This window comes from Gymnoscopelus braueri, assembly GCF_963280865.1.
Source record: "Gymnoscopelus braueri genome assembly, chromosome: 11".
Classification (NCBI taxonomy): domain Eukaryota; kingdom Metazoa; phylum Chordata; class Actinopteri; order Myctophiformes; family Myctophidae; genus Gymnoscopelus; species Gymnoscopelus braueri.
The window spans coordinates 5,054,723-5,123,490 of record NC_137613.1 but is presented as its reverse complement, the minus strand read 5'-3'; the positions used below and the strand labels follow the sequence as shown (position 1 = coordinate 5,123,490).

Here is a 68,768-nt window from a genome sequence, read left to right as displayed (position 1 = left end):
TTCATGAAGGAATGGATTCACACTGATTGATTGATTGATTGATTGAATACTTTATTAACAAGTTGCAAAGATTACAGAAAGTACAGCAAGCAATGGCTATGTATATGCAATAGGCTATGTATGTATGTATGTATGTATGTATGTATGTATGTATGTATGTATGTATGCAGTGGTGGAAAGTAACTAAGTACATTTACTTAAGTACTGTACTTAAGTGCAATTTTGAGGTATTTGTACTTTACTTTACTTTACTATTTCCAATTTCCAATACTTTTACTTCTACTCCACTACATCTCAGAGGCAAATATTGTACTTTTACTCCACTACATTTACTTGAAAACTTTAGTTACTAGTTACTTTTCAGATATAAATGATTCTATAATGAAACATACATTAACCACTTTAAACCTATTTTATACCTAGGCTATTTGAAAATAGCCGATCTACAAGCTCACAACGCATCGCGATGCGACGCGTTGTGAGCTTGTAGATCTGCTATTTTCAAATATTTAGTACTTTTATTTTTGATACTTTAAGTACATTTTGATGCCAATACCTTTGTACTTTTACTCAAGTAAATTTTGAATTCTGGACTTTTACTTGTAACAGAGTATTTTTATATTGCAGTATTGGTACTTTTACTTAAGTAAAGCAATTGAGTACTTTTTCCACCACTGTATGTATGTATGTATGTATGTATGTATGTACACATGTATGTGTTGGAAGAGAAAGTCATCAATCCTACAATTATACTGTTACCATTATAATTGTGTTAAAAAAATAAAAACACATTTTCATCAGTCTAAAACACTGACATAAAAAGTAATAATGGCTTCTATAAACTAAGCGTCTGATTGCTGTTGCTCTCTTAAAAGATTCTCCTGTTGAAACACATTTCACACTGTACTACACTGTGTGTAAATCACAACTGTTGATATTATGTAAATAGTCCCATGAAACAGAAGGGGAAAAAGCTCTCACTGGCTCCCTCCGGTGGAGATGGAGAGACTGCCACATGCGCACAGCTAGTCAGCTACCATAATAGTCAAGTAAAGTTAAAGGTACACTCAGAAGTAGGGATGGGTATTGGCAACAATCTCACGATACGATAAGTATCACGATACTTGGGTCACGATACGATTATATTGCGATACGCATCACGATACTTGGGTCGTATCACGATATTGGGATATATTGCGATATATTGCGATATATTGTGATATATTGCGATATATTGCGATATATACATATATCACAACTACATATTGTTTATATATACACTACATATTGAGTAGCTGCAGATCTGTGATAGGTTCTTTGAATGTTTTTCATAAAGCCTGTATCTGAAAAAGCAAAAAAAAAAAAAAAAAAAAATCTTTTTTTTTATTTAAAAAAAAAAATCGCGATACAGTATACAGTATCGCGAAATAAAATATCGCGATATATCGTGATATCGATAATATTGCCCATCCCTACTCAGAAGTGTACTTAAGTACAATACTTGAATACATCATGTACTTACTTAGTTACTTTCCAGCTCTGCTAAGAAGTAAATACTGTGATCTGATGTTAAGTGTCGGTTTGGGATCCGGAACCGGAGGAACCAACATGATCGAGGAACCAGAATCGGTTCTATCATCACATTTGGAACGTTTTTTTTATCACACTGTCGGAGCTGGTATGTGGACTCAACGTCTGCTGTACAATTAACAATACCAGTGGTTCTCAAGACCTTTTAATTTGAAGGACCATCATAACTCTGAGAGTCTACAAATGTGTACAGGTCCATTTGGCTCCATGTGTACACTCTCTGAGTTACAGACCTGTAAGGGTCCATTTGGCTCCATTTGTACACTCAGAGTTACAGACCTGTAAGGGTCCATTTGGCTCCATTTGTACACTCAGAGTTACAGACCTGTAAGGGTCCATTTGGTTCCATTTGTACACTCTCAGAGTTACAGGCCCATAAGGGTCCATTTGGCTCCATTTGTACACTCAGAGTTACAGACCTGTAAGGGTCCATTTGGTTCCATTTGTACACTCTCAGAGTTACAGACCCATAAGGGTCCATTTGGTTCCATTTGTACACTCAGAGTTACAGACCTGTAAGGGTTCATTTGGTTCAATCGTTAAAATCCTAAAGGATTCCAGGTATGAACCTCAGCAATCCATCTCCCAGGCGGCTCCTTGTAAAGAGGACAGAATGATACTGAAAATAAGACACTCCGACCTACTTCCTTACTTCTCATAATCAGGGTTTCCAGATCTGCTTATTATAATTTCCCAGCAAGATTTTATTTTCAAATAGCCGATCTACAAGCTATAGATCTGCTATTTTCAAATAGCTGATGTATATGTTAAAGGGGTAGTTCACCCCCAAAATAACTTTTTTTCTATTGATTACTCACCCCATGGAGCCTTGAATTCATAGATATTTTTTTGTTTTTGTCACATTCCTAAGCCAATAATTTGATTATAATAAATTTGTCCCCATTGATTCCGGTAGGAGACACAAATGCATTTGTGTCTCCTACCGGAATCAATGGGGCTAAATTTATTATAATCAAATAATAAAGGAAGGAATGCGACAAAAACAAAAAAATATCCATGAATTCAAGGCTCCATGGGGTGAGTAATCAATAGGAAAAAAAAGTCATTTTGGGGGTGAACTACTCCTTTAAAGTGCTCATGTGGCCCATAGTCGCTTATTTTGGGCTGGTTTTCCTAGACCTGGTTGCTTGTTTCTCTCACAGAATCTGGCAACACTGCTCATAATGCGTGCGGTCACTCCGGTCAGTAGACTGACTCTATTGAATGAACTGAACGGTCAGTAGACTCTATTGAATGAACTGAACGGTCAGTAGACTCTATTGAATGCACTGAACGGTCAGTAGACTCTATTGAATGCACTGAACGGTCAGTTGACTCTATTGAATGAACTGAACGGTCAGTTGACTCTATTGAATGAACTGAACGGTCAGACTCTATTGAATGAACTGAACGGTCAGTAGACTCTATTGAATGAACTGAACGGTCAGTTGACTCTATTGAATGAACTGAACGGTCAGTAGACTCTATTGAATGAACTGAACGGTCAGTAGACTCTATTGAATGAACTGAACGGTCAGTAGACTCTATTGAATGCACTGAACGGTCAGACTCTATTGAATGCACTGAACGGTCAGTTGACTCTATTGAATGCACTGAACGGTCAGTTGACTCTATTGAATGCACTGAACGGTCAGACTCTATTGAATGCACTGAACGGTCAGTTGACTCTATTGAATGCACTGAACGGTCAGTAGACTCTATTGAATGAACTGAACGGTCAGTTGACTCTATTGAATGAACTGAACGGTCAGTAGACTCTATTGAATGCACTGAACGGTCAGTAGACTCTATTGAATGAACTGAACGGTCAGTTGACTCTATTGAATGAACTGAACGGTCAGTAGACTCTATTGAATGAACTGAACGGTCAGTAGACTCTATTGAATGCACTGAACGGTCAGTAGACTCTATTGAATGCACTGAACGGTCAGTTGACTCTATTGAATGAACTGAACGGTCAGTTGACTCTATTGAATGAACTGAACGGTCAGACTCTATTGAATGAACTGAACGGTCAGTAGACTCTATTGAATGAACTGAACGGTCAGTTGACTCTATTGAATGAACTGAACGGTCAGTAGACTCTATTGAATGAACTGAACGGTCAGTAGACTCTATTGAATGAACTGAACGGTCAGTAGACTCTATTGAATGCACTGAACGGTCAGACTCTATTGAATGCACTGAACGGTCAGTTGACTCTATTGAATGCACTGAACGGTCAGTTGACTCTATTGAATGCACTGAACGGTCAGACTCTATTGAATGCACTGAACGGTCAGTTGACTCTATTGAATGCACTGAACGGTCAGTAGACTCTATTGAATGAACTGAACGGTCAGTTGACTCTATTGAATGAACTGAACGGTCAGTAGACTCTATTGAATGCACTGAACGGTCAGTAGACTCTATTGAATGAACTGAACGGTCAGTTGACTCTATTGAATGAACTGAACGGTCAGTAGACTCTATTGAATGAACTGAACGGTCAGTAGACTCTATTGAATGAACTGAACGGTCAGTAGACTCTATTGAATGAACTGAACGGTCAGTTGACTCTATTGATTGCACTGAACGGTCAGTTGACTCTATTGAATGAACTGAACGGTCAGTAGACTCTATTGAATGCACTGAACGGTCAGTTGACTCTATTGAATGCACTGAACGGTCAGTTGACTCTATTGAATGAACTGAACGGTCAGTAGACTCTATTGAATGAACTGAACGGTCAGTTGACTCTATTGATTGCACTGAACGGTCAGTTGACTCTATTGAATGCACTGAACGGTCAGTTGACTCTATTGAATGCACTGAACGGTCAGTTGACTCTATTGAATGCACTGAACGGTCAGACTCTATTGAATGCACTGAACGGTCAGTTGACTCTATTGAATGCACTGAACGGTCAGTTGACTCTATTGAATGAACTGAACGGTCAGTTGACTCTATTGAATGCACTGAACGGTCAGACTCTATTGAATGCACTGAACGGTCAGTTGACTCTATTGAATGCACTGAACGGTCAGTTGACTCTATTGAATGCACTGAACGGTCAGACTCTATTGAATGCACTGAACGGTCAGTTGACTCTATTGAATGCACTGAACGGTCAGTAGACTCTATTGAATGAACTGAACGGTCAGTTGACTCTATTGAATGAACTGAACGGTCAGTAGACTCTATTGAATGCACTGAACGGTCAGTAGACTCTATTGAATGAACTGAACGGTCAGTTGACTCTATTGAATGAACTGAACGGTCAGTAGACTCTATTGAATGAACTGAACGGTCAGTAGACTCTATTGAATGAACTGAACGGTCAGTAGACTCTATTGAATGAACTGAACGGTCAGTTGACTCTATTGATTGCACTGAACGGTCAGTTGACTCTATTGAATGAACTGAACGGTCAGTTGACTCTATTGAATGCACTGAACGGTCAGTTGACTCTATTGAATGAACTGAACGGTCAGTTGACTCTATTGAATGCACTGAACGGTCAGTTGACTCTATTGAATGAACTGAACGGTCAGTTGACTCTATTGAATCCACTGAACGGTCAGTAGACTCTATTGAATGCACTGAACGGTCAGTTGACTCTATTGAATGAACTGAACGGTCAGTTGACTCTATTGAATGCACTGAACGGTCAGTAGACTCTATTGAATGAACTGAACGGTCAGTAGACTCTATTGAATGAACTGAACGGTCAGTAGACTCTATTGAATGAACTGAACGGTCAGTAGACTCTATTGAATGAACTGAACGGTCAGTAGACTCTATTGAATGAACTGAACGGTCAGTAGACTCTATTGAATGAACTGAACGGTCAGTAGACTCTATTGAATGAACTGAACGGTCAGTAGACTCTATTGAATGAACTGAACGGTCAGTTGACTCTATTGAATGCACTGAACGGTCAGTTGACTCTATTGAATGAACTGAACGGTCAGTTGACTCTATTGAATGCACTGAACGGTCAGTTGACTCTATTGAATGAACTGAACGGTCAGTTGACTCTATTGAATCCACTGAACGGTCAGTAGACTCTATTGAATGCACTGAACGGTCAGTTGACTCTATTGAATGAACTGAACGGTCAGTTGACTCTATTGAATGCACTGAACGGTCAGTTGACTCTATTGAATGAACTGAACGGTCAGTTGACTCTATTGAATGAACTGAACGGTCAGTTGACTATTGAATGCACTGAACGGTCAGTTGACTCTATTGAATGAACTGAACGGTCAGTTGACTCTATTGAATGCACTGAACGGTCAGTTGACTCTATTGAATGAACTGAACGGTCAGTTGACTCTATTGAATGAACTGAACGGTCAGTTGACTATTGAATGCACTGAACGGTCAGTTGACTCTATTGAATGAACTGAACGGTCAGTTGACTCTATTGAATGAACTGAACGGTCAGTTGACTATTGAATGAACTGAACGGTCAGTTGACTCTATTGAATGAACTGAACGGTCAGTAGACTCTATTGAATGCACTGAACGGTCAGTTGACTCTATTGAATGAACTGAACGGTCAGTTGACTCTATTGAATGAACTGAACGGTCAGTTGACTATTGAATGCACTGAACGGTCAGTTGACTCTATTGAATGAACTGAACGGTCAGTTGACTCTATTGAATGAACTGAACGGTCAGTTGACTCTATTGAATGAACTGAACGGTCAGTTGACTATTGAATGCACTGAACGGTCAGTTGACTCTATTGAATGAACTGAACGGTCAGTTGACTCTATTGAATGAACTGAACGGTCAGTTGACTCTATTGAATGCACTGAATGGTCAGTTGACTATTGAATGCACTGAACGGTCAGTTGACTATTGAATGAACTGAACGGTCAGTTGACTCTATTGAATGAACTGAACGGTCAGTTGACTATTGAATGCACTGAACGGTCAGTAGACTCTATTGAATGCACTGAAAGGTCAGTAGACTCTATTGAATGAACTGAACGGTCAGTTGACTCTATTGAATGCACTGAACGGTCAGTTGACTATTGAATGAACTGAACGGTCAGTTGACTCTATTGAATGAACTGAACGGTCAGTTGACTCTATTGAATGCACTGAACGGTCAGTAGACTCTATTGAATGAACTGAACGGTCAGTTGACTCTATTGAATGAACTGAACGGTCAGTTGACTCGATTGAATGAACTGAACGGTCAGTAGACTCTATTGAATGAACTGAACGGTCAGTAGACTCTATTGAATGCAGGCTCCATTGCAGAGGCAGAGAGATTCATTTGTTACCACGTCATCCAAGAAGTAACACAATCTGCTCCAGATACTGAACCCTCTGTTCAATAGAGTTCAGTCAGTCCATGGACAGATTTGATTACTTTACTACCTACAGTACCTACCCATCCATCCTGCTAACAAATAAGTTGGAAAATAACTCTCTCTCTATCCCCCTCTGTCCCTCTCCCCTCTATTTCTCTATCTCTCTTGCCCCTATCACACAGTCTGTCTGTCTGTCTGTCTGTCTGTCTGTCTGTCTGTCTGTCTGTCTGTCTAGTAAGTGACTATGTAAGTAAGTACATTTTATTTGTAGAGTATTTTTAAGTTACTTCAAAAGTTTAAAAGCAGAAGAACATGCCAATAATAATAAAATCAAAAGACAGAATTATAAAACAGTCGCAGATGAACCAATCATCCACTGAGACAAGACAATCACAGTACAGTACATGTCACAGCACACATAAGTAGGCTATTTTTTATTGCTATTAGTTTTCTTCTTCTCCTTTGTACCTTTTGTACTCTATTTGTGCCTTTTGATGTTGCTTGTTTTTCTGTATGGGGACTACGGATGGAACTGAGCATTCTTGCTGTCCCATCCAAATAAGCAAAAAAAAAAAAAAAAGAACGTATTCTTAAACAGTGGTTCTGAAACCTTTTTGGTTCAGGTCACCCCTGTAAATAACTTTTTCATCCACGGCACCCCTGAATTACATTGTTACTTACTTACTTACAGGACCCTCCATTTATGTCATATTACGTTACTTAAAAATGTACATATTTCCGCCTAAGATACAGTATGTCATGAGGAAAACTTGAGAGAGTATCAATTTCCATTAGGACAGGTTGAAAATAATTCTCTACTTTTACATTTAAAGGGGTAGTTCACCCCCAAAATAACTTTTTTTCTATTGATTACTCACCCCATGGAGCCTTGAATTCATAGATATTTTTTAGTTTTTGTCACATTCCTAAGCCAATAATTTGATTATAAGAAATTTGTCCCCATTGATTCCGGTAGGAGACACAAATGCATTTGTGTCTCCTACCGGAATCAATGGGGACACATTTATTATAATCAAATAATAAAGGAAGGAATGCGACTAAAACAAAAAAATATCCATGAATTCAAGGCTCCATGGGGTGAGTAATCCATAGAAAAAAAGTAATTTTGGGGGTGAACTACTCCTTTAACCACTCTGGGTGGAACAGTCGTCAAAAATAGCAGATCTACAAGCTCACAACGCATCGCAACGCGATGCGTTGTGAGCTTGTAGATCTGCTATTTTTGACAGAGAGATTTGGTGTAGGTCCAAAAGTGATATGGATCAATTCCAAATATTATCAAAACATTCTGAGGCACCCCTGGACTGGTGTCACGGCACCCTAGGGTGCCACGTTACCCACTTTGAGAAACCCTGTTCTAAAGTTCTGTCCGTGTGTCCGTCTCCTCCTCAGAGATGTGTGGAATCTGGGCGTTGTTCGGCAGCGATGAGTGCCTGGCGGCGCAGTGCACCAGCGCCATGAAGATCGCCCACCGCGGCCCGGACGCCTTCCGCTTCGAGAACGTCAACGGCTTCACCAACTGCTGCTTCGGCTTCCACCGGCTGGCCATCGTGGACCAGCTGTACGGCATGCAGCCCATGCGCGTCAAGAAGTTCCCCTACCTCTGGCTGGTCTACAACGGGGAGATCTACAACCACCTGACGGTGAGGCGCTAACCACTTCAACCCATTAAGACGTCTGTGTGTCATTTTTAGATTTCTTTGGGCTATTCAAAAATAGCAGATCTACAAGCTCATAGCGCGTCACCGAGTGCCGAGCTATGAGCTTGTATATCTGCTATTTTTTTATTGATTTATATTTATTTATTTTTAATTGTGAAAATGTTTGCAAATCTTGTTATATATATATATATATATATATATATATATATATATACACATACTATTCAAAAATAGCAGATCTACAAGCTCATAGCGCGCTATGAGCTTGTATATCTGCTATTTTTTTATTGATTTATATTTATTTATTTTTAATTGTGAAAATGTTTGCAAATCTTTCTATATATATATATATATATATATATATATATATATATACACATACTATTCAAAAATAGCAGATCTACAAGCTCATAGCGCGTCACCGAGTGCCGAGCTATGAGCTTGTATATCTGCTATTTTTTTATTGATTTATATTTATTTATTTTTAATTGTAAAAATGTTTGCAAATCTTTCTATATATATATATATATATATATATATATATATATATATACACACATACATTAGTAACTCATATCTTTGCTTCTGGGGGTCCCTGGAACAAAATATTTTGAGATGGGGGGTCCGCGGAAAACTACCTTCAGGTCCTTGACGTGAGAAAGTTTGAGAACCACTGATATTATAGCAACATAAGTTTAAAAAAATAATAATGTTTTTTGCAAAAATAGCAGATCTACAAGCTCGTAGTGCTGCGCTACGAGCTATGCTATACATATCAGTTTGGGGGTCCTTGACATGAAAAAGTTTGAGAACCACTAAACCTAGACTACAGGTAACTTGTAAATCACGGTGACACTATTGTAATTTCTCCAACGTTTTTGCCCTCCCCTCCCTCCTCCTCCTCCAGCTAAAGAAACAGTTTGAGTTTGACCACCAGACCAAGGTGGACGGCGAGGTGCTGCTCCACCTCTACGACCGCTTTGGCGTGCAGAAGATGGCGGCCATGCTGGACGGCGTGTTCGCCTTCGTGCTGCTGGACACGGCCAACAGGAAGGTGTTCCTGGGGCGAGACACGTACGGCGTGCGGCCGCTCTTCAAGCTGCTCACCGACGACGGCTTCCTGGCCGTCTCCTCTGAAGCCAAAGGTACAATAATGGATTATTTTATTACAGTGCCTTCTGTCAGTCCTCTTGTTTCAAATATCTTTATTGTGAAGCACAGGATTTTTTTTTTTTTTGTGATCAAGTTTTTATATAATTTTTTTGTTCACATAGCTGGAGGATTGAACAAGCATGTCCTGCACTGATTCCGATATACATTTGAACTGCCCAACAAGGGGTTCTTATTTGTCCCTCCAGTTAAGAATTTCCCCTAGTCCCCACCCCCACCCTACCTGGCCCACAGGTTGAACAGACATAGACAGGGCAGATGCATTAATATATAAAATAAATACAGCAAAAAAACAAAAAACAAAAAACGAGAAAAAATAACATAAGCAAAGCAAATACAGATGCAAGACTGCATAAAAAGGGAAAAATAAAGGAAAAAGATAATAATCAGTAGTTATGTATGGTGTTAATAACATGATTTAAGTTTCTCCAGTGCTATGGCTAAGGTAACAAGCATGTTTTCTTTTGCCCCATTGGTTCGAGCTATAGAGAGTTCCAGGGAGATCATGTCCATTAGTGCGACGATCCATTGTGAAGCTTCTATTTTATGGGGAGGTTTCCATCTTAGGACCAGCAGCGAGTGTGGCAGTGAAGCACAGGATGAAGACATACAGTTACGATTCAAACACTTATGAAGTGTTTCCCTATTTTTTCCCTATTTTTCACACAAAATAAACAGGTACAATGACATGAATACAAACTGTAAATATGGGGTGAATTCCCGTAACTGTTTCACAAGCAAGGCTGCCTTTACACTTACAAATCAGTCCTCTTTTATGGGTTCTTTTATGACCCCAGTCAAATGACTGGGTCCAATTTCAGTCCCTCTTTTATGTCCTTCACATTCAAGCTTTGGTGGAATAAAGTCATGTTTTTTTTCTTTAAACGTAGGGTAAGTGATATTTTTTTGGTTAAAACAAAGAGTTTTTTGTTAAATGGTTAAAGCTCTATATTCTGACAGTAATCCTTGCTATAGTGTGTTTGTTAAGTAACAGGGGTCTCCCAATATAATACATCTGACCGTCTGACCAAATATTGAACCAAGCAACTTAAAACCTGTCTGGGGTTCACACCAAAGCCAGAGTACACATGAAAATGAAGTGTTTTAAAGTGAAATACATCTTTAATTACATAGTGAGTTTGCTCCACTGACAGTCCAGTATGTTAACGTGGGGTCGTTGTGTTCCCATGATGCAACAGGTCTGACTGAGATCACCCACTCCATGTCCAGCCCCGCCCCCATCCTGCCCTTCATGCCCGGACACGTGGAGACTTTTAATCTGAAATCCACCGGGAAGGTGGAGCCTCTTCAGATGGACGAGTTCCACTGCTGCACCCAGGAGCCCAGCCACGCCCTCTACGACACCGTGGACAACCTGTCCTCAGGTACGCCTTATGCACCTTATGTCCCTTATGTCCCAGCCACGCCCTCTACGACACCGTGGACAACCTGTCCTCAGGTACGCCTTATGCACCTTATGCACCTTATGTCCCAGTCACGCCCTCTACGACACCGTGGACAACCTGTCCTCAGGTACACCTTATGCACCTTATGTCCCAGCCACGCCCTCTACGACACCGTGGACAACCTGTCCTCAGGTACACCTTATGTCCCTTATGTCCCAGCCACGCCCTCTACGACACCGTGGACAACCTGTCCTCAGGTACACCTTATGCAACTTATGTCCCTTATGTCCCAGCCACGCCCTCTACGACACCGTGGACAACCTGTCCTCAGGTACGCCTTATGCACCTTATGTCCCTTATGTCCCAGCCACGCCCTCTACGACACCGTGGACAACCTGTCCTCAGGTACACCTTATGCACCTTATGTCCCTTATGTCCCAGCCACGCCCTCTACGACACCGTGGACAACCTGTCCTCAGGTACGCCTTATGCAACTTATGTCCCTTATGTCCCAGCCACGCCCTCTACGACACCGTGGACAACCTGTCCTCAGGTACGCCTTATGCAACTTATGTCCCTTATGTCCCTGCCACTATGACACCGTGGACAACCTGTGCTCAGGTACACTAAGTAGTCCCTTATGTCAGTGGTTCAGAACCCTGGAGGTTAAAGTAGCCTAACAGCACGTCGCGGGTTCGAGTTCCGATCCCGACGGCCTTTGCTGCATGTCACTCCCCATCTCTCTCCCCATTTCCTGTCAGACTACTATCCTATAAATAAAGGCATAAAAGCCAAAAATTAAATCTTTAATTTCTTCTAGCTGTGAGTCGCCTCACAGCTAGAAGGTCCTGGGTTCGATTCCCGCCGGGGACGCTGTGGGCGCTGGGGGCGTGTCTTCTCCTCCGCGTCATCAGTGCCCATACCCTAGGTGGGGTTGGTGAAAGGGTGTGTGCAGTTTGCATGTTCTCCCTGTGTCTCCTAGGGTAGTTAATACCCTCACAAAAACATGCAGTAATCCTGGTCACTATACTGCCTCCCCCATGACAGCCAGGGCGCCTGATGGAGGGGAAAGGAACTGGTTGGAATAACGTGTTCCTTCCACGTGCTACGTCCTACCGGGGAAACTCCCCCCTGTCAGGTGGCAAGAAGGTCAGTTGGCTCTCGTGCATTGAAGGAGGCATGAGGCTCCCTAGGCTGGTGGGGGGAGTGTAGCGCCCAGGATCACTTAGATAATTGGCACCGGGTGAAAAAGGGTTACAAAATCGTGGGATAGAAAAAAAATAATAACTAGAAAAAGTGCTCCTCGGAGCACAGGTCTCCGCCAGGTCAGGTAGGTTATTGTGGGGCAGCAATGTTCGGAATTAGCCAATCAGGATGGAATATGAAAAATTGGACGGAACCATCTTGATCACTTGACAATATGTGTACCGATTTGCATGATGTTTGAATTTGTAGGAGTAATATAAAAAAGAAAAGTGTTGGAAAATTGGCCTCCTGGTGGCGCTATAATAGGGCAATGTTAAAAGGGTGGCATTTGTTCTTCAATGTAGTGCGAATGTGCGAATGTGCGAAGTGTCACCACAATCGGACGCTGCATTCATGATTTGTGGCATTTTGTTCAAAACGGGCCACTCCTGCAAACTTTAGATGTCAATGTTAGCCAATCAGGATGGAATATGAAATTTTTAAAAGATCCATCGTGATCACATGACTATAGAGATCATGTGTACCGATGTGCGTGAAATTTGGATAAATTCTGAAGGCTTAATATCAAAAAAAATGTTTTACATAAGTCGGCCTCCTGGTGGCGCTATGAAAGGCAAATGTGAAAAATGCAGGGCAGTTGTTTTTCCTTGGCCTCTAGGGAGTGTGTGTGCAAAGTTTCATGCAGATCGGTGCAGTTATAGTTAAAAACACAAATCGTCCATTTATAGCGCCACCATGAGGTTGATTTGAACATTTCTTTGGCATTTCTTCCTCTGCCTAGTGGGAATGTGCGTGTGAAATCTCACGGAAATCGCAAGCTGCGTTCATGATTTGAGGCATTTTGTTGAAAACGGAGCAATCCTGCAAACTTTGGAAGCCAACCTTAGCCAATCAGGATGAAATATGGAAAATTGGACAGATCAGTGTTGATCACATGACTATAGAGATACTGTGTACTGATTTGCGTGATGTTTGGATAAAATCTGTAGGAGTACTGTCAAGAAATGTGTTTTGCAAAAAGCGGCCTCCTGGTGGCGCTATAAAAGGCTAATTTGAAAAATTTGGGGCAGAGGTTCTGCTCTGGCATCCAGGGAGTGTGTGTGCACAGTTTCGCTGCAATCAAGCCAACGGTGCCGGAGATTAGCTGTACACAAAATGACAGAATGACGGACACACGGACGGACGGACACACGGACGGACACACGGACGGACACACGGACGGACGGACAGGGGGCAAAACATACTCTCTCGCCATGCCTTTCGGCCTGGCGGAGACAATAATAATGTAACATTGTGGTAAAGAGAAACAAGCCTCAGTAACAAAAACATGAGAACTAATGAGCAGGGTAAGTCTGCATGGTGGAGGTCATAACTAGGTCAGGTGCTACAGGCTGAGGTGGAGACCGTTTGCTTCAGACAGTCGGAGCACAATAAGTGACATCTGATATCTTATCCCTCCAGGTTTCGATGAAGAAAAGGTGAAAAGGAACATCAGGTTGCTGTTTGAAAACGCCGTACGGAAACGCCTCATGGCCCACAGGAGAATCGGCTGTCTGCTCTCAGGTAACTCTTTCAACCTGGTATCCCTATTTTGAGATGAGATGAGATGAGATGTACTTTATTAATCCCTGAAGTGAAATTGAGGCGTTACAGCAGCATAATGTGACAACATAAATAATCTACAAGACAAACAAAAACACATCAGACACACATGGACATAATCACACAAGAACAGGGCCGACACAGAACCATATGCATTAAGGGAGAGAGTTCTCATGCATTATGCAGTTTGATGGCAGTTGGCATAAAATACATTTTAGTCACGTCATCATAGACATTTAGAAACATTAGATTTTAGAGACATTTACACTTTTTTCAAACATAAAGAAAAAATCACACCCTGTGTGAAGTGGGCGGTGTCTTGCTAGCTAATCACAATACTGAATGGAGTCAACCAATCATGTACAAAAAATAAATACATTTAGTGATCTTTGAGTTCTTCTTTACTGTTCTCACGAAATGGACAGTATCTAAGTAATATACTAGTGTCACATCACAGTGGTTTTAGATTAGTTTCGTCATATGTATCACTAGCCAATCACAGCATGTGTCTTGCTAGCTAATCACAATACTGAATGGAGTCAACCAATCATGTACAAAAGATAAATACATTTATTGAAACACTCTTTATGATGGACGAAACCATAACTTTAAAAAAACAAATTTATGTTTTTTTTTAAGTTATGGTTTCTTATGGGCATGGGCTATGCACATGTGTCATGTGACACTGGCCAATCACAGTCCTGAATAGATTGTGATTGGCCAATCACGGTGCAGGGTTAGGCGGGGTAAATTTTTGGCCAATCACAGCGCAGGATAATTGTACAAATTTCCAAACCTCACTTATAGGGGCGGTTTCACCGCCCAAAAAAGAAAACAAGAAAAATGTAATAGAAACATAATGGTCTCCTCACGCATTAGAAGGACAATATCAGTCACCAGAAGCAGGGACGTGTGTTTTCAATGAGTTTAAACATGGTTAACATTGACGTTGAATAGGCCTATATAGGGGGGGGGGATGTCTGATCAAATGAATACCAAATATCTCAAATCATTGCGATTAGACGGTTATGTAATAATTGTGACAGGCCTACTTCAAAACTGTCTGGGGTGCTCACTGTAGTGGAACAGATATTTTGGTATATAAGATGAATAGATGTTTATTAAAGAAGATCATCAAACAAACAGATGTCTCTTTTCCTAGCAAGACCTCAGCCTTGCTTGTCTCTCCGTCCACCCATACTCTCCATAAAGCCCCTACATGTTACACTTTTATACAGGAAGAAGGGTGCTGCCATAAAGCCAGGAATTCACACAAAAGTGTCCAAATCTTTGATCTCCTTAACAAAAGAACCAACACCTTTGTCCTGACAGAAGGAGTAAATTCCATAGCACAGCCTTGGGCTCAAACACAGAGCATCACATAAAACAAGAAGATATCAGATGGAATGGAATGATGAAATATACAGTAATATCACCCCTACAATCATGGAATGATAAATCAATATTTGACCGTCCAGTATCACCAGCACAATACAAAAGGCTGAGTAGATGTTGAAATGAACACAGAACTGTTTTAAAGTGAAATAACACTTAAACCCATTAAAAACGGGGAAAGCATCTGTGTGTCATTTTAGATTTTCGCGTTGGCTATTCAAAAAATAGCAGATATACAAGCTCACAGCTCGTCACTTTGTGCCGCGCTGGGAGCTTTTAAAAAAATATCTTGAAAGTGTGAGAACTACTGATTTAGAAGGCATTTGTAGAATCGTCCTCAGGTCTTAATGGGTTAAAATGTCCACAGAACAGTTTTAAAGTGAAATACCTCTTTAAGAGGGTAAGAGTTTGTAGTTTGTAGTGTGTATGTGTGATATCTATGTGTGTTGCTAACTGTCCAGGTGGTCTGGACTATGTGATTTATTGGTACAGACATGTGGACTATGTGATTTATTGGTACAGACATGTGGACTATGTGATTTATTGGTACAGACATGTGGAGAGTGAGTTCTGTCACAGAACTCAGTGCAGTTGCTGCTCAGCTCCATGCTTCTATTCTCAACCAATCACATACTCATTTCATGATAATGCACCATATTTAAATGGAGAAGTTGCATTGCCCATTCCTTGCTGTTTACTGCTGCCTACTGTGTCTATGCTGCTGACGCTTGCTGCCTTAACCCATTAACTCATTCTGTGCCACATGACGTCAAAGACGTCACGAGGCCTGACGCCCCATGTGCCACATGACATCAAGGACGTCATGAAAAAAGAAAAAAAAAGAATTGGAAAAAACATGTTCAGAACCCAAGATATGATGATTTGAATATTTGCTGCTCCATTCACTCTTTGTTTAACTACTTACTGAAAAAGGCTGTATCTCGGCTCCTAAGCACTTTTTGGGCGGTGAAACCGCCCCTATAAGTGAGGTTTGGAAATTTGTACAATTATCCTGCGCTGTGATCTATTGATCTATTGTAGTCTATTCAGGACTGTGATTGGCCAGTGTCACATGATACATGTGCATAGCCCTATATAAGAAACCATAACTTTAAAAAAAACCATAAATTTGTTTTTTTTAAGTTATGGTTTCGTCCATCATAAAGAGTGTTTCAATAAATGTATTTATTTTTTGTACATGATTGGTTGACTCCATTCAGTATTGTGATTAGCTAGCAAGACACCGCCCACTTCACACAGGGTGTGATTTTTTTTTTACAATGAATTTTGCTGTGGCACTCAGAACCAAAATTCCATAAATAAGCATGGCACTGGAAGAGTTAAGACCGGGGACGCATCTGTGTCACTTTTTGATTTGAGCTAAAAAGCAATATTTTACACTTTGGCTATTCAAAAATAGCAGATCTACAAAAATAGCAGATATACAAGCTCATAGCGCGGCACCGAGTGCCTCGCTACGAGCTTGTAGATCTGCAATTTTTGAAAAATCTAGAAAATGTGTGCAAATCTTTGAATATATATATTTTTAACTCAAATCTTTGCTTCTTGTGGGTCCTTCGGACGACATATTTTGAGATGGGGGTCGGTGGCCAAACGCATATCGTTTTGGGGGTCTTTGAGATGCAACGGTTTGAGCACCGGTGCCGTGTCATTGTTCTGACGGCTCATTAGTCCGACGGTTACTAACCCTAACCCTAACCCTAACCCTAACCGCACGCGGAAGCCACGTAGTCGGAGTATTGGGATGTCGGACTTCTGGGCAGTCCCCTGAGCACCACTGATATAGAAACATACGTTTTTCAGAAAAGTGTTGGGATTTAGAAGATATTTGTAGAATCGGCTTCAAGTCTTAATGGGTTAAAGGTATCATGACATTCATTTTCACTTTTTTTATTTTCAATGTTTTATTTGGGGTTTTATGACCTCAATTACACCCAAAAAACCTGAACTTAGAACATTCAGTGGATTTTCTGTGGTCTGGGGTTTTCTGAATAATTAGGCTGAAAAGTAATCTGAGATTGGCCCTTCGACAGTGAGGTCACAGTCGATTAATCCCGCCCACTCTCCTCCTCGCCCCTCCCCTCCCCTATCCTTTCCTTTGGGGGGGGCGGAGCAGAGGCGATGATTGACAGGCAAAATCCCTCACCAGCGACACCCGCAGGCAAAGATTTCTTTTTTCATTGCAGTTGAAAAGGCTTTAGAAATGTGAGAGAAAAACACCTGCCATGGATCAATGGAATGGAATTTTCACTTAAAACTTTTTGTACACTATTGAAGGACCAGGACAAAGACTTTGAATGTGGTGTAAAAGTGAATGTCATTAAACCTTTAAAACCTGCTGCTCAGCCTCCACCACCCCAGCTACCACCTTTCATTTTGGATCTTACTTTTATGTACTGGGAGATTTGGAGTCTGTGTGGTTGGGAGATGTGCTTTCTCAGAGTACCTAAAAGCAGATCCAATTCATTACCAAACCGTTATAAATATATTGATCATTTTATATTCAATAAAAACATGTTATCATTCATGAGTTGTCCTGACAGAACTATGTGTGTTGTTAACACATTGATTGCCTAGATCGAGTTAACTCGTTTTTAGAATCCATCGCTCGTTCCAACTCGTTTTTAATTTTTTTTGGGGAAAATTCCACAAGGGGCGACCTAACACAGCTTTGGAATGATCGATCGTCTCTCAGAGAAGAAAAATGTGGATGTGACATCATTCCAAAAAACGTCACTTCCATCCGCCCCAATGATGGGATTTTCAGAAAAACGGCTGTAACTCAGTTTCTTTTTTTTCCATTGAAAACCACCCGTTTTCAGCGGACCAAAGCTCCAAAATGGCGGATTGCGGTTGGAAACTTGTCGTTCCCATGGATACACAGATCCTTCCGTCTACTCACAGGAAACTTTTTCCGTGTGTTTTTTTTACACAATGTCGGTTCCACGGCGTTTCAAATATCATCGGATTGAGGTAATTATACGCCGGCACGGGGATAGAAAACTATGTTTAATATCTTGGCAATCAATGTGTTAACTGTCCTCCAGGTGGTCTGGACTCCAGTCTGGTTGCCGCTACGCTGGTCAAACTGGCCAAGGAGGACAAGCTGCCGTACCCCGTCCAGACCTTCGCCATCGGGTCAGAGGACAGCCCTGACATCCTGGCCGCTCGCAAGGTAAACAAACCCCTGAAGGCCGTGTGTCTGTCCACCAGAGCAGATTTTATTTCCCCCCCAGGCTGAAAACAGCTGTGGGGCTCCTCCAAAACGCTTCATTCAAAATGCCCAGAGTTGAAAATATTTAAACTCTCTGCATGCGACCAGATTAAAAAATGATTGATCATTGACCAATGATTGATCATTGAAATAAACCCACCTGCCGTGTTGACTCATTAACACATTGATTGCCAAGATCGCATTGATGCGTTCTTTCAAATCCATCGCTTGCATGCCAGCAATTCAAAAGAACGCATTGATGCGTTCTTTTGAATTTTCATTGTTTAATCTGTGATCGCACGGCTGTGTTTATTTCTCATCAGCACTTTAGTTTTCCACTTACGTCACACTCACCCGGAGCTGGATGTAAAAAAAAAAAATCGTTTCCGGGTCACATTGTTTTTCTCCGGTCATTTTCGGCCAGAATAGGGAAAAACACGGTTTTTCACACGGTATAAAAAACGAACGGACAGCTCAACTATTTTCTTTGGTCCGGGTGACTAACAGTCATCGTCGTTGTGTATCACATCGTTTTCAGGCCGATCAGAGGATCAGGGATTGTCGAAAACATAACATCCGGTGAATGACAGGATATGACGTGGGCCTGTTTGGGAGGGGGCGAGCGAGGTGATCAATGTGTGGATTTGCTGCTCTCTACTGGTGGAACTGTCGTATGTGCTTAACACCACAATCAGAGAATTTATTTGAATGAAAAATTACAAATTAAAAAAATTAAAAAACACGCAAATTGCTGGCACAGGGGTGAGTACATTATGAATAAACTCTGGCAGTCAATGTGTTAAGACCTGAGGCCGATATCTCAAAATATGTTGTTCCAGGGACCCCCCAAAGCAAAGATTTGAGTTACAAAATGTTCGCTTAAAAATATATATATATTTAAAGATTTGCACAAAGTTTCAAGGATTTTCAAAAATAGCAGATCTACAAGCTTTAAGTGGTCAGATGGGTGGACCGCGAACGCTTTCAATATTTTCAAGTGGGGCCCTGATCCAGAAAAGGTTTGATTACATCAGATCTAGTGCACGTAATTATTTTCATGCCTATAGTGACTTGTCACACGTGTGGCCCAATGCAGCGCTAACTTCTCTTCTGGAAGTGACAATGCTCTGTACTCTTTTAGCTACAAGAGAATGGTTGTCATGTGAGTGTTGTCATCTTGCGTGGATTTGGCTCCTTTTTGTGGCTGTGGTAGCTTGACAAAAATAGAATAGTTGAAACGTCCCGTCTTAATTTTTCATGTTGCAGGAGTGGACCCTGCCCTACGATCCTTTCGTATAGCTGTGTGAAAACAGTCTGCGTTGTGTTACGCTCAGTGGTGGAAAGTAACTAAGTACATTTACTTAAGTACTGTACTTAAGTACAATTTTGAGGTATTTGTACTTGAGTATTTCCAATTTCCAATACTTTTACTTCTACTCCACTACATCTCAGAGGCAAATATTGTACTTTTACTCCACTACAATTACTTGAAAACTTTAGTTACTAGTTACTTTTCAGATATAAATTATGATATTACGAAACATACATTAACCACTTTAACCCTATTTTATGCCTAGGCTATTTGAAAATAGCAGATCTAAAAGCTCACAACGCGTCGCAAAGCGACGCGTTGTGAGCTTGTAGATCGGCTATTTTCAAACATTTTTGTACTTTTACTTTTGGTACTTTAAGTACATTTTGATGCCAATACTGTACTTTTACTCAAGTAAATTTAGAATTCCGGACTTTTACCTGTAACGGAGTACTTCTACAGTGCAGTATTGATACTTTTACTTAAGTAAAACATTTGAGTACTTTTTCCACCACTGGTTACGCTATCCAATAATTCAGCCAAGTCTCCAGTACCATGTCTGGCAGTAGCCGTTTATTCTGAGAGAAAAGAGAGCGCCCGCAACACACTCCAGATGAAATAAAAGTCTCCAGGTGCACGGCCCAACAATATCATGAAAAGAGACCTATTGGGTTGAAACGTGTCCGTTGCTCTGTCTGGGTGACGCAAATAAACATGGGAAAGGACATTTATTGAGTTATGTTCAAGACCGCGTTTATTCACCGTGGCGTTATGGTGATAATGAGAACACAATGAGGACACAATAAGGACCTGGGCAGCTTCACCCTTCGTGATTTGAATGAAGGAAACAGGGTTTCCTCCCCAAGTCCACAGGGGCACAAGGGGCTGAGACTAGAGTACCATAGTACAGGCACTGCATGTGGAATCACATTAGTCCTGGTACACTTTAGTTTTGCACTAGGAGTCTAGGAGAGACATTTTATCACTTTATATCAGTGGTTTTCAACCCTTTTCATATTAAGGTCCATTATTTATTCGGCATTTGAGCCACAGAACCACTGTTTGATGAGATTTAGACTCTCACACACCCAAAACTTTGAATATTTTGTTGTCGTTGGATACAATTTTGTCCACAATTCCATATTGTATTGATGTGGTTCCGTAGGAGAGATATCAGGCAAACGTTGATCAAAATAAAATACAAACTAGAAAATGTGCTCCTCAGAGCACAGGTCTCCGCCAGGCGAGGTGGTAAAAGAAAGTACTGTTCCTGATTAATTTTGTCTTACCTATTTATATTACATATTGTGATGTCACGTGAAGCTTGACCAATGTTAGCTGTGTGCGGACGGACACACGGACGGACACACGGACGGACAGAGGGTAAAACATACTCTCCACCATGCCTTCGGCCTGGCCGGAGACAAAAATTAAGTAATGCAGATGCTTTACAATAATTGTCTCCGCCAGGCTGAAGGCCCCGTAAGGGTCCATTTGGTTTCATTTTACACTCTCAAGAGTTAAAGATCTATAAGGGTCCATTTGGTTACCAACTCTCCATCATTTAGCTGGGGACCACCTGGAACCCCCCTCAAGGACCACTGGTGGTCCCCGGACCGCTGGTTGAGAACCACTGCTTTATATGATCCACCTCTCCAACTCAAAGCTGATACCCCTGCTGTGTGTTCCTCAGGTGGCGGCTCACATCGGCAGTGAACACCACGAGGTCAACTTCACGGCCGAGGAGGGGATCCGCGCCGTCGATGAGGTCATCTTCCACCTGGAGAGCTATGACATCACCACCATACGAGCCTCTGTGGGTGAGTTAGAGCTATGACATCACTATGACATCACTAGTTAGAGCTATGGCATCACCAACATACGAGCCTCTGTGGGTGAGTTAGAGCTATGACATCACTATGACATCACTAGTTAGAGCTATGACATCACCACCATACGAGCCTCTGTGGGTGAGTTAGAGCTATGACATCACTATGACATCACCAGTTAGAGATATGACATCACTAGTTAGAGATATGACATCACTAGTTAGAGCCAACACGTCACTAGTTAGAGCTATGACATCACAACCAGACCCGTAAGGGTCCATTTGGTTCCATTCATACACTCTCAGAGTTACAGACCCGTATAAGGGTCCATATGGACCCCTTGGTGGTCCCCAGACCAGATGTTTGAGACCCAGTGGTGTGGATAAGTGTTTCAGCCAATCGATGGACCCCAGTGACCCGGTGACAGAAATGTGCTTGGACAGGCTGCATTCCTCTTCCACCTGATTGGTCCACTTGAATGATGCTGGAATCCTTCCAGATTAGCTGAATGGTTGAGAGCGTCGGCCTGTATGTTTTACAACAACGTTACCATGGCGACCGTTGACCTTTTGGCCTGTTCAGAAATTGGATTTCAAAGTTTAATTTAAGTTTAAGTTTTTATTTATTTTGTATTATTATTATTATTATTATTATTATTATTATTATTATTATTATTATTATTATTATTATTATTATAGTAATAATAATTCAGTACAAACCCACAAAAGACACTCCCACACACTCTATGTCTATATGTACAAATGAAACATTCTATTAAAGAATCACATCTCAGCGTAGTGGTGGTTCTAAGAACTTCGTCAGGCAGACAAAGATTTCCTGTAACCCTATTGGCTGGTTTTGTAGTTTATTTTTTTTTTCTGGTTCAGGTTACAAAGTGCAGCAGAGGCTAAAAACATGACAGGCTGCATAAAGCTGACCTTATAGGACACAGTGCTGGAAGCTACACAGCAGCAGATCAAATCATCAAATCAAATTAATAACGTGGTGTGTTGACTATTATTTAGGTTGACTACTGTATGCTTGCTCATCGGCGCACCCATGGCACTCTGGTCACACCTAAATCTAACACACCCATTATTAACGTTGTTAGCTGCAGCTGTGTTGCTGTCTAGCCTGCCATGTTCTCACCAGAGAGTGGTGACAATCATGTGGACATGATGAGTCAGGTCCTGGAAGTCCTCTGGAGGCCATATTAATGCGTTAATACAGAGACGCAGAACTTAATATTAAATAATACATGTCTCCTTGGCCGTAGGAATGTACCTGGTGGCTAAATACATCCAGGAGAAGACAGACAGTGTGGTGATCTTCTCTGGAGAGGGCTCAGATGAACTGACCCAGGGATACATCTACTTTCACAAGGTCAGTTCCTCTAGTCTAGTCCAGTGGATGGATGGCAACCATCGTCATGTCAACCATCCCTTACATTTATATGCACTGTGAGCTTGTAGGTTATGCTTAATGTGATGGTGAACCAGGCTTAATCCATCAGGATCGGGAACGCATCTGTGTCATTTTAAGATTTCTTTGGCTATTCAAAAATAGCAGATCTACAAGCTCATAGCGCGGCACCGAGTGCCGCGCTATGAGCTTGTAGATCTGCTATTTATTTTGAAACATCGTGAACATTTGTGCAAATCTTTGAATATATTTATATATAAAAAACATTTAAAAGCGTATTTTTTTACTCAAATCTTTGCTTCTGGGGGATTCTACAAATGTCTTCTAAATCCTAACAGTTTTTTGAAAAAAACGTATGTTGCTATAATATCAGTGGTTCTCAAACTTTTTTTTTTCATGTCAAGGACCCCCAAAATGATGTGTATTTGGTTGCAGACCCCATCTCAAACTATAATGTTCCAAGAACCCCCAGAAGCAAAGATTTGAGTTACAAATGTTCGCTTAAAAAAATACATATTCAAAGATTTGCACAAATCTTCACGATGTTTCTTTAAAAAATAGCAGATCCACAAGCTCATAGCTATGAGCTTGTAGATCTGCTATTTTTGAATAGCCAAAGAAATCTGAAAATGACACAGATGAGTTCCCGGACTGAATGGCTTAATGATGATGTGTTGTGATGGTGAACTAGGCTTAATGATGATGTGTTGTGATGGTGAACTAGGCTCCCAGTCCTAAGACGGCAGCGGAGGACAGCGTTCGTCTCCTGAAGGAACTCTACCTGTTTGACAACCTGCGGGCGGACCGCACCACTGCAGCACACGGGTAAAAGCAACACTCTCATCAGCAGGGACGCATTGGTCTTGGGACGCGGTAACATGCCGTGCAACCCCTTTGCACGCGCACGCACACGCATCGATTTAAAACAACCCTTAATTCACGCCCCAACAAAGTTTACAAAGGCTGCCGACTGCCGGGTGTCACAGTCACACCAGCATGAATTAACATAGGAATGAGCCTAGATGCATATCAATTGTCCATTGTGTGACCTGTAGTGTAGGTGTTAAGCGACATGCGCTTGGCGTCTTTAAAATAGCGTCCCACCACTAACAGAATCACCAATACAACACTGGTCATTAGTCACTCTACACACACACACAAAAAACACTTAGCAACTGTTTATGACTGTTACCATTTCCTTCCACTAGATGTCACTCTAAACCCTTCAGTGACTGAACCTCAAGCAGGTTGTCTATAGACCCCTTAACAGACGATGTCACACTGATAAGAACCAGTATGCGCGCGCAGGCCGGCACCAAATGAACCCCATTCTGTCCTCTGTCAGGTCTGTCTAGGACGCGCCTCACTAGCCAACACACAAGAGGAGGTTGAATGAACTGAAACCAGCGAAACCCCAAAACGATATGTTGGGAATTGATTGCATGAAACAATCACCTGTGTGTCCCAGTCTCAATGTTGTTAAACAAATAATTGGTCTATAGGTGCTACAGTGGATTATGCAAATTTTGTTACATAATCCCTCATGTGCAGGCAGCCATAACCCAGCTCAAATCAAACCAAATGAATCATCTCAGCTTTGTTCCTCACATTTCAGTTTTGTTTTGTTTTCTGTTTTAATTCAATTCCTACTTTTTTACAAGATTGCATAATGCATCTTAAAGGAGGAGTTCACCCAAAAGATTACTTATTTTCTATCAATTACACACCCCATGAAGCCTTGATTTCATGGATTTATTTTAGTTTTTGTGGCATTCCTAAGACAATAATTTGATGACCGTGTGTATTTCCGGTAGGAGACACAAATAATCTACTTTGTGTCTCCTACCGGATACATTAGCCGGTAGGAGACGGGAATTAAATTATTAGCTTAGGAATGCGACAAAAACAAAAAAGAATCCATGGATTCAAGGCTTCATAGGGTGTGCAATTGATATAAAATGAGTCATTTTTTGGGTGAACTCCTCCTTTAACAATACACTGAGCCACAAAATCACTGTGTGTGCGCGCGTGTGCGTGTGTGTGTGGCGTGTGCGCACGTGTGTTGTTTACTGACGCACTGCATCCTGTCACATCATTGTCCTCTCTGTTATCATACAATAAAGTCTTGATCATCAAATCATAGCTTCAGTGGAGAAGTAGATTGGATGAATATATTATCCAGCCCTCAAAATAAATGACTTGACAGAGTATGCTAAATATACTCTTTGTTCAATTACTTCCAGTATTGAGAATCATACTGATGCAGCTCTCTGGGAATTAGTATGGAAATGGAAACCAGCCTGTTTAATCAATACCTTTTTATTTGTCTGGCTCCCTGTGTACAACTTATGAATATAATATGTGTGTGTGTGTGTGTGTTCTGTGTTGTGTGCAATGGTGGAAAAAGTACTCAAATGTAACTAGTAACTAAAGTTTTCAAATAATTGTAGTGGAGTAAAAGTACAATATTTGCCTCTGAGATGTAGTGGCGTAGAAGTAAAAGTATAGACGATTGGAAATAAAGTGAAGTAAAAAATACCTCAAAATTGTACTTAAGTACAGTACTTGAGTAAATGTACTTAGTTACTTTACACCACTGTGTGTATGCTTATGTACAGTATACTATACTTGTGAAGGGCCACAATGTCCCCACAAGTATAGCGATACCATATAGTTTGTTTGTGTGGTTTCAGGTTGGAGTTGAGGGTTCCCTTCCTGGACCACAGGTTCACAGCATACTACCTGTCCCTGCCAGAGGAGATGAGGATACCCAGGGTCAGTACACAGGGACAGTTCATTATGTTTACAGTGTGTGTTTGGTGCTGTTTAGCATGGAGGGGTTTCAACTGTTTGTGTCCGTTCTCAACCCGACTCGACTACTGTAATGCACTATATGTTGGCGAACTTGGCGTTAGCCAAGCCTGCTTGTCACGACTACAGTTAGTCCCAAAACGCGGCCGCTCGCCTCTTAACACATTGACTGCCAATCACGTAGAGCTACGCAAACCTATTTAAAGCCGCCACGTGCCAATCGCCTAGATCTACGCGAAGTGGTGTTTTAAAAAAAAAAAAAAAAAAAAAAAAAAATTGCGAAATTCTGTATCCATTTCCGGTTCCGGTAGCACCACCGGAAACGGAATTATTCGGGATCCGGTTTTGCCGATCGCGTCGGCCTCCATTCTAATGACGAAACTGAAACGCCATTTTCTCTTTGTAGTTTTTCTCCTCGCTGATCACTGTTTAACATAAACCGTTAACTACAACATGGAGGCACCGTTTGACACGTGGTCTTCACTGGTAGAAGCAGGGAGATCTCCGCGATGTTTACAAACAGTGCACAGCTCAATCTTAAGGATTTTAACAAGGTCTATGGCGACGTGAAAAAAACAAAAAAACAACAATAAAACGTTGGCACTGGTGAGTACATTATGAGATTAACCTCTGGCATGGAATGTGTTAACAGGGGCACGGAAATATGATCACATCTCCCCAATTCTTGCCTCCCTACACTGGCTCCCTGTTCGTTACAGGATTCAGTTTAAGACTTAAATGTTTGTCTTTAAGTCTTTAAATGGGCTGGCACCATTATACATATCGGAGGTTTTACCTCCCAATAACGCTACAAGGGTCTTGAGGTCTACTGACCAGTCACTCCCTAAGGTCCCAGCAACAAAGCTGAAAACACAGGGAGATAGATGATTTTCCTCCATAGCGCCCACACTGTGGAACGAGCTTCCACTCCATGTTAGAGCGTCTCAAACCCTGCTTGTGTTTAAATTTGAAAACTCACTTGTTCTCCTTGGAGTTTGAACATTCAGATTGAGAAGCTGCTGTTTCCTCCAGGCATTGTGTCAAATGTTGTCTTGTTTATTGTGTGTGTTCTCTTGTTTATGTTAGTATTTTACTGAGTGTACAGCACTTTGGTTCAACACTGTTGTTTTAAAACAGTAAATCAAAATTTGCTGTCAAAATCAACACTAGTTCTAACTGTAGGTATGTACTTTATTATGGTATGTACTGTACATGATTATTACATATTATGGTCTGTCCTGTTGTCTCCAGCATGGAGTGGAGAAGCACCTCCTGAGGGACTCCTTCAAAGGCCTGAACCTGATCCCTGAGGACATCCTGTGGAGGAGGAAGGAGGCCTTCAGTGACGGCATGATGTCTATCAGGAAGTCCTGGTACACCGTGTTACAGGAGCACCTAGAGTCTGAGGTACTGTCTGTCTGTCTGTCTGTCTGTCTGCCTGCCTGTCTGTCTGTCTGTCTGTCAGGAAGTCTGTCTGTCTGTCTGTCTGTCTGTCTGTCTGTCTGTCTGTCTGGTACACCTTGCTGGAGGAGCACCTAGAGGCTGAGGTACGTGTGTGTTTGGAGCCACTAGAGGTGAAATCGTACACAAATACTACAAATGGTCTCCTAAGTAGGCGTGGTTTGCTTCTCCCCCAACCATCCCACCAGTTGTTAGAACATCTTATGGGGACAGAGAGCATAGAGTTAAAAATCACACCCAGTGTGAAGTGGGCGGTGTGGTCATAACAGTGGTCATCATAGTGATGGAAGCTCACTTAATTTAAAAAAAAAAAAATGTAAGTGCATAATCCTATTTATAGGTTATTAATGTCATCATGTGTCTCGCTAGCCAATCACAGTGCTGAATAGAGTCAGCCAATAGAGTCAGCCAATCACAGTACAGCTAGGGGTGTACTAATGAGCCAATCACAGTACAGCTAATGAGGTGTCCCAACCCCACTTATAGGGGCGGCTACACCGCCCAATAATGGACAGAGCCCTCTATGTCTCGTCAGACAGACAGACAGCAGATGGACTCTTCAGATATCTTCTCAAATCTCGGAAGAGTGTGTTACTGGGATAGAGAAAGGTATCGATAACAAAGTTGATTTTCTCCTGATTTGTGTCTCTCTCTCTCTTAAATTCAAATGGGCTTTATTCGCATGAGAAAAACAGTTTGCATTGTTTACATAGTTTCCAAAGTGGAACAAAACAATCAAAGCAAAACAATGTATGTACAATTAAATGGGAATAAAAATAATGCGTAAACACAGCTGTGTTACATTGCAACTTAGACTCTCTCTCTCTCTCTCTCTTTCTCTCTCTCTCTCTCTCACTCTCTCAAACGGATGAATTTCATTCACACATACGAACGGAAACGATCGCGACGATTAATGCAAAAAATAAATAGCGAGTATCTCAAATAATTGCCATCAGGTCGATTAATGATATAATAACTGTGACAGGCCTATAGTCACACCTGGACCTGTTCTCACAGCATACCAGGGTCCCTGGGCGTGTGCTTTCCAATCACACCGCACTCTACACCATTCTGTTTGCTGCTGTTATTATTTCCCCCCTTTCTGATCGCCTTTTAAAACACCTATATCTAATAATATTAGTTAGTTATTTTAGATGGCGTTTTAAAACACCAATCTGTTTGCTGCTGCTTTTACCAGTTATTATTTCCCCCCTTTCTGATCGCCTTTTAAAACACCTATATTTAATAATATTAGATATATTTTTTATTCTACTTGTTTATTTAAAGGACCCCAATGGAAACGAGCCATGGTGCTATATACAATACTATGCAAATAAACGAGTAGAAATCAATAATACAAATATGTACAGTTAATTAAACTTCCATTCATAGGAAAATCATCCAGAAGAGAGAGGGGGGAAATAACAAACTGTTAAAAGTAGCAGCAAACAGAATGGTGTTTTAAAAGGCCATCTAAAATAACTAACTAATATTATGAAATATAATAATTGCGTTGTAATCGCTATAGATAGATAGCCTGCGGCAAACAGAATGGTGTTTTAGAAGGCGATCTAAAAGGCACTGCGGATAGAGTGCGGTGTGATCGGAAAGCACACGTCCCTGGGCACACCGTTTAGGAAGAGAGGAAGGAGGATGGGAGAGACTCATCTGTGTGCAATTAACAACCTCCCCCCCTCCCTCTACTGTATTTATAAGTCTTTTGTTTGTCCAGGATCTTTGATCAGCAGAGCTGCCTGTTAGCTTTGATTGATGGGGGATTGATTTCCACCAGGAAATTAAGTCATTCAGCCCAGGAACGCATATCCTTCCTGGACGCAACGCAACGCAATCCTGGAACGCATCTGTGTGTCATTTTAGATTTGAGCTATAATAACCATTATTTTATAGTTTGGCTATTCAAAAATAGCAGATCTACAAGCTCATAGCGCGGCACCGAGTGCCGCGCTATGAGCTTGTAGATCTGCTATTTTTTTTTTAAACCATGAAAATGTGTGCAAATCTTTGAATATATATATTTTTTAAAGCGAAACTGGGAATTCTGGGGGATTCTACAAATGTCTTCTAAATTCTAACAGTTTAAAAAAAAACTTATGTAGCTATAATCAGTGGTTCTCAAACGTTTTTGATGTCAAGGACCCCCAAAATTGTATGTATTTGGCCGAGGACCCCCCATCTCAAAATATGTTGTTCCAGGGACCCCCCAGAAGCAAAGATTTGAGTTAAAATGTCGGCTTTAAAAAAATATATATATTCAAAGATTTGCACAATTGTTCACAACTTTTCAGAAATAGCAGATCTACAAGCTCATAACGCGGCACTCTATGAGCTTGTAGATCTGCTACTTTTGAATAGCCAAAGTATAAAATAATGTGGTTATACAGATGCGTTCCCGGTTTTAATGGGTTAAAGCTGTTAGCCGGGGGGTGTAGTGGGGCAGTGGTCTCAGAAAGTTGTTTAAAGCCGTTCCCACAGCTTGTTATTGCACACACTCGGCTACGCGTGCATTTGCGCGTTCCCATGAGCTGTTCCAGTAAGTGCCTACCTGGCTGTTTTGCATAACGATGGTCTTCCACTATGTTCTCACGCCATTCATTAGTGGTGTCTGCTGTCAATCACTGAAGTGTCACTCTCTCTCTCTGTCTCTGTCTCTGTCTCTGTCTATGTCTATGTCTATGTCTATGTCTATGTCTATGTCTCTGTCTCTGTCTCTGTCTCTGTCTATGTCTATGTCTCTCGCTCTCTCTCTCGCTCTCTCTCTCCTCTCTCCTCTCTCCTCTCTCCTCTCTCTCTTTCTCTCCAACCCACCAAAAGCAAACATGTTACTACTTCTACTATTACTGAACATGTGACTCACCTTTTCTCTCGTTACATCCTGTGTCTCTCCAGGTGAATGACTCTCAGCTGGAGAAGGCTCATAAGACGTTCCCTCACCTCCCCCCCACCACCAAGGAGGCTTACTACTTCAGGCAGGTGTTTGAGAAGTGCTACCCCGGCCGCGGCAAGTGGATCTCCCACTACTGGATGCCCCGCTGGATCGATGGAGCCACCGACCCCTCAGCCAGAACCCTGTCCATCTACACGCCCGACAAGGACCAGTAGATGATAACCCCACGGTTTGTCACATGTAGTATAAACAGTGTTGGGCAATATTACTCAGGGGAGTAATATGTTACTTGTTACATATTACTCCTTAAAAAAGTAATAATATTATATAACTTATTATCTGGAATCAAGAGTAATATATTATATTACATTATATTATATATTACTCCCCCCCCCCCCCCTCACCTCCCACCCGCAAAAAAAAAGATGTACAACAAAACAATCTGTTCAGCCAGCTCCTTTTAGAACTCAATACTTTTTTTTAAATAATAATAATAAGAGTCACCAATCAGCCAAAAAAGCTATAAAATAAAGCTGCAATCTCGCTTGACCTTTTAAACTAAATGTTTTCAAAAGGCAGCCAACAAAACCTGAGTAATATGTACTATTTTCTACATAGTAATATGGTATAATATTACTGTTTTGGCAGAGTAATACCTTACACTACTCGTTACTGGGTAAAATAATAATATTACAGTAATATATTAAAAGTAACTCATTACCGCCCAACACTGTGTATAAACCATGTTCATGTTATTCAGGGACTCAATTCACAGAAGATTGTATGAAAATAAGGAGTGAAACTATCCTTGAAACCATAATTACATTTTACTCTGATGTAATCTATCGCATTTCAATATTCCACACTGGGTACTTGGATACTTTTAGTGACATACTGATGGGTAAGACTTTTTATTTCCTGAATCACTTCTTCTTGCTTTTAGACCGGTTGTTCTCAAACATCATCCCGTCACGGACCCCCATATTGATGCGTATTTGGCCACGGACCCCCATCTGAAAATATTCTATGCAAGGGACTCCCATAAGAGAAGATTAGTTAACATTTGTCAGGATTTGTCAAAACATTTTAGGAAAAAAAGCCGATCTGCAAGCTCTGTGAGTGTTTGTGAGCTTAAATACACGTTGTGAGCTTGTAAAATAAGTCTTTAAATGTTTAAACTGTTCCTCATTTTGCTGCAGACCCCCTGGAACCCCCTCAAGGACCCCCCAGGAGTCCCCGGACCCCACTTTGAGAACCTGTGTTTTACAGAGTAACTACTCTAGTAAGCTAACTATTAAGCTATCTATGCAAGACATATTTCAGCTGGTTCCCTGCTATGTTTACAAGTCGGCTATACAATATATTTACCTTATCATCTACTAATATAAGTTTATCATTTCCTTTCTGTTTGGACTGGACTCTGGTCAGTTGTCATTATGAAGTTAAAGCTATAGCCTTACGCCATATGGCTAGCAATCATTACCGTAATCATCATTTATTGATGTATTGCAAATGAACTGTATGTGATTGTATAAACATGGAAAAATGTTTAGCAGTGTCAGAAATAAAAAGAAATGTTCTTGATAAACATTGTGCTCTCAATGTATTTACTATTTTCCACTACTACAAACCTGTGAAGATTCATTATTATATTGTCTAAAATCCTTATAACAACAGGACTTCCCTCTAATCCGTTTAGACCGGTAACGCATCTCTGTCATCTTAGATTTCTTTGGCTATTCAGAAATAGTGCGGCATGAGCTTGTAGATCTGCAACATTTTTAACTCAAAATCTTTGCTTTTAGAGGTCCCTGGAACAACATATTTTAACTAATGCTTTAAAAAATATACATTCAAAGATTTTTTTATATGTCCACGATTTTTTTTAAAAATAGCAGATCTACAAGCTCTCTTGAGCTTGTAGATCTGCTATTTTTGAAAATCCAGAGAAATCTAAAATGACACAGATGCGTCCCCGGATTGAATGGGTTAAAAAAAGTTCTGGCACTTTGATTGCCTGAGTTTTTGAGGAAGATTAACGATAAATCATATGTCTAGCTGTTGCTATGGGAACGGATAGATTTAAGTGTTTACTGGGTTTCACCAAGCCTAAAACTGTGCTCAATCATAATGATCATTATAGACTAAATACACTCTGTTATGTAAATGAATCCAAGTCTTTGACTGGCTGCTTTTAGAGAGGACGGCCACACACAGTTTTTACACATTTACATCATTTTAAATAGTTATAAAGTGATGCCTGGTCGTTTGATTACAGAATAATGTAAGTAGTGTTGTTGTTGTTGTTGTACGACCATTTAGATGAGCCTCAACCAGTGGTGGAAAAAGTACTCAAATGTTTTACTTAAGTAAAAGTATCAATACTGCAATGTAAGAATACAAGTTAAAAGTAAGGTATTAAAAATTTTCTCGAGTAAAAGTTCAAAAGTATTGGTATCAAAATGTACTTAAAGTACCAAAAGCAGACAGTATACTCATTATGCAGAATGTCTCATTTCACTAGTTTTCAAATGTATAAAAATCTTTTAAAAATAGCAGATCTACAAGCTCACAATGTGTCGCATCGCGACTTATTGTGAGCTTGTAGATCTGCTATTTTCAAATGGCCGAAATGTATATGTCACAGGGTGAATGGAGATCCAGGGTGATTGAAGACAGAGCGCTCGTTTTTAGGCACGGGGCTCCTTCGGGGCGAGGCGGGGCTTTTCGAGACAGGGTTTATTAGCGAGGCTCGCGAGGAGGAGGAGGAGGACGGCGCTGCGAGGCGGGGGGTTATTACGCGAGGCTCGCGAGGAAGAGGAGCCTCCTCCTCCTCCTCCTCCTCGCGTAATAACCCGTCCCGTCCTCTCCTTCTCTCCTTCTCCTCCTCCGAGGAGGAGGAGAAGGAGAGCGCGGAGAGGCGGGGCTTTGATGCGCCGACGGAGACCTGTCTTTTGTTGTTCCCCCCCACATAGCAACCAGGAAGCTATGCTAGGGGAACCATAATATCTATGAGGGGAACGCTGAACACGCGTTCACACGCACGGCGCGCCGACTTAGTGGAGCTTGAGGCCGAGGAAGCGCGCCCTCGCGCCTCCAGGCGCGAGTGCCCGCGGTGACCGGCCGACACTCCACTAGTCGACTCAGCGCCGTTTGATTTGTAAACCGATAGGGACAGAATAGTTCTTTTCATGGATCACTGTGTGTGTGTGTGTGTGTGTGTGTGTGTGTGTGTGTGTGTGTGTGTGTGTGTGTGTGTGTGTGTGTGTGTGTGTGTGTGTGTGTGTGTGTGTCAGGGAGAAACAAAAGCCAGCAGAACACAATAAAAGTATCTTAACAGTCCATTGAAAGCATGAGCGCGTGTGCGTGCGCGCGCATGTGTGTGTGTGTGTGTGTGACTGTGTGTGTGTGGGTGGTCGCGGCCATATGTGCTTGTGCACAAGCCTGGCTTGTGGCTCCCTCTAGTGTTTCTTCTACAGAATTGCTGGGTGGGTAAAAACGAGCGAGCCTTCTTCAATCACCCTGGTTCTCCATTCACCCTGTAACATATATACTGTTGGGCTGAAGTGGTTAATTTATATTTTGTAATAATAATCTAAATCTTCAAAGTAACTAGTGACTAAAGTTTTCAAATATTTGTACTGGAGTAAAAGTGCAATATTTGCCGCTGAGATGTAGTAGAAGTGAAAGTACTGACAATTGGAAATACTCCAGTAAAGTAAAAATACTAAAACATTGTACTTAAGTACAAAACTTGAGTAAATGTACTTAGTTACTTTACACCGCTGGCCTCAACTTGACAAAACAATATCTTGTCACTGTCGGGGTGGAAACAATGTCCAAATCCGTTCCTTTTTTATTATGATTTAAAAAATATATATATTTATAAAATAGTGAAAATAGCTGATCTACAAGCTTGTAGATCTGCTATTTTCATTAGCTTTTGTGCGACACTCTTGTATGATAAAGTTGAGCATTCATTTACGAAAAACTAAACTAAAAGTTGAAATATAACAGCAACGATTAGGAATGAGTCATTTGAGCTGTTATCGAGGAGGAGGCAAAACCATTTAAAACAGTGTTGCGGTTTAATTATAAACATTTGTGTTCAAATTGGTTGTGACACCTGACTTTAGTTTTTTAATTATAAACATTTGTGTTCAAATTGGTTGTGACACCTGACTTTAGTTTTAAAGAGCAAAACTATTACATTTCAGTGAAATGAATCTGATTTGGAGTGACTAGACAGAGATTAGCATTTGGGTTGTGCTTGATTCAGTCTCCGTAGTGTATGACAGAAACTAGCCTATCTACAAGCTCACACGAGGCCTCGCAACGCCACAAGTGCATCACGATTTGTGAGCTTGTAGATCAGCTATTTTCAGTGTGTAGATCCAAGCATAAAATCAGACTTAAAGGGAAACATGTATTTCTATCAGTAGTGGAAACTTCTTTTTTTTTCAACAGACGAAAGGTGTGTGCGCGTGGATAAAAACTAATGAGCTATGAATCAGATCTAAGACTAAATCACTTTGGTCAGAACATGAGCTGTGGTTATTAACACATTTTAAACCATAACTCATCTCCAGGTGTAAACATTAAGACTTCCATTATAATTGTTTTCATGCTGACTGCTGCTAAATGACATAAATCAAAGTGGTTTAATAATTTAACACAATGAATCTAAAATGTATGTCTGTGACTTCGTTCATCTAGATTGTTTTTGTGGTGTAGTACCTCTCTCATCCACCAGAGTGCTCTCATTCCCCAGGTATGTTGAACATTACTAGATCTCCTGGTAATAATTTGTATTAAACACATAATCTGTAATGCATTGTAAACATAATTATAATGCTTTATAATCTGTATAACATTGTGTAATTTTAAGCACGATGAATATTTAACAATAATCATACTAATCATTATAAAATATTTTTATAATAATTACTTATAAGGCCAAGTATCATAATGTCATGACTGCTGGACAGCCATGGACTTTTTTTGTTGTTGCGGCTAAATACTTGGGTGCTTTTTCACTTAAAGCACCCAAGTATATATAAATGCATTTATACTTGACCTGCATTTATATTTGACCTAATAAGTAATTATAAAATGGGTTTAAAAAAGGAGTAAAATTGATTATTGTTATAAAGCATGACTATTTGCGTGCTTTTAACTGTAATTATATTGCGTTATTATAACCACATTATAATTGTTTATAATGCATTATAGAAACTATAGCTTCATAGAAAGCGTCCTTTATATCATCAGCAATCCACAACACATGTCATAATCGGTGAGAATAAGAAATGTGAATTCAACCGATAAGGAAAATAGTTTTAATATTATTGAGTGACATCATGACAGCATCTCTAATAAAGTCACTTTGAAACAGGAATATGAGAACATGCCCTGAAACCAACAGACAGACGGTCCATCATCTCTGAACGCATTATTTACAGACACCATCGCTCAATGATTTAGAACAAGTTATGAGGCACTATACAGTGACATTGGCAGTGCAACTTTTATCTATGTACACTGAGGATAGAATAAACATTGCTGAGTCCACCAGAACAGAAGATTCAGAGAGAGATGGAGGAATGGTTCTAGATCAGTGGTTCAAGATCAGTGGTTCTAGATCGGTGGTTCTAGATCAGTGGTTCGTAGAGGAATGGTTCTAGATCAGTGGTTCGTAGAGGAATGGTTCTAGATCAGTGGTTCGTAGAGGAATGGTTCTAGATCAGTGGTTCTCAAACCTTTTAGCTTGAGACTCAAAAGAGAAATGTGATGTCTCCCTGCATGGGCCCAAAACTAGTGAAAATAGCCAATCAACAAGCTCACAACACGTCGCGATGCATGATGCGTGAGCTTAAAAAAGAAAAGAAAATGAAATTCTTCTGAAAAATGTTTGAATGTGTTTTTAATTTAGGAAAAATTATGAATTTTTGGGGAGACACTTTAGAAAATCAAAAAATTAAGGGATATTTACTCGCGACCGATAAAAATGTCCGCTACCCCACAAATGGGTCCCGATAAGGATAAGGATAAGGATAATTCCTTTTAACAGGACGTTCATGAAAGTCCTTGCGGGCTTGTTTCCAATGAGGGCCTGTGAGCAATTAGGGGTTAAGAGTCTTGCTCAGGGACAAATTTAATTTCATCGACACATATGCTGGCGTGGCCTGGAATCGTACCTGGGGCAACCAGGGCCTCTGGCCCCCTAGGCGGGCTCACTAACCACTCAGCTATGGCCGCCCCTAATGATCCACTGTTTGGGAACCAGTTTTCTAGAATGACCACACATTAAATAACACATTTATGCCATGGTGGTTGGGTTGGGTTGGGGGTGGTGGGGTTGGGTTGCAGGTGGTGGGATTGAGTTTGGTTGGGTGTAGTGGGGTTGGGTTGGGTTGGGTGTGGATGGGTTGGGTTGGGTTGGGGGTGGTGGGGTTGGGTTGGGTTGGGTGTGGTGTGGTGTGGTGTGGTGGGTTTGGGTTGGGTTGGGTGTAGAGGGTTGGGTTGAGGGGGTTGGGTCCTCCTCTGCTTTGACAAAGGGACAAAATGACATTGGGCACACAGGTAAACAGCACTCACTGCTACATCACTACAATGTGAAGAAAACACAAATCCCATTAGACTAACATCTCTACAGGTTGGAGTAAAAAGAAGAAGCAGCATGGTGAGGGTCTGTGATGTGAGGGTCATAAGGATGAGATGCTCAGCGCTTCTTCTCCAGGTCCTGTATTGTGCTCCAGTCGTACAGATCTGCAGACACAACACAAGAAAAGAAAAGAACGCTTCTTCAATCAAACTGTCAACCTCTCAAGTAGCCTCTATACCATTGGTTCTCAACGTGGTGTGGCTAGGTTTCTGTCAATATGAGAAAAGAAATTGTGATAAAAATATGCAATCTAGCGCATGGACAGTCCAATCTGGGTTTTAGCTGCAGTGGACTCGGGGTGGAGTTATGATTTATTCCTACTGTACCACTAGTCCCAAGATATAATAACATCATATAAAAGTAAGAAAAAGGCTAGTCCGGAATTCTCCTTTAAGTCAGACATGTTACCTGGCTCCTCCTGGCTTCTCTTCCCCATCAGACCAACAAAGGAGTTGATTTTATGCCCTGAAAAGAGAAGAAAAAGATCACAATTGTAAACGTGTTATTCAAGTAGTGACAGCAACACCATTATAGATTTTAGAGTTTACAGCTAATCATTATATCAGTAATTTATTAGTTATTAATTTGTAATTAGTAAATTATTATTAATATTAGTCATTATTATATTATAATCATTATGTCATTAGGCTTGCGATTCATTAGGCTTGCGTACAAATGTAACCAAATGGACCCTTACGGGTCCATTTGGTTACATTTGTACACTCTCAGAGTTACAAATGGATACATTAACACCTGTGGATTTGGCAGTAAATGCCTAAAAGAATGGTGACACTATATTAGTCACAGTCAACGCAAAATGACTTGTGCTTTTTATGGCGGTGGTTGTTTATATGACAGACGTTTCTCTCAAGGTCAGGATGCACGTGTGTGACGTCATCACATCCACCGCACGACTGGTGCCCCCCCCCCCTCCACCCCCCCTCTGTCAATCACGGTAATGGAAGGTAATCATATTGGTTATGGAGGGAGAGGGGGCGGGGCGACTTATAAATCCACACTGGTCCCCAACAACACTCACACTCTAACTCCCCAAAATGCATAATGGTGACTTCTTGGGTTTCAGCCAGAGGACCACAGACATGATACTGTAGACCCCTCTGTTTACATCAAGGAAATCTATAAGGGTCCATTTGGTTTAATTTTACGCTCTCAAGAGTTAAAGATCTATAAGGATCCATTTGGTTACCAACTCTCCATCATTTAGCTGGGGACCACCTGGAACCCCCTCAAGGACCACTGCTGGTCCTCGGACCACTGGTTGAGAACCACTGACTTATGGGTTTACTGAGTGGGATGAGAGACTCATTTATTCGGACCGAGCCGTCTTGTTATCTTTCTCTCTCAGTCTCCCACACAGGGGGTGGACCCCCCCGGACCCCCCTCCCCCCCGCTACAGATCAATTAGACCGGTCCAAACGGTCTTCAAAGCAGAAGCGGAAATAAATAATAAATAAACAGCTTACAATCCCTCAAACACTGTGTGTGTGTGGGATGTGATTTAATTAAAACCCGCTCCCCACTAGGTATAGGCTACTTCTATAATCTGTCAAAACAGATTACTGAATTCCTTTTAACCCTGTCTTATACTCTAAAGAATAGCCGATCTACAAGCTCACAACCGCCCCCTACAACTCAGCACAGCAGTTAATTTAGATAATTATGAATGACTTTAGTTACATTTCCAGGCCAGTTTATCACCTGTGAGCCCACACATAGCAGTCGGACCCCCAATGGCATTTCTATGGCATTTCTATCTCTGGGACCCCAATTTATATTTACCCGTTAAGAGTCCATTTGGTTCCATTTGTACACTCTCAGTTACAGACCCATAAAGGTCCATTTGGTTCCTATAACTATCATTTAGCTGGGGACCCCCTGGAACTCCCTCAAGGACCAATGTTCTGAGACGGTGGTTTTCAACCTTTTCAGGCCGTGACCCGCCAAAATAATCCTATTTGAACTGGGGACCCCCAAAATAATCCTATTTGAACTGGGGACCCCCAAAATAATCCTATTTGAACTGGGGACCCCCAAAATAATCCTATTTGAACTGGGGACCCCCAAAATAATCCTATTGACAAGCACTTGGAATTGTAGGAGTTGAGGCATTACATTTAGTCTGACTGGGTTCCATGTGAGCTTGTAGATCGGCTATTTTCACACTTTTTTGCCTCTTTCTTATATTATTCCACAATTTAGTCAATGTTTGATCAGTTTTGATAGAATAGTTTGTTTTTGATGCAGAAATGGTCTTTTTCATTTCTTTCTTTTTTTTTAGGTAGTAAAAACGTCTATAAGAGTCCTTAAATTGTCACTTCACTGTCGTCATGGGGACCCACCCCACACTTTCAGAGTTACAGACATGTAAGTGTCAATTTAGTTACTACCATCAATCATTGATATCTGGGTGGGGCCGCCTGGAACCCCCCTCAAGGACCCCTGGGGGTCCGCGGTCCCCACGTTGAAAACGTTTTTAACAATCAATTAGAAATGACACTTACTTTTGCGGGTGATCTGTGCGTTTGCTGTGAGAAGAAGAGAAATCAGAACATTGCAGTCAGTGAAGATACATAACATACCGTTTGGTAAGAAACGAGTGCATTAAACTCTTTATTATAGATTATATATATACAGTGGTGTAAAGTAACTAAGTGCATACTTAAGTACAATTTTGAGGTACTTTTACTTTACTGGAGTATTTCCAATTTTCAGTACTTTTACTCCACTATAAATTATTTGAAATCTTTAGTTACTAGTTACTTTGCAGATTTTGATTATTATTATAAAACATACATTAACCACTTCAGTCCTATATCCTACAAGCTCACTAATGTGTCATGATGCCACGCTGTGTGTGTGTGTGTGTGTGTGTGTGTGTGTGTCTCTCTCTCTCTCTCTCTCTCTCTCTCTCTCTCTCTCTCTCTCTCTCTCTCTCTCTCTCTCTCTCTCTCTCTCTCTCTCTCTCTCTCTCTCTCTCTCTCTCTCTACTTACCCGGGGTGCGCTTCCCCATCAGGCCGACGAACTGATTAGGCCGAGGCTTCCTCGTCATTCTCCGCAGGATTTCTCTGAACGGGTCTGAGGAGGGCCACCCGTCCTGGAGAAGAAAACACATTCACGTATAACGTTACTACTTTAAAACCCATTAAAAGACCTGATGCCAATTTGTCTTCTAAATCAGTGGTTCTCAAACTTTTTCGTGTCAAGGACCCCCAAAATGATATGAATATTTGGTCGCGGACCCCCATCTGAAAATGCTTTGTGGCAGGGACCCCCAGAAGAGAAGATTTGTTTTGAAAAATGCAAAATGATTCAACATTTTTCAAACTCTTAAGATTTTTCAAAATGTACAAGCTGGCAGCAATGTGCTGTGAGCTTAGATGTTTCAATATAACGCTAAAACTTAAAATGACAGATGCTTTACCGGTTTTATTAAGACTTCAATGGCTAAATGAAGCTACACAATAAAATTCTCAGTATTCATTTAACTCTCTCTGTAAAAAATGCAACCAAACAGAGCGTAGGCCTATGTGAAGGATCTGGTATTTGCATATAGAACGAACGGCGCATTTTCAGCACCAAGGACAGCAACGCCTTTATCAGAACCATGGACAGCGACGCGCTCTCACAAAACAGTGAAAACACACATCCATCTAAACCCTGCTGTTGTTGCTATGTAGGCGTTTGGCTTTTTGATATTCTCTCTCTCTCTCTCTCTCTCTCTCTCTCTCTCTCTCTCTCTCTCTCTCTCTCTCTCTCTCTCTCTCTCTCTGCCAAAAAGCAAGACGTTTTTTTAAAATCGTAAAAAGTTGAGTTGACTGATAATTAAAATGAACAAGGAATTTACAAACAGGTTCAGCAGATTGAAGATATTTTTTGGGACCGTCAAATTAACACCTGAAGCCGATTCTACAAATGTCTTCTAAATCCATTTTTTTTCCTGAAAAACGTATGTTTCTATATCAATGGTGCTCAATCTTTTTCATTTCAAGGACCCCCAACATATGTATTTGGCCGCCGAACCCCATCTCAAAATATTGTGTTCCTTGGACCCCCAGAAGCAAAGATTGAGTTAAAATGTTTGCTTTAAAACGATTTTTCAAAAATAGCAGATCTACAAGCTCATAGCGTGGCACTCGGTGCCGCGCTATGAGCTTGTAGATCTGCTATTTTTGAATAGCCAAAGTGTAAAATAATGCTTTTTTTTGCCTCAAATCTAAAAATGACACAGATGCGTCCCAGGTCTTAAGGGTCAAGGTGCCTATAATACTCTCTCAGTCCCAGAGTTACAAATGGCCACATCATAACCGTGTGCACCGTATAGCCTATTAGTCTGAAGAAGTATCATTCGACATGTAATCCCCTGCAATAGGAAATCTTCCATCAACTATTTATATTTTTAATCTCAGTGTAGATGTATCTCTGGAAGAATATCTCATTAATAAATGATATTACAAAGTAGAGACCAGTGCTAATAATATCTGTGCGCATTAGAGTCCACCCATCTATCCATGTCTTGGCTGATGGATGGGCAGCCTATCTAAGAAGCACTCATCTGTGCTGTTAGTACCTGGATCCTCTATGCTGGACGTCGCCTATAGTATAATAACCGTTCATCAACCCAGTGGTTATGCTGTCTCTTTATGCATGGACAAAGTGCTTTGGCACCATGCCAGTCCAAGCCCGCAATGTCAAATGCAGAACCAGAACGTGCACTACATGTTAATTATAATCTGATAGATAGATAGGTAGATAGGTATAGGTACTAGGTAGACAGATAGATAGATAGATAGATAGATAGATCAGTGGTTCTCAAACTTTTTGTTTTTGGCTGCGGACCCCCATCTCAAAATATTTTGTTCCAGGGACCCCCCAGAAGCAAAGATTTGAGTTACAAATCCCCTTTGGGTCCCCGGACCCCACTTTGAGAACCAATGAGATAGATAGATAGATAGATAGATAGATAGATAGATAGACAGACCTTATTCTAATTGTTTGTCGTTTTGTAATTTCAGTAAACTTCATATCAAATGAGGATACAATGATATTTTATTAATATAACGTCACCATTTTATGTTGACACCTAGTATATATAGTATAGTATATACTATAGTATAGTATAGTATAGAATTATTTAATTAGTGTACTAGGGTACTGAGAAAAAACACGAGTTATTGTACTTATTGTTTTAGAGTGTAGGCTACAGACTACTATAAGTCCATTCAGCCGGACATAATTGACATTCTAATTGGCTAATTGAGTGTTTAACTACTTAATCACTGAACCACTAAACTACAAAACCACAAACAAAAGTAATTATTTCTCACCCATTTTGCCCAAAATGATGCTGCCGGGCTCAAGTGTTTTTTTTTTGTTGTTGTTGTTTTTTTTACCTGTATTTGGTTATTGCTGGTCCAGTAGTCCGGCTCCTCTTTGGAGCTGGTCTCCTGGCAGAGAACCTGAAAGACGGAGACCAGGACGATGACTGCGGGGAGAAGCAGCTTCATGACGACGCTGCAGACTGGAGGTCTGTCTACTCTGGTGGTCCGGTGGTCTGTCTGGTGGTCTGGTGGTCTAGTCTGCTGGTGGGTTAGGGTTAGGCTGGGGCTCTGCGCGCAACTCTGTCCAAAAAAAACCTCCGCTTTAAGAAGCGCGTTCTAGATAATGAAGCGCTCAGGTGCGAAAAGAAAAGTAAGAAAAAAATCTCCTATAATATTCAGGCGTGTTTTCTCTGTCTTACAAATGTTCTTCCCAAAAACCTTTTGTTCGCCGAAAGCGTTTTTTATATTAATATATAAACGCTCAACTGCAACAAAAAAAAAGGTGGAAAAAAAAGTCCTAATATTCAGACGGAGGTTTGTGTCTCTGATGCGTTCATACAGACAGCTGCAGTGTGAACGCCATCCTCTCCTCTCTGTGCGTAAAAAGAAGTGTTGTCCCTGGATCCTGACCTCCTCTCCAGTGAGTGACCTCTGTGCTGTCCAGTGTCCAGTCTGCTGTCCTCTCCACTGAGACCAGATCCTCTCTCTGTGACTCTAGTCCTGTTGGAGGCTTTGCTATATAAAGCCTGGCTAGGACTGGAGGAGGTGCCAGAGCTCTCTTCTTAATCCATTGAATCCGGGAACGCATGTCTGTCATCTTATAGATTTCTTTTGGCTATTAAAAAAAAATAGCAGATCTACAAGCTCACAGCGCGGCACTGAGTGCGTGCTTTGAGCTTGTAGATCTGCTTTTTTTTTTTTTTTTTTTTTATCGTGAAAATGTGTGCACATCTTTGAATATATATATTTTTTAAAGCAAACATTTTTAGCTCAAATCTTTGGGGGATTCTACAAATGTCTTCTAAATGCTAACAGTTTTCGGAAAAACTTATTTTTCTTTGACCCAGAAGATTTGAGTTACAAATGTTCCCTTTAAAAATATATTTATTCAAATGTTTGCACAACATGGTCGAGATTTTTAGCAGATCTAAAGCTCGTTGCGCGGCACTCAGTGCTGCTCTATGAGCTTGTAGATCTGCTATTTTTGAATTGTTACCAAAAAAAATTGTTACACAGATGCGTTCTGGGTTTGAATGGCTTAATTGGGTTTCAATCAATCGCGCACATAAAAGCGCATTACGCACGACGCGCACGACGCGCACGGCCTCCTCCTACAGCCGTCAGCCGTGTATGACTAACGGTGGTGGAAAAAAGTACTCAGATTTTTTACTTGAGTTAAAAGTATCAATACTGCAATGTAGAAATACTCTGTTACAAGTAAAAGGCCATGTGATCAAAACGTTACTTAAGTAAAAGTACAAAAGTATTGGCATCAAAATATACTTAAAGTATACCAAAGTAAAGGTAGGCCTACTAAATGTTTGAAAATAGCAGATCTGCAAGCTCACAAAGCGTCAAGATGTGCGTTGTGAGCTTGTAGATCGGCTATTTTCAAATAGCCTTATGTATAAAATAGGGCTAAAGTGGTTAATAATGTATGTTTTATAATGTAATAAATTATATCTAGTAACTTAAGTTTTCATATAATTGTAGTGGAGTAGAAATACAATATTTGCCTCTGATATGTAGTGGAGTAGAAGTAAAAGCATTGACATTTGGAAATACTTTAGTAAAGTAGAAGTACCTCAAAATTTTACTTAAGTACAGTACTTGAGTAAATATACTTAAATAGTTACTTTACACCACTGATGACTAACATCCGCCTCCTTGCGTTTTAGACACGCATCTTCCGAATCTTTGTGTGATTTTTACATTAACCACTTCAACCACGCATCCCTATTCTGAGGAGAACTTTAGCCAAAAATAGCAGATCTACAAGCACACAACGCCTTGTGCTGCGAGGCGTTGTGTGCGCTTGTAGATCTGCTATTTTCGGCAAAGTGAAAGGTCAGGTTTACTAAGTATTGTTTAAGTGCATGGTTAAAAGTCTGGAAATACACATTAACATGAATCCAACATGATAGTGCTGTGAAACAAGTCTATGAAGCTGCCTATGAAATCTATCAAAAAAGGAAAATGTATACAATATATAATGGGGGTCCCTGCTTTCTCTCTCTCTCAGCCAAGGGGTCCTTGGCCTGAAAACGCTGAAGACCCCTGCATTACACTGACTGCATCATCCTCTCTGTGTCAATGACACCCAGAGGAGTAGTGGTGGTGAGAAGAGTAGGCCCTATACTCAAATGTTTTACTTAAGTAAAAGTATCAATACTGCAATGTAGAAATACTCTGTTACAAGTGAAAGTCCGGAATTCTAAATTGAATTGATTAGAAGTGCAACAGTATTGGCATCAAAATGTACTTAAAAGTACCAATAGTAGACTCATTATGCAGAATGAGAGAGAGAGAGAGAGAGAGAGAGAGAGAGAGAGAGAGAGAGAGAGAGAGAGAGAGAGACATATATTTATTATTCCCACAGGGACATTTTTAGTTGTCAATGGCAGTTGCAGCCAATATGGATAATGTTAGTAAAAATGTTCAAATTCTAATCATTCAGTATCAAATGTTTCATAATGATTAATGTCCAACAGGACCTGTGCATGTGGTGAGTGTATGTTCCTTTATTCACATAAAATCATGATTCGTGGGTGGTTTGCACGCACGCACGCACGCACGCACGCACGCACGCACGCACGCACGCACGCACGCACGCACGCACGACAACCCTCCTCCTCGGAGGAGGGGTATGACCTCTGACCTCAGGGGACAGTGATTTCCATCACAGAAGGTGTTTAAACACCCCTTTCTGATGGAAATACACACTTAGTGTACACACACACACACACACACACACACACACACACACACACACACACACACACACACACACACACACACACATAGTGTGTGTACACAGGTCAGTGTTTCACGGATCTGAACGAGCACTTGATTGCTGGAGTGTTTGTCTTTTATCCCACACACACACAATGGACTGCATGTGTTTTATTTAATCATGTCTTTATTCAATCATTCCACACACAATGGAGCGTCTGTTATTTAATCATGTTGCTGCTGTTGGTCAAATGTAAATGTTTGTGAACATGAGAGGTCGTGAGTGGTCGTCTAAATGCACTGGTTCTCAAGTTGATCGCTTGATCATCCAAATCCTCTCTGTAGCAGCAACTATAGCAACCAGACTATCATCACAGACTCGATCGGCTTGATTCCTACCCGATCTCAGTAGACACGCCCCCTGCTTCGCCCCTAGTCATGCAGTACTCCGTGGTGGAAAATAATATTCGGCGCTGGCATAGGTGGGGCGATAATTTACCATTCTGTGCCTATCGGTACATAACTCGGACGGGGCTGAGTCATAGAGGTATAATATAACTAGAGGGCGGATTGCCCCGCCCCCCAGCTATTCATTTCAACGCAATTGCTCAGTGGCGTTTTGAAGCACCCGGAAGTAAGAAATATGGGTTCCATATTGGTTCCATGGGTCCATTCCATTGGTTCCGTGGGTCGTGACGTGTCGTTGGGCTGAGTCGGCTCAAGCACGGCAACTCGCGCGCTTTAGCTCGCTCGGTGGTGCTTCTCGTGGCTCAAGTTCGCTTGAGACTGCGCCCCTCCGTCGCGGTCCAAATCTATACTTTATCGGCGAAAAAAAGTAGTCTGCAGGTATTGGAAAAAGTAGTGGCATGAGCAGGAGTCAAACCCTGGAGGTGTGGATTGGGAGTCTAGTGATTAACAAGGCAAGCCACTGAGGCCGGTGCTGAGATTAGGTATTAGCTCTATTAGTATGTGACCACGCCCACCGTTCACAACTCTTCTAATGTAGAGTGAAAGAAGCCCCGCCCAGTAGGGGCCAACTGGGCGAGGCTACTGAGATCGGGTAGGAATCACCCGTTCGCATCACAGACGAGGCACAACGGTCCAAACTGAAGGTGGAGTCAAGAGGCGAGTGCTAGGGGGTGAAGAGGTGAGTGCTAGGGGGTGAAGAGGGGAGTGCTAGGGGGTGAAGAGGGGAGTGCTAGGGGGCGAAGAGGGGAGTGCTAGGGGGTGAAGAGGGGAGTGCTAGGGGGTGAAGAGGGGAGTGCTAGGGGGCGAAGAGGTGAGTGCTAGGGGGTGAAGAGGGGAGTGCTAGGGGGCGAAGAGGTGAGTGCTAGGGGGTGAAGAGGTGAGTGCTAGGGGGTGAAGAGGGGAGTGCTAGGGGGTGAAGAGGGGAGTGCTAGGGGGTGAGGGGGAACATTGGGAGTGAGTCTGCAGTCCTGACTGCATTGGCCAGCAACCAGAAGCCAATGAAAGGAGCAGGAAAGGAGGGGTGAGGTGAACATGTGGGGGTGGTGGTGGTACATAAGACATGTAGCGCTGTACAATGAGGGTCCTTTTAGGGAAGCTGAAGAGAGAGAGAAAGATGAATTATAATCATATTATAATCACTTACACTTGAGGGACACGGCTACACAGCCTCTTAGGGGCTGGAATGTATTAATAATCCTGAGACCGCTCATCCAATTAACAGAGAGGAGAGGGTGTGAGGTGAGGGGGGTGGGGGGTGCAGGGTGGGGGTGCAGGGTGGGTGGCAGCGTTGCCAGATGTTGCGAGAGAAATAAGAAACCTGGTTTATGAAAACAAGCCCCAAAGAAGCGACCTATAGGCCAAGAGCACTTTAAACCTATACATCGGCTATTTGAAAATAACCGATTTACAAGTTCGCTGTGAGCGTGTAGATCTGCTATTTTAAAAATCATTTTAAGAAAAGTGCTAAATGTATGGAATATCTTTGTTTTTAACAACACAAATCTGATACGGGGGTCCCTGGCACGAATTATAATTTCAGATGGGGGTCCGTGGACAAATAAACATTCATCTATTTGAGGGAACATGAAAATGCTTGAGAACCACTGGTTTAAACACCGCGACTACCAATACAGTATGTACAAGCAACTTTACAGAAAAACAAGCTTATAATGAGCAGACATGGCAACACTGGTGGATGGGTTCGCGCTGGGAGGAGGAGGGGGGGGGGGGGGGAGAGAAAGTGAGAGGTGAGGGAGCTAATACTGTGTAGGAGGTACAGGCCATGCTGAGTACATGCATGCTAAGTAACTAAGTACATGTACTCAAGTACTGTACTTATGTACACATTTTAGGTATTTTTTACTTTACTGGAGTATATCCCATTTTCAATACTTTTTACTTACTCCACTACATCTCAGAGGCTAATATTGTACTTTTTACTCCACTACAATTGTTTCAAAACTTTAGTTACTACTTTGTATATTTGGATTATTATTATAAAACATACATTAACCACTTCAACCCTATATACTTTTAAAAAACTATTTGAAAATAGCCGATCTACAAGCTTGTAAAGTTGCTATTTTCAAAGGATTTTTGTACATTTTATACATTTGAAATGGGACATTCTGCATAATGAGTACTTTTACTTTCAATAGTTTACAGTATACATTTGATCCCAACACTTTTGCACTTTTACCCAAGTAAATTCTGAATACCAAACTTGTACTTGTAACGGAGTGTTTCTACAATAGGGTATTGCCAATACCCTAAGTAAAAGTACCAATACCGTATTGGTACTATTACTTAAGTACAACATGTGAGTACTTCTTCCACCACATAGGCTGTAATAGGCACTACGGTACAGGCGTTGCTGAAAGGAAAGATTAATGTATAATTAGATCAAACAATAGTGCTGATTTATTAGGAGAGAATTAAGACAAACAACATGAGACAAAGCCCTGTGTGGCTGCTGTCCCAGCCGGGTGTGTAATACAATCAGCTGGAGTGTTTTATTCTTTTAAATTGGATTTATTTGTCAGGGACAACGCATGAAAAAAAAAACCAACAACAACATAGTAACATGTTTCAACAGCATGAGACACATGTAGCCTACTGCATGTGGGCTGTAGAGCCAAGGCTAGAAACAATACTGTAATTAATATAAACACACTTTTTGTGGCTTGGCAGATAATATTATTTATTTATTTTCATGTTGCAGTTTGTCTGTTCAGATGTTATTAAGCACAGCTTTGAAAGTTTTTTAGGTTACCAACTTTCCATGATGATGGATGACATCTGTGGAAGAACATTAAGTCAGATCTATAAGCAGTCATTTGCTCTTCACAAAGTCAAAACATTTTGTCTTGAATTGATAATACTTTACCTTGTATAGCGACTGGTTAAAGTGATGTTTTATTCATTCAAATAAGTTCCAGATTGTAGCTTTATGAATGAGAAATGTATCTGTCCTTGGTTTGGTAATTGCCTGGGGAAAAAAATCTCATAAAAGCATTTGGTTCCCAATCATTGCCAACACACTATCCATCTGGCGCAGCATATTGAAACAGTTGTCTATTGATTGCAATTTTCATTCTCTCTCTCCCATTTGGCACAATAATGCTCTTCTTTCAGGATCTATACCATTTTCTTTACCACAATGGTCAAAAAAAGGTGTTCATGTCTTAGGCGATATCTTTGATAATCAATGTCTCTGGTCTTTTCAGGACTTGAAGGAAGCTTATTCTCTTCCAGGCTCCTCATGGTTCTTTTACCTTAAGCTTCGCACTGCTCTAAGAACGTATGGGGTACCCTGGGATGCAGCTTTACCTCAACACCCATTGCTTCCAACAGTTACAACTAAGATCAAACCAGTTTCCTTATTATATGATAAACTTATTTCTATTAATACAAAACCACTCTTAATTACAAATAGTTGGGAAAGGATATTCCAGGCTTTAAATTTAGATTGGAACTGGCCCTCTATTTGGAACATTATCTTCTCCTCATCCAAAAATGCAGCTCACCAAATTATTCACTATAAATTCATACATAAATTTTACTTCACGCCCGAGCGTAGATTTAAATGTAAACTAGTGGACTCTGATCTATGTACCATTTGTTCTTCAGCTAAAGGAGACTATTTACATATGTTTTGGTATTGCCCCTCAATTAAAAGTTTATGGATTTGGATTAAGGAGATTGTTATAGCTATTATTGGTAAACCTCTTCCCAGCTGCCCTGCCCTTTTACTTATTGGATATAACCCAAATATTTTGTTAACATTTCAGGATAAACACATATTACTAGCCGCCTCAACTGCCGCCAAGAAAACTATTATTAAAAACTGGTTTGAACCAACTATTAATTTGAAAATAAACTGGCTTAATAGTTTTTCGGATATTTGTTTACTGGAGCGCTCTACTGCCAGAATGAACGGTGCCAGAGCTGACACTGTGGATAACTGGTCCAGAGCTCTGGATGCAGTTCAGTCGCTTGGCTAGTTTTAATCTGTATTGGGTTGTGGCCTTGTCCATTTCTCCCTTTCCCCGTACCTGTGGCTCCTTTACATGTCCTGTACATGTCCTGTACTTGTCTTGTGCTTGTCTTGTGCTTGTCTCGTGTTGGTCTGTCCCTGTCTGTACCTGTCTTGTACTTTTTCTGTTCATGTGGATGTCCATATTGTATGTTTTGCTTGTTATGTTTTTTGTTTAATGCATGTATGCATGTCTCCATCTAATGCATGTATGCATGTTTATTGCTTGACTTGTCTCATTTATTTAGCTCTTTGTGAGTTTGTTTGTCTGACCGAGTTTTGTATTCTTTTTTATTCTATTTTTTATCAATTTTTTATTATTATTTTTTGTTGTATGTCTACATGTGTGTATGTGTATTATTATCAGTTTATTTTTCCTTTCCCTTTTCTGTCTTGGTTTTTCCTGAGTATGGCCTCTGTGTGCTTTGGTGATCTCACCTGTTTGCTTTACTTGAAAAATAAATAAAAAATTGATCAAAAAAATAAAAAAATAAAAGCATTTGGTTTCTTTCATGTACAGTATTTATATACTTACTTATATCGTCAATGTCGGGCAGAAACCTTATCTCCATATTTCATCGTATGTGTTAACTATAATGTTTTAAAACATTAAGAGATCATAATACAAATGTTTCTGACAAAGGCTACATGGTTTCCTCCCAGCAGCAACAATATGCTTATTTATAGTTTGTGGACAGAAAGAGGAAGTGATCAATCAGAATAAAAGTTGTTATGAGATGTCGTTCATCTGTGATTAACCTGTCACTATCTGACTGATGAAGCTAGAACTAAACAATATATTATAATAACAGCTTCCACTTCAGGTTCATTCATTTCCATGTTTAAGCAAATACATTGTCTTCTTGTATTTAATATCTTTTGTATTAGAGAAGATTATATTACCTGATCACTATTATAGTTTTTGTGATGTGGTTTTAATTGAAGTGCTGATGTGATGCGTGTGGTTTGATTGTTATGGACTGTAGGAGTTGAGGCATTGCATTTCGTTTGACTCGGTTTCACAGATAAATATTGTGAAAATAGCAGATCTACAAGCTTGTAAATCAGCTATTCTTTTCTTTTCTTTCTTATGTTATTTGACAATTTGGCCAATGTTTGACCAGTTTTTATAGTATATTTTGTAGGTATTAAAAGGCCTTAAAAGTCCTTAAATTGTCACTTTTCTGTCATCTGGGGACCCCCCCAAAATCATGGGTCCCAACCCACAGGTTGAGAACCACTGTGTTAGAGGACATAGAAGGAGTCTAAGTCTAAGTAAACAGCCGGGATGCAAAAGTGATCAAACATCAAAGAACCGGATGGTTCCCGATTTGATCCCCAGCTCCTCCTGGCCTGGTGTAGAGGTGTCCTTGAGCAAGGCACTGAACCCCTAGCTGCTCCTAAGGAGCAGTTTGGACCAGTGGACCGGTAGGCAGCGGTACGGGTAGGAGACACAAAGGAGACTCTTTGAGTCTCCTACCGGAACCGCTGCCGGTCATCAAATTATTGTCTTAGTAGGCTAATGAGACAAAAACTAAACAATATCCGTGAATTCAAGTCTCCATGGGGTGACTAATCCATAGAAAAAAGTCATTTTGGGGGTGAACTATCCCTCTACCTGCCAATCACGAGTATAACCGTTGATGAAAAATACACCCGTTTACTGCCATCCACGAGTATAACCGTTTTTCAAAACCGTTTTTTTTTTTGGTCTTTTTTTTTTTCAATTTATCCACACAGAACCAGAGATATCACGATCCAAAGATTTCTAGCTCCATTCACTCCTTGGTTAACTTATTACTTTAAAATCCTGTATCTCGGCTCCTGTGTAAAAAAAAATTTAAACACTGGCACTGGGGGAAGTAAAATAAAAAAAACCCTCTGGCAGGGAATGTGTTAAGATAGATCTCTGATTGACATTTTCATGTGAAGGACCCCCACCTCGATACGTGTTTAGCTGCGGACCCCCATCTGAAAATATTTTGTGCCAGGGACCCTCATATGAGAAGATTTGATAACAATCGTCGAGATCTTTTTTTGAAAATAGCTGATCTACAAGGTCACAACGTGTTTAACAACTCTTTCACATTTAGCTGGGGACCCCCTGCAGGTCCCTGGAACCCACTAGAGGCGGCAGTGGCTCAGGGGTAGAGCGGCAGGATGGTGAAGCGTGGGGTTCCCAGTTCGAACCCGGGCTCCCCTAGAGTTAGTGTCGAAGTGTCCTTTAGCAAGACACTGAACCCCTAATTGCTCCCGATGAGCAGGTTGGTGCCTTGCATGGTGATAGTAATGAACAATCTATGTAAAGCGCTTTGGATAAATGTGCTACAGCAGGGGTCTTCAACAGGGGGTCTGGGACCCCTAGGGGGTCCTCAGAGTTACTACAGGGGGTCCGACAAATCTTTTGTGGTATGATTTTTTTTTTTTTTACCTTAACCACTTGAACCCTAGCATCGCTATTCTGCGGAGAACTTTTAGCCCAAAAATAGCAGATCTACAAGCTCACAACGCCTCGCGCTGCGAGGCGTTGTGAGCTTGTAGATCTGCTATTTTTGGCAAAGAGAAGTTTGGTGTAGAGGGAAAAAAAGAGCAGCCCAAGTAAACAAAAAAAGTTGAATCTGAAACACAATTTTATACAATATAGAGTAGGGGGTCCCTGCTTCATCTCTCTCTCTCAGCTAGGGGGTCCTTGGCCTGAAAACGTTGAAGACCCCTGTGCTACAGTATATAAATGCACCATTTACACTTTGAGAACCAGTGTCCCTGAAGGAAAGAATGTGAAAAGTGCTTCTGGACTTTTGTCACACCCACACAAACACAGTCTCTCACCTATTATTCACACCTATCCTGTGTGGCCAGACGATTAGATCATGTCCGCCTACAGACACACCTGGAGATCTATGAAGCAGTGGTGGAAGAAGGCTTACTCAGATATTTTAAAAGATTATTAATATATCTAAAGAAAAAATCTAAAGTGACACAGATGCTTTCAAAAAAACACCCCTGCGTATTCCTGATGAGAATTGTGTGTATTCCTGATGAGAATACCACCATGTAGAAATACTCTGTTAACAAGGCCTGTGTTCAAAATGTTACTTGAGTAAGAGTACAAAAGTATTGTCATCAAAATGTACTTAAAGTACCAAAAGTAAAAGGACTAAAATGTTTGAAAATAGCCGATCTACAAGCTCACAACGCGTCGCGATGCGACGCGTTGTGAGCTTGTAGATCTGCTATTTTCAAATAGCCTATGTAAAAGTACCTCAAAATTGCACTTAAGGACAGTACTTACTGTAAGTAAATGTACTTAGTTACTTTACACCACTGCTATAAAGTACCAATGCTGTCGCCACCCCAATATGCCCTAAATACTAAAATGTAGAGTATAGCCAGAGAGGATCGCCCCCAGCGGGAGGACTTACAAAAGCACCTCCATATTCATAAGGTACTATTAGACCAAAAACTAAAATGGTGTTGGTATCGATTTTCATGCAAATGTCGCTCATTCACAACACCTGGGGTTTCACACAAATTAAACGGCTGATTGAAAATATGCACAAAGTATTATTGCGTAGACGTCCGTTTGGTCATTAATGCAGACAAATTAACTTTAAGATCTTTGATTGCATAATTAATTGCATGAATACATTATAATACCTGCAGTCCTGCGCCACTGATGTCAATCAACTCTGAGGTCTCCTGTTCTAACCCACTAAGACCTGGAAGGCATCTGTGTCACTTAAAGAGGTGGTTTTGCACTTTTTCTGTCTTTCATCTGTCTAAGAGGTTGATAGAACTTCATTAAGCCCCCTGGTGGTGTTTTTATGGTGTTTTATGTCTTCTCTGACTATTTTGAGTTTCTTCCTGGAGGCTGAACCTTGAGGGTCAAACGTGCCAATAGAAAAACAGCCCTTTAGTGACATAGTAAAAACATGCCCTCCCCCTCATTATCATAACACAACAGGTGTGGGCATGAGGAGGAGGAGGGACTAGGACAGGTGGGTGGTGCTAAGGTGGTGGAGGAGGTGCTAAGGTGAGAACCAGGTATACTTAATGAACTGGAGGCGTGTCCACATAAAAACATAATTTTAACAATTTCTGTACACTTTTTTGAAAAAAATCTTCCTCCTAGTATAACCATAATACCTGATGATTATGTTTTAGGGGGGGGGGGGGGGGAATCACTGAAAATCACGGCACCCCGTCTTTAAGATTTCTTTGGCTATTCAAAACTAGCAGATATACAAGCTCATGGCGTGGCACCGAGTGCCGCGCCATGAGCTTGTAGATCTGCTATTTTTCGAAAAATCGTGAAAAATGTTTTAAAATATTTTTTTTCAAAATGTTAGGATTTAGATTTTTTTTTTTTTATCGGCTTCAGGTCTTAATGGGCTAATCTCCAAGTCCTAATTTGGTGGCTGTCAGGTGGAAACCTTGCATGTCCAAAACTGTTACTCTTCAGGAAGAATTACTTGTGTTTCAATGGAGACATAATTACCACCTTCATTTTAAAAATTCTTCAAAAATAGTGGGAATACATGTAGCAGATCTACAAGCTCTGTGAGCTCTTGTGAGCTTATACATCGTCTATTTCCATAACTTTTATGTACTGTATGTGTGGCACTGTTGTAAGACGAAGTAGGAAATTAATAAAAAAATAACCTGAAAAAGTAGAAATAGGCTATGTCAGGGGTCTTCAACAGGGGGTCCGGGACCCCTAGGGGGTCCTCAGAGCTACTATAGGGGGTCCGCCAAATCTTTGTGTGATGGGATTTAGTTTTTTTACATGAACCATTTGAACCCTAGAATTCCTTTTCTTAGGGGAACATTAGCCGAAAATAGCAGATCTACAAGCTCTCAACGCCTCGCAGCACGAGCCGTTGAGAGCTTGAGAGCAGATTAAAAATGTTTAATCTGAAACACAATTTTATGCAATATAGAGGGGGTCCCTGCTTCATCTCTCTCTCAGCTAGGGGGTCCTTGGCCTGAAACACAAAATGAAGCACAAAATGTTTTCAGACGGGGGGTCCAATTATATATTAATTTGGGGGTCCTTGATATGAAAATGTTTGAGAGCCACTGGTTTAAGCAACATTAGACAATGAAGTTTGTCTGCCCTATAGTTGCTTATTTTAGGCTTGTTTTCTTAGACCTGGCTGGTACGTCAGCCCAAAGTCGCTTATAATAAGCAGACATGGCAACGCTGGAAGCGGGGAGCGTGCTCTTTAAAGCCTCACCTTAATTTCAAGGACCCCCATAACTCTTGAGAGTGTACAAATGGAACCAATTTGGTTCCATTTGTACACTCTCAGAGTTACACAACTTTTTAAGGGGGCATTTAGAACCCCCCACCCCCTCAAGTGGTGTTTCCAGTGACCCTAACATGCACAATATCAGCACCTGGCCTGTCCTGACTCTGTCTGACCAGAATGGAACAGAGCCTTCATTAGTATCATTGGTAACACCTGTGAAGGTGTACTGCTGTGCATAGAGCCTATCACCTTAATGACAAACAAACTGTTGTTGTTGTTGAGTGGATTGTTGTCCATTGTGTCAGGGTTAGCTATAGGCTACACCTACAGTTAGCTGCCTAGCATTTTACATTTCACTTATATATATATTTTCTTTTCACAGCCACTTTAATGACAACAGGAGGCAATGCACTGAAAGTAAACTATAAATACCTGAGCTCTAAAGAAAGATGCAGGGGAGAAAAATGCTGGTGAGGCTGTTATAGCCAGATGTATGTATGGAGGATGGAGATGAGTGGAGGGCTCATCCCAGGATGAACTACTAGAGAGAGAGAGGGGGGCTCTATCTCTCTAACCATGGGTTCCAAAGGTTGACCCTGGACATCACTTACACAACACATGAAGTTAAGTAGAAGACGGCTCAAAGTAGGAACCTTTTTTTATGTATTTATTTTGTGTTGTATGCTGTGTACTCACTAATGCAGGGGTCTTCAACGTTTTCAGGCCAAGGACCCCCTAGCTGAGAGAGAGATGAAGCAGGGACCCCCATCTATATTGTATAAAATTGTGCCCTTTTTTTCCCTCTACACCTATACCTCTTTGCCAAAAATAGCCGATCTACAAGCTCTCAATGCCTCGCAGTGCGAGGCGTTGTGAGCTTGTAGATCTGCTATTCTTGGCTAAAGTTCTCTTCAGAAATGGGATGCTAGGGTTCAAGTGGTTTAAAAAAAAAGTGGTAAAAGAAAAAATCATATCACACAAAGATTTGGCGGACCCCCTGTAGTAACTCTGAGGACCCCCTAGGGGTCCCAGACCCCCTGTTGAAGACCCCTGTACTAACGTGTTTCAAACTGTTGCTCTGTTGCTGTCATTTTGGGGCCCAGTGTGTCATTTTGGGGCCCAGTGTGTCATTTTGGGGCCCAGTGTGTCGTTTGGGGGCCCAGTGTGTCATTTTGTGAACCAGTGTGTCATTTTGGGGGCCCAGTGTGTCATGTTGGGGCCCAGTGTGGCAATGAAACATGTTCACTGACTGTTTGTGGCTCTGGAATTGAAGGCTGATGATGTCAGTCTGTGTTGAGTTGTGGCTGTTGTTGAAGGTAGTGTGTTGTGACAGGTTACAATATGTTATCATTTTGTCGGTGCCGCACTATGAGCTTGTAGATCTGCTATTTTTGAATAGCCCAAAGACCTCTAAAATGACACAGATCTGTTCCCGGTCTTAATGAATTAATGGTCTTTCTGTTGGTGTCCACTGCCCTCGGCCCGCAGGAGTATCTATACCAGAGGTGATGCAACTTTGATGATGCAGAGGGCCACTATATTTACACACTCACTCCAGAGGGACACGTACAGAAACCTCTTATCGCTGTATTTTAACTTTTTTCGTAAATTTATGCGTACTTCGTCATTCTTGTATGTCACACAAAAGTAGCAAAAAAAGCCGATCTACAAGCTCAAAACACGTCGCAGCGCGACACGTTTTGATCTTGTAGATCTGCTATTTTTTGCTACTTTTGAATTGAAATCCTGATTCTTTTTTTGCTATTTTTCAATTGGAATCCAGAAAATTTACATTTTTATTTAATTTCAAATGCATTTAGTTATACTTGTGTTAACTTTATGAACTTAAATAGGAATACATTGGACATAAAAAAAAAACAGAATTTTAATACCAGTCATTAAGCTACTAATATAGACTCCTTAAGTCCTTAAAGCGGGTCATGTTTGCATGTTTGGAATTGTAACAGCTGAAATCAATAATATATCAGTATTATATATTAACCTGCGGGCCTCATTAAGTGAAGGTGGGGGCCGCATGTGGCCCCCGGGCCGCCAGTTCCCCATGTATGATCTATATACTTTGACTCAACCACTGCCTGGGGTTGATGGGTGATTTGTACAACCACTGCTGTGTCAGACCCACACACGTTTTACTGTCCACAGTATGCTCAGGATTAGCAGCCCTTCAGATCACTCGAGTGCCAACAACACAATGTGATTGAACAAGGATTGCAATTTCCGTTTCCCGAAAGCCCATAAAAATATGAAATGAAGTTTTACGAGTGATATAATTACTGATGCGTCCAACCCTTCCCTTCATCCTACCATAATCATGTTGGGGAAATCATCATTATATCAATTATTACCTCCCAGACTTTAACGAGCTCAAACTGTTACAGTTACTTTACGGTTTCTTTGTTTTGTGGAAAACGTGTCAGCGCCTTGTGACCAGAGGGCTTATCGTCTAGCCAGGAAATGAACGTTTTTATGTCAACAACACTATACAGCACAGGGAAGTATACTGTAGGCCTATCACTGACACTCAAATAGCACCATATCTTCCCATCAGTGGTGTAAAGTAGCTAATTACATTTACTCAAGTACTGTATTTTGAGGTATTTTTTACGTTACTTGAGTATTTCCAATTTCCAATACCTTTACTTGTACTCCACTACATCTCAGAGGCATCTTTTGTACTTTTACTCCACTACAATTATTTGGAACTAACTAAGTTACTTTTTAGATTTAGATTATTATTACAAAACATACATTAACATTAACCACTTCAGCACATTAACCACTTCAGCCTTTATATACATTTCGGCCATTTGAAAATAGCCGATCTACAAGCTCACAATGCGACGCATTGTGAGCTTTTAGATTTGCTATTGGTTTTGCTATTGCTATTTTCAAAAGATGTTTATACATTTGAAAACTTGAAATGGGACATTGAAATGGGACATTCTGCATAATGAGTACTTTTACATGAGTACATTTTGATGCAAATACTTTTGCACTTTTACTCAAGTACGTTTAGAATTCCGGACTTTTACTTGTAACGGAGTATTTCTACATTGCAGTATTGATACTTTTACTTAAGTAAGTAAAACATCTGAGTACTTTTCCCACCACGGCTGCCCATCGGCACTAACTGCTGAAACTGCATTTCCTCGTGATAATAAACAAACCGTTCCTTTTTAATGATCATTTTAAGATAGAAAATAGCCGATCTACAAGCTCACAACGTGAGCCAGGTCATTGTTGGCCTGGCATCCTATAGTGTGTATAGTTTTTATAATTAGATTATTGCTTATGTATATAATAAGTTTTTTGCTTACTGTGAATCGCTCTGGATCTGCTAAATGCCTAAATTGTAAATTGCAATCGTGACACGTTGTGAGCTTGTAGATCGACTTTTTTCACTGCTTTTCTGCGACACTCTTCTTGTAAGATGAAGTATAGGGCATTCATTTATGGAAAAAAACGATGTTCTGCCTGACAGCGACACACGGCTCATTTGATGTCTTTGCAAGATTCATTGCAGAATGCATTTCATTTGTAGATCTGTTTTCTTCCCCCAATAGCCTATGTGTTGAAGTATGTATGATGAAATATATTATGGCTTATTAAGTGGTTGAGAACATGTCCCCTACACCCCTCTGTTTTAACCCTTTAAGACCGGGAACGCATCTGTGTCATTTAAAGATTTCTTTGGGCTATTCAAAAATAGCAGATCTACAAGCTCATAGCGCGGCACCGAGTGCCACGCTATGAGCTTGTCGTGAAAAGAATCGTGAAAATGTGTGCAAATCATTGAATATATACTTTTTTTAACACGATTTTTTAAAACTCTGTTACAACTTCTGGGGGTCCCTGAAACAACATATTTTGAGATAGGGGGTCCACGGCCAAATACATGTAATCAAAACAATAGCACCGTAATGCGCTGTGAGCTTGTATCAGCTATTTTTTAATAAATACATCTTCTGGGGGTCCCTGGCACAGCGCCTTTTCAGATGGGGGTCCACGACCAAATACATATACATTTGGGGGTCCTCATGTCAAGGACCACTGTTCTAAGCCCCACTCTGCACAGGGCGATGCTTCTGACTACAACCCATATTCCTCTGGTAGCCTTTGTTTGGGTCAATAGTGGTGTTTTAATACATGGGAATATGTTGACATTTAGATTAAAGAGAGTAGCAACGTCTCCATCCAGAGCCCTAGAGAAGCTGTTCACTGGTATTCAAGGTTCAACACTCAGGAGAGAGGACGCTTCACCTGCTGAAAGGATGAAAGGAAAGGGCAAACTCAACAGGACAATCGAAATGTGTGGATATATTAGGATTCAGATGGGAACGGCATGACTCAGATGTGAATCTGGCTGTGACTGTTAACTATGACATGAGTTAACTATGACATGAGTTAACTATGACATGAGTTAACTATGACATCAGTTAACTTAGTTAACTAACATAGTTAACTTAACTATGACATGAGTTAACTATGACATCAGTTAACTTAGTTAACTAACATAGTTAACTTAACTATGACATCAGTTAACTATGACATCAGTTAACTAAGACATCAGTTAACTATGACTTCAGTTAATTGTCATAATTATTGTCTCCGCCGGAGGTGGAGAGTATGTTTTCGCTTCGTCCCGCCGTGTGTTAGCATGGCCCCTAGCCAAGCTAACATTGGTCAAGCTCCACGTGACACGTGTCAATATGTTGACACCAATGCCTTTGATTGGCTAGAGGGACGCATGACGAAATAAAATCCTATAAATAGGTGTGTCACTTCAAAAGGCCATTTATGCCTTTTTGAAGTGAGGTAAGACAGGATCAATCAGTCTTGATTGGAACAGTACCTTCCAGTACAAATCACCCGTCCGTGCGTGTGTGTGTCCCTCTGAGAACACCTAACATTGGTCAAGCAAAGGCGCAGAAGGCCAAAGCTAAGAAAGCTTACTCATCTACAACAGTAACACAGAAGAGGACTATAGAGTTGAATTGATCCCACAACAAGGCCGAAGTCTTAATACTGTAACAATTGGCCACCTTGATCAAATACATTATGTAGCACTAGAGAAAACTGACATAGATCAAACACACCAATCAACTGCTGAAACTGTTCAAGACAATGAAGATGAAGAAGACAGACAAGCATTTGAACAAACCAGTCAATTACGAGGACTCCCATATGACACATTGCTTCAAGAAGATTTTTCTTTAGATGCAGACACTATATTCAGTCGCCCCTGCAGAACACCAAAAACCACGCGCATTCTACCAAGACGACCCGTTCTACCAAGACGACCCGTGCTATTAAAATAGCACGGGTCTGCTGGCGGAGTTTTTTTTTCTAGTTATATATAATATTGTTGTATAACTCATAACAACGACGTGCCCACATTAGAGACGGCATGTGTAAAGTCATTATTAGGCAAAGGAAGGGATTCAGTTTGGATCATTATTTGACAGCATCTTCTTGCTATGCAGACAGACAGACAGACAGACAGTGTGTATACACAGTTGGGTGCTGATCAGTCGAGCGGTTTGTGAGGTTATCTCCAAGAAACCCCCTCTCCAGCCCCACTTTGAGAAGCACTTCTGTAGAGGACATCTCCACAGCTATACTGCATGAGTGCATGTCCTTCAAGACAAAGCACAGCCTTATTGTCATTACACACACACACACACACACACACACACACACACACACACACACACACACACACACACACACACACACACACACACACACACACACACACACACACACACACACACACACACACACCCTGATTCCTCTGATCAAATGAAATGCATGTGACAGGTTTCATTTGCATTAGACTACTTTAACCGCAGCATATAATCATTTGTAATTAGTTTGTAAGAAATGTATGGACCTCTCCGGGACGATGCTATACTAATACTGTACGTCTACATTTACAACTGTTTATAAAAGATTCTTACAAATGATGTCAGATGGCTGAAGCCAGCATGAAAAACTCACAAGTTTACTTTTTGTTTTAAACCCTCTCATGGCGTCTCACATTTTGTTTTATAATGCAAGTTTAATGGGTCCTGCATGGGTCATATTTTGTACTTTTCAAAGATATCGTTCATATTAATATTGTTGTATAACTCATAACGACGTTGTGCCCACATTAGAGACGGCATGTGTAAAGCAGTGTTGATTTTGACAGCAAATTTTGATTTAGTTTTAGTCATATTTTCTCATCTGAAAATTTTTTGTCATCTGAAAAGTTTTAGTCTAGTTTTAGTCAACTAAATATCATAAGATTATAGTCGACTAAATCTACAGTTGATTTAGTCGACTAAAATGTATCTTGCCTTGATAGCATCGTAATGGGTGATTTTACAGTACACTTGGTTGCATGCTGAAAATAGCAGATTGTGAGCTTGTAGATCGGCTATTTTCAGAGCGCAACACCCTACCACAACCAAACATAAAATGACTTGTCTTTTAGTTCTACTGGATCTCTTCTCCACTATAGTCCCTCACTAACATTTTAGTCTAGTTTGTATTTGTTGACGAAATTGTCTGTATATTTACGCTTAGTTTTAGTCGTTGTAGCTTAGTTTTAATTTTGTTTTTATCTAGTTTTCGTCAATGAAAAAAAGGTAGTCGACAAAAACATTTCGTCATAGTTTTAGTCGACGAAATCAACACTGGTGTAAAGACATTATTAGGCAAAGGAAGGGGTTCAGTTTGGATCATTATTTGACAGTATCTTCTTGCACACTGTTCAACCAGCCCTGACCCTGACCCTAGCCACGACTTCTGACCCTGACCCTGACATTGACCCTGAGCCAACTGTCCCCCCTGAGGGGAGGCAAGGTGATGACCATGCTGGCTAGCCGATCTGCAAGCTCACAACGCGTTGCATCGCGGCGTGTTGTGAGCTTGTAGATCGGCTATAAAAGAATAATACAAAAAATCACACCCAGTGTGAAGTGGGCGGTGTGGTCATCACAGTGATGGAAGCTCACTTAAAAAAAAGTGTTTTTTTTTAAGTGCATAGTCCTATTTATAGGTTATTAGTTTCATCATGTGTCTCGCTAGCCAATCACAGTGCTGAATAGAGTCAGCCAATAGAGTCAGCCAATCACAGTACAGCTAGGGGTGTACTAATGCTAGGGGTGTACTAATGGGTGTACTAATTTTGAGCCAATCTTAGTACAGCGAAGGGTGTACTAATGAGGTGTCCCAACCCCACTTATAGGGGCGGCTACACCGCCCAAAAAGAAAAGACAATTTTGTGATTGAGATTCTTGTTGTCTCTAGGAGAAACATAATCTAATTTATTTTCTGAAGCTGCTTGCAGGAGAAAAAAATAGAAAATAAAGCAATCTTGATTTGGCTCACATAAAACATGATAAGTCCTCTGTGCCCTGCAGCCACAGATCATCCTCTGATGACGCAAGACAGAGCGTCTTCCATTCATTCATACGCAATGCAGTCAGCGTTGCCAGACTCTGCGCGAGAAACAAGCAAGCAGGTCTATGAAAAACAAGCCCAAAGCGACTAAGGGCGGGTCAGCCAAACTTTATTGTCTAATGTTGTTTTAAGAGTGGTGGTTCTCAGACATTTTCATGTCAAGGAGGATGTATTTTGGCCATGGACCCCCATCTGAAACGATTTTGTGCCAGGGACCTCCCCAAAGAAGATTTATTTTTATTTGTTTTAACATTCCAGATTTGTCACCTTTTGCCCACAATTTATTTTGAAAATGGCAGATACAAGCTGCGACGCGTTGTGAGCTTGTAGATCGGCTATTTTCTAATAGCCGATGTATACAATAGGGTTTATAAGTAGTTATCCCCCCCCCCCCCACACACATACACACTCCGCAACCGTCAACTTCGAATATTTATAAGCAAGCAGACTTACAGGAAAACTAGCCCACAGTCGCTTATAATAAGCAGACTTGGCAGCACTGAATGCGGTCCCCACACTGCCAGACTGAATGAATGAAGCCCCCCCTCCCCCCTCCTCCCTGAACCACACCCATAATAGTACTGTAGTAATTTGCAGACGGTGTTCCCCTGCCTGCCTCTCTGTGATTTATACTGTCTGTATGCTCCAGGACATGAAGCCCGGTGTCCTGCTGTCCTTGTGGCCATTAACCCCCCTCCCCACCCCCATTACCCGTAAGCACAGTGACATCACTGTGTACCACCCTGAATACTGATGACTCACACACACACACACACACACACACACACACACACACACACACACACATACACATACACATACACATACACATACACATACACACACACTCTGCCATCGGAGGTCTGGGAAGACAGGACAAAAGAGAGAGAAAAGAGGAGAGGAGAGGAGAAGAATAGAAAAACAAAAGAAGATATCACTGTAAAAAACTAAACAAAATAAGATCAGAGAGACAACATTTTTTAATGTAGTTTTAGTCATAGTCTTTTGAATACAATATCATTTAGTTTTAGTCATATTTTAGACCAGGGGTCTTCAACGTTTTCAGGCCGAGGACCCCCTAGCTGAGAGAGAGATGAGGCAGGGACCCCCTACTCTATATTGTATAAAATTGTCTGCAGATTAAACTTTTTTCGTTTACTTGGTCTGCCCTTTTTCCCTCTACACCTTTACCTCTTTGCCAAAAATAGCCGATCTACAAGCTCACAACGCCTCGCAGCGCGAGGCGTTGTGAGCTTGTAGATCTGCTATTTTTTGGCTAAAGTTCTCCTCAGAAAAAAGGATGCTAGGGTTCAAGTGGTTAAGGTAAAAAAAAAATCCTATCACAAAGATTTGGCGGACCCCCTGTAGTAACTCTGAGGACCCCCTAGGGGTCCCGGACCCCCTGTTGAAGACCATCTGTTTTAGTCATCTGAAATCTTTTAGTTTTTGTCCAGTTGTAGTCGACTAAATCCACAGTTGATTTAGTCGACTACATTTTATTTTGGCAGGCCTTGATGGCGTCATAAGCCAGATTTATACTTAAATGTGTGCCGAAAATATCCGATCTACAAGCTCACGACACGCGCCTGCTTTGACGCGTGTTGTGAGCTTGTAGTGTGTTCCAATGGATCCAACATAGTTATTATTTAGTCACAATAAGTCAATTATTTTCATTGGGTCAATATTTAAAAACCTACAGACACACTGCATGTCTTTATCAAATGTTTTCCATAGATTTTTTTTTATCTACAAGCAGATCTACAAGCTCAGACCTGATGAAGACCCACAGTGGTCGAAACGTTGTTAAACCTTTTTTAATCGATTTTCTACTGGGAGCTGAGATACAGTAAAAAAAAAACGAACGCGATTTTTTTTTAACTCAAATCTTTGCTTGGGGGATTCTACAAATGTCTTCTAAATCCTAACAGTTTATCAAAAAAAATAAATAATATGTTGCTATAATATCAGTGGTTCTCAAACGTTTTCATGTCAAGGACCACCCAAAATGATATGTATTTGGCCGTGGACCCCCATCTCAAAATATTTTCTTCCAGGGCCCCCCAGAAGCAAAGATCTGAGTTACAAATGTACATTCAAAGATTTGCACACATTTTCACGATTCTTTTCCCTTCCTCCTCCTCTAATGTCCTCTAATGTTCTCTAATGTTCGTATTGTTGTTCAGCAGCTGATAGGTTTTTGTTGGGATGTGCGTTCTTCCCTTTTGTTCTCTATTTCTACAAGGCTCACAACAACATTGTGACGTGTTGATCTGCTATTTTTGCCGTTTGTTGTATGATGAAGAATATATGGAGCTTAAGAAGGGCTTAACACCACTACATTAACAGTCAGGATTTTTGCAGTGTCAGAGATCATCAGGATGAATCTGATCCCAGGTCAGACATACCTCAGTGTGTTTGCTCTTAATGACCAGCAGGCTGTTATTGGTTCATATACTCTGATCATGGATGGATAAACTTTATCATCTTTATTATCCACACATACAGCTGCTTCTGTTTGTTCTAAAGGAAAACGCTGAATTGCAATCGCAGCCTCACAATGAAACGGCAGCGTTATTAACAAATCTAATCAATATGTTGTTAAATTGAACACTTTACCAAGCATTTTGCTGTGTAATCTCAATCTATGAGCAGCAAACAGAGAAGAACAAACATTAAAAAATAGTATTTTATTAGGACACAGGTTCCAGGGTGCTGCCTTAGGTTTTCATGGTTGTCCTGCTCAGCAGGTTTTCGAGATGAAAAGCTCAGAGACGGAGGTCATTAAAGTCACGGAAATTAAAGTGATTAATAATGAGATAGGACTGTTTATAATCACTGCTGTTGAACTTATACTGCTGTGTGTGTGTGTGTGTGTGTGTGTGTGTGTGTGTGTGTGTGTGTGTGTGTGTGTGTGTGTGTGTGTGTGTGTGTGTGTGTGTGTGTGTGTGTGTGTGTGTGTGTGTGTGTGTGTGTGTGTGTGTGTGTGTGTGTGTGTGTGTGTGTGTGTGTGTGTGTGTGTGTGCGTGCGTGCGTGCGTGCGTGCGTGGCTGCGTGTGCGCGCATACATTTCACATTGCAGGAGAATGGAAGGAGATAGTTAACATCATCTTGTCTGAGTTCACATCTAGGTTAGACTTTATCGACAAGCTAGAGGCCATTAGAATGGTAGCACTGTCTAAAGTACAACACTTCTTCTCCAATGTTCATATCCAGCAGAAGGTACTAAGTGAAATGAACAACAAAACAGTGAGCTTATAGCTTATATTAGTACTGCATATACCTAAGTGGTTTGCCCTGAACACACACACAGCACACAAGATGTCATTTTACATCCTCGGTGGGGGAGAGGGCTGGGTGTATCCAACTTGTCGTCGACTTATGTCCCATCTATTAAGCATGCTGAATAATGATGAAAGGGCTGTTAGGGAGCTGGCTTTAGATCTTCCCTGTTCTTTGATCTAAGGAGACACAAGGTCCCTGTAGCCAGAGAGTCAGAGCCTCACTTCCTTGGGTTCACAAGGAAACCCAATTCTGTAGTGTGTGTGTGTGTGTGTGTGTGTGTGTGTGTGTGTGTGTGTGTGTGTGTGTGTGTGTGTGTGTGTGTGTGTGTGTGTGTGTGTGTGTGTGTGTGTGTGTGTGTGTGTGTGTGTGTGTGTGTGTGTGTGTGTGTGTGTGTGTGTGTGTGTGTGTGTGTGTGTGTGTGTGTGTGTGTGTGTGCCACAGTGTTGTTGTGGATCCATATACATTCTGCCCCGACACGGTCGAGGCAGAAGGCCGCCAGCCTAGGGTCTGCCTGACGTTTCTTCCAGTTAAGGGGGAGTTTTTCGTTGCCACTGTCGCAAAATTGCTTCCTCAGGGTGGGACTGTCGGGTCTCTTCTCTACATGTAAAGTGTCTTGAGACAACTTGTTGTGATTTGACACTTTAATAAAATTGAATTGAATTGTGCAGAAGGACCTCAGGAACGTGTGGGTTTACCAGATGTTACACCAAATAAGGTCCTTCCTGCTCTGTGGTGCCTTCAAACATTAAATACATTTATAATGCACACACACACACACACACACACACACACACACACACACACACACACACACACACACACACACACACACACACACACACACACACACACACACACACACACACACACACACACACACACACACAGGTCAAGATTCAATTTCTCCCCTGAGCAAGCGGGCAGGCTCTATTAGCTCAATGGTAAAACATTTCAGCAAATCCGGGGTAGAAGAGGAAAGTTACATAATGCAGCTTTAATATAAAGAAATGATGGTATTTTTTTTTACTTGATTCATGAAATGATTCATTTTTTTTGTGATAAAGTATTACTATACGTAAGTTCCGTTGATCTAAGCTGGAACACAATGGACTGATTGATCATTATAATAAACATTCCCACGGGTCCACCCACCTGACCACTTAACACGGCAGCCGAAGAAGCCACTAACACTCTTGAGATGTGTTGAGTGGGCCCTGATACAGAACCACTGCCCGAATACGTACATCCACCTGTCTCTGCTACGTTTAAAATAAATAAAACATAATGCCATGAATAAAACATAAAAACATACATAAAACATTAAAACCTTATATAGTCCCATGACTAACTATGTGTATAATAACCTGCTGGGCAACTGGCTGCAGCCAATGTGTGTGTGTGTGTGTGTGTGTGTGTGTGTGTGTGTGTGTGTGTGTGTGTGTGTGTGTGTGTGTGTGTGTGTGTGTGTGTGTGTGTGTGTGTGTGTGTGTGTGTGTGTGTGTGTGTGTGTGTGTGTGTGTGTGTGTGTGTGTGTGTGTGTGTGTGTGTGTGTGTGTGTGTGTGTGTGTGTGTGTGTGTGTGTGTGTGTGTGTCTCTCTCTCTCCATGGCTTTATTTAGTGCAGTTTTAATCCATTCATTCAGGGAACACATCTCTGTCATTTTAGATTTCTTTGGCTATTCAAAAAAATAGCAGATCTACAAGCTCATAGCGCCGCCGAGTGCCACGCTATGAGCTTGTAGATCTGCTATTTTTTGAAAAATCATGAAAAATGTGTGCAAATCTTTGAATATATATATATTTTTTATCGAACATTTGTAACTGTCAAATGTCTTCATTGTTCTGAAAAAAAACTATTGTTGCTATATCAGTGGTCCTCAAACATTTTCTTATATATAATATGTGTGTGTGTGTGTGTGTGTGTGTGTGTGTGTGTGTGTGTGTGTGTGTACTGTATACTCATGAGTTTATATATATTATGTATTCAAAGATTTGCACAAAATGTTCAAGGAATTCCAGACAGGTGCCCTCCGGACCTCCAGATCCTGTTCTGTATATTTATCCTGGGAGTCCTGGCCTCAGAGAGAAAGTAACAATGGACTTCAGTTTTTGGCTGTTTTACTCTCTACCCAGCTCATAGCGGCCATTTAGTTAATTAATGAATTGTGCACCTCTCTCACGTCCGCTCTGACTTTAGATGTACTGCACTTCCTTGCCAAAAAAAAAGGAGACAGATAGATATATTATGTCTCCAGCAGATGCTTCTCTCTGGTGTCACAGATCTTCTGCCATCAGTATTCTGTGTGCCCACAAGAGTGTGCCTTTTGTTACAAGACGGGCCAGAAGGTCACGGAGGAAGCCTCTCAGTACAGTAGTGTGTTGGTCATTAACCCTTTTAGGCCGGGAGCGCATCTCTGTTCTCATTTTCTCATTTTAGATTTATTTTGGCAATTCAAAAATAGCAGATCTACAAATAGCTTATAGCGCGGCGCTACCGAGTGCCGCGCTATGAGCTTGTAGATCTGCAATTTTTTGGAAAAATCTTGCAAAATGTGTGCAAATCTTTGAATATATAATTTTTTTAAACGAACATTTGTAACTCAAATCTTTGCTGCTGTTTTTAGAGAAAAAAAAAATTATGCTACTATAATATCAGTGGTTATCAAAAATTATATTTATTTGGCCGTTGACCCCCATATGAAAATGTTTTGTTCCAGAGACCCCCAGAAGTTGTAACAGTTAAAAATATTCGCTTTAAAAATATATATATATATTCAAAGATTTGCACAGATTTTCAAGATTTTTCTAAAATAGCCCAAAGAAATCTAAAAATGACACAGAGATACGTTCCCGATCTTAAAGGGTTAATGCAGAGAGACTCTCAAAGTCACTTTATACATTCTCCTGCAGCTGTCCTGAGGCAACAGGATCTCGTTGGAAAACCTAATT

General features: G+C 41.0%; 1 protein-coding gene across 1 annotated transcript; it reads left to right on the top strand.

Moving 5' to 3' along the window:
* Positions 1-8,335: 8,335 nt before the first annotated feature.
* Positions 8,336-30,611, top strand: asns (asparagine synthetase; the record flags this gene model as incomplete). Its single annotated transcript, XM_080442240.1, has 11 exons — positions 8,336-8,584; positions 9,510-9,747; positions 10,972-11,157; positions 13,846-13,947; positions 18,450-18,577; positions 21,622-21,748; positions 23,034-23,140; positions 23,904-24,004; positions 25,873-25,954; positions 27,242-27,397; positions 30,359-30,611. 11 exons carry the CDS (start codon positions 8,336-8,338, stop codon positions 30,569-30,571), a joined length of 1,689 nt encoding a protein of 562 aa, XP_080298366.1. The 3' UTR covers positions 30,572-30,611.
* Positions 30,612-68,768: the final 38,157 nt, after the last annotated feature.